General features: G+C 36.0%; 3 protein-coding genes, 1 long non-coding RNA gene and 1 pseudogene across 9 annotated transcripts; 3 read left to right on the top strand and 2 right to left on the bottom strand.

Annotated features, from left to right (window-relative positions):
* The first annotated feature begins 20,064 nt into the window (after positions 1-20,064).
* LOC110942133 (probable E3 ubiquitin-protein ligase ARI8) lies at positions 20,065-29,244 on the top strand. Its single transcript, XM_022183858.2, has 15 exons — positions 20,065-20,545; positions 21,316-21,440; positions 21,508-21,613; positions 21,709-21,799; positions 21,882-22,054; positions 22,179-22,283; positions 23,975-24,063; positions 24,151-24,258; positions 25,225-25,315; positions 25,429-25,518; positions 26,241-26,288; positions 26,542-26,613; positions 26,979-27,078; positions 27,178-27,304; positions 28,708-29,244. The coding sequence occupies exons 1-15, from the start codon at positions 20,384-20,386 to the stop codon at positions 28,970-28,972; spliced, it is 1,752 nt and encodes a 583-aa protein (XP_022039550.1). The 5' UTR covers positions 20,065-20,383; the 3' UTR covers positions 28,973-29,244.
* Positions 29,245-31,345: 2,101 nt separating this feature from the next.
* LOC110942132 (histidine protein methyltransferase 1 homolog) lies at positions 31,346-38,063 on the top strand. 3 transcript variants are annotated; one of them, XM_022183856.2, is made up of 9 exons: positions 31,346-31,666; positions 31,745-31,799; positions 34,181-34,359; positions 34,452-34,514; positions 35,273-35,330; positions 35,471-35,571; positions 35,812-35,856; positions 36,291-36,758; positions 37,606-38,063. In XM_022183856.2, exons 3-9 carry the CDS (start codon positions 34,225-34,227, stop codon positions 37,774-37,776), a joined length of 1,041 nt encoding a protein of 346 aa, XP_022039548.1. In that variant the 5' UTR covers positions 31,346-31,666; positions 31,745-31,799; positions 34,181-34,224; the 3' UTR covers positions 37,777-38,063. The 3 variants fall into 3 exon arrangements, with proteins under 3 accessions (XP_022039548.1, XP_022039549.1, XP_022039547.1); XM_022183857.2 differs by having other exon boundaries at positions 31,460-31,666; positions 31,752-31,799; XM_022183855.2 differs by lacking the exon at positions 31,745-31,799 and having other exon boundaries at positions 31,460-31,666.
* Positions 38,064-38,470: 407 nt separating this feature from the next.
* Positions 38,471-39,364, top strand: LOC118484101. Its single transcript, XR_004872672.1, has 2 exons — positions 38,471-38,706; positions 38,798-39,364. It is a non-coding gene; the product is annotated as an uncharacterized LOC118484101 (long non-coding RNA).
* Positions 39,365-39,743: 379 nt separating this feature from the next.
* LOC110942130 (uncharacterized WD repeat-containing protein C2A9.03) lies at positions 39,744-43,794 on the bottom strand. 4 transcript variants are annotated; one of them, XM_022183854.2, is made up of 10 exons: positions 43,776-43,794; positions 42,860-43,000; positions 42,612-42,779; positions 42,442-42,528; positions 42,197-42,331; positions 41,611-41,721; positions 41,434-41,528; positions 41,247-41,352; positions 40,382-40,468; positions 39,748-40,315 (listed from the first exon to the last, which is right to left on the bottom strand). In XM_022183854.2, exons 2-10 carry the CDS (start codon positions 42,971-42,973, stop codon positions 39,935-39,937), a joined length of 1,284 nt encoding a protein of 427 aa, XP_022039546.1. In that variant the 5' UTR covers positions 42,974-43,000; positions 43,776-43,794; the 3' UTR covers positions 39,748-39,934. The 4 variants fall into 4 exon arrangements, with proteins under 4 accessions (XP_022039543.1, XP_022039546.1, XP_022039544.1 ...); XM_022183852.2 differs by lacking the exon at positions 43,776-43,794 and adding an exon at positions 43,515-43,626; XM_022183853.2 differs by lacking the exon at positions 43,776-43,794 and adding an exon at positions 43,488-43,506.
* Positions 43,795-67,228: 23,434 nt separating this feature from the next.
* LOC110942129 overlaps positions 67,229-72,089 on the bottom strand; it is an 11,904-nt pseudogene continuing 7,043 nt past the window's right edge.

The following is a 72,089-nucleotide window of genomic DNA, read 5'->3' as shown; positions in this document are numbered from 1 at the left end:
AACACCTATTGATTAAGTGTTTGAGCTATGAAAAGTCAAGAATGATCAAAGATGAAGGTGAAGCTAATGGATTAATGAATACAACAAGTGTTGTATTGAATCCAAACAATGAAATAAATCAATAGAGCACCTTGGATATCAGATTTGAGCACAAGAACAATGATAGAATGTAAACAACACCAATATTCATTCAAGAGCCAAAAGCTTGAGTTGGTTACAATACAAGGGCTATATATAGTGATCCTGACTAGCCAGCAAATTTATAAATTTGCTGGAATCTTATCTACACTAGGTCAGGAATCCTAATTCTATATTATTACAAAATACGCCCTTATACTATCAAAATAGCTACAAACCTCTATTAAAACTAATCCAGCACAAGTATCAACAATCTCAAAAGTTCCAACACACGGGGTGTATTTAGGAACGTTTAGGGGTTATTTATGAGGGTTGTTATACTATTTAATAAAATATATAATGCACTTGCGTTAAGTATAGTAACCCAATTCAACTTTATCAATATGTCACGAGACAAACTCCCAACGTACTTAGTCGGGCAGAGCCTTGACATGCGTTGATGGGTCCTAGATCAATCGGACAGGGTATCAACTCAGTGATCAGGGGTTACAACACTTAAACCGGGGCAGAGCTTTATCATTATTATAGTGTAAAAAATAAGAATATATATATATATGTAGAGAGCGAGAGCGAGAAAGACTGAGTAATTGAGATTGTTGCCATTTGCATTCTATTTGTATATGAAGTTCAAACTTGGAAAGCAAGTTGTTGAAAGATTCCTTTCTATCTTTTAGAAATTCCCACGAAATGCATACGTAAAAAATAACTAATTTCTCAATTGTGTTTATATTTATTTTATTATTTTATATATTATAATTAATTCAGCTGCTTCACTTATTTGGCGCTTATAACTTCTAAAATATGATGTTTAGTGAAACAATGAATATGCTATTAGAACGAGAATAGTTTTATCTACATTTTGGCCTAAGTTTCATTAAAAACGGAGTAAGGTTAATTATAACGTATTTTTATTATTATAATTATTAAACGGTTCCTACGTTAGCCAAAATACCTCATATTTCTATCGGTCAACTTACCCATGATCTATCCGTTTAATAACATAAGTTTTTATATACTTTATTTTAAATGTTATAAATAAAAATTTTAGGAATGTTACAAAGTGGGAAACAAGTATATGTATTATAATCTTTCCGGGAAGATACATAAGTGTTAAATTGTTCGATCCGAGCTATAAAAATCACAATTTCCAAACAACTTGTTATAATTACATGATTAATGGGAACATATATTATCACTAGATAATGTAATTATCATAAAATGCCATCAAAAGTGTTATGTGCATCCTAAGGGCATCTAAACATTATTCATCAGGTAACATTACATAAGTGATCATTAATCAATCTATAAGCATAACTAAGTGTCCGATTAACACCAAATCATCATCTAAACACTTTTTAGCAAATTAGTTAATCATAGTTATCATCCTAACACTAGATTAACAACCTAAACCACTAATTATAACCTAAACATCTAATAACCATTAAACACTAAAATATCTAGATTTCATATATCCATCACATGTGTAAAAATCCAATAAACAAATCAAAGCAAATCCAAGAACCCCCCATGATTATGACCATACAAGGGCCCCACACCCTCTCTCACATTTGCTTAGGATGATAACGGTTGAGGTATGGTTGTGTTGACTAAAGGGCTATGTAGGAATGGCATGTTATAATATTTTGACCTACATAAGATTTCAAAAACACAAGACACCTTACACTTCTCATTTGTAAGAAATCAAAACATACACAACACTCCCACATCTCTCTACTCACGGCCTCTCTCTATCTCTCATCATTTTCAAGTTTCAATCATTTAATTCAAGAGTTCACAAGTGCCTTACAAGGTCTTCAAAGGTGACACAAGGCTTGGAGATCATCAAGGAGGTTGTTTTAACAAGGCTTGGAGCTTTTATCGTCATCATATTTGTGTCATCCTTAGCTTGACATATTTACCTCCGGAAATTTTATAGTATATTGGACATGACACAAATATATAACCTTGACAAACCGGATTCCCGACAAAACATGATGACGATACATACAATCGGACAAATTACAAGTATGTGTGTGTGTGTATTGAGTGTACTGTACAATTGGTCTTAACGTACAAGCGTATGCGATGAGAATTCTGCACATTATAAACCTCCAAAACCATAAATCCGCATGTTATAAAACATCATGTGTTAGTCATAAAATCCGCATGTTATAACCTAAAATCTGCATGTTATATTTTCATCGCATATGCATCGTACGTGGCCAATTGTAAGTTAACTAACCCCTATACATACATACATACATACATATATATATATATTGGATAAAGAATATATATTAACAAGGCTTGGTAAAAATATAAATATTTTCGGACAAGTAATAAAAATATATAATTTCGACGTTGTATAAGAAATATTATTTTACAACCGATCATAAAAATATATATATTTTTTAAGGAATCACAAGGATATATTTCCAAAGAATATATTTTTGGATAAACTGACGAAATGCTAAGTGTGGAATTATTTCAAGAAACACAAGTATATACATATACATATACATATACGTACATATACGTGTCTACGTATATCTTAACACTTAGTAAAAATACAAGGTTATAAGAAGTATACGTGTATATATGTGTATGTACAAATACGAAACAAGTACGTAATTGAAAAGTATATAAGTGAGTGTATATATACATGGGTACACTTATACGTACAAATACACAACAACTACATGAATTGGGAAGTATACAAACAAGTATAAATATACATGTATACATATACAAGGACGATGTTAAAAGTATTATTTTTACCAAAGTATTGAACTTGGGAAAATATATTCATAAATAAGGATAAATATATTTCGATTAACTATTAATTTAGTGGAACAAGAGTATACGACACAAGAATATATTTTTGGAGACAAAAATATATTATTTACATTAACAAAACAATCGTGTGGGACATGAGGTTATATGAGGGGCTAGGCCCCGGACATTACACGAACAAGGACACACACACACACACACACACATATATATATATATATGTGTGTGTGTAGATAAATTACATATATGATCATTCAGATAATCAACCACCAACGCGTCTAAACAAACAAGGGTTTTCGAATAAATGAAATAAGGATAAGTTTTAGCAAGGTCATTGGTGAAATACTTGTACATGAACAAACAAGTAGACCTAAGTGCCTTAACGAAATTAGGACACTTGTAGGTCAAATACAAAACAGGATACATTGGATTACTAGCATTTTAGCACGGAACACAAACAGTGAGTTTCACGACCCCTCTTTTAAATATTTTGTTTTCAAAATTAGGAGGAGATACATGTTATACAATGGTATGCTAGTTATGGAGTGAAATCAACTAGATCTTATGCGAATAAGTGTGTGCATCAGTAGCCATTAATCACATTACAGACCGAGGAACATTTGGGTAGATCTATTGAGTGTGGGCAAGCTCCATTCCTGGTCCATGAGACCCTGCGGGAGTGCTTTTGTGTCTAGCTAGTCGCATGTCACTAGGATTAGTGATTCGAAACGACGGAACATTGTCATGGGTTAGTTGCTAGCTTATGTCGTCACGTATAATAATGTTCTTACAAAACATTAATTGATCAACGAATTTCATTAACACTATGCATATTGTTTTTTATACAAAGTTATCAAATGTTTGAAATATTCATTGTGTCAAGCAAGGATACAAGAAACGATGCCTTTTGGGAGGGTTTACCTCATATATTTCGCCTTCGTGCGAAACATATGGGTCAAAGCCTTAATATTACAAAAACTATAATTTGTTTTTAAGACTTTTGTGAACTTGAAAACTTATGGTTTATTTTGTGAACAAAATACTTGGTATTGTAATGGTGTTTCAATTTATTATATATTTGGCATCGTTGTTTATTTTAAATCATGCAGATGTTTATAGTATCGAATGCTACGAAAACCTCTAATAATCACACCTCGCGCTTCTGCTACAAGCGGGCGTGATAACAATCCTGTCAATATGTAAGCATTCTAACGACATATACAAACCATAACCATAACTAGTTTGGTGCCAATATATAAACCATTATGCCAATATACAAACCATATCATTCAGCCATATTATATCACCAATATACATACCAAAACCATAACACAAGTATAATCATTCATAATTATATATAACCATAACCTCCATACATAACCTACATAAGCATAACCATTCAGTTATATATACAAAACCATACCAAAACTCGAGATTATTTCTACGCACGTAATTAACACACACATAATTAACATCTACACACATACTTGGCACACCCTCTACTCTACCATGCCTCCCCCATTGGAACCTTTGGAAGCGGAAATCAATGGTCTAGTCTGTCACACCCTGACTTTTGCGGAAGCGTGCTTATGTGTGACTTGCTTAATATCATTGCATTCAACCATAACAAACAACTATATGATAAAACCAAGATGTTTCATCCATAAATAAGTTTCAAAATAATACAACCAACATTGTTTTAAACACAGACTTCAAGTTTGACATACATAACAACCAAAGTTTGAAGTTCCATAATGGACTTGACGATACAACGATAAAACAAGGCTTTGAAATGTATGTCTCATCTAGGATGAGACATCCACTCCAAACCCTTCAAAAGGTGGGATGACAACATTTATTTGGAAGACATAACTTGTAAAACTTCATCGCCCGCCAGATCCATTTCAGTTCCCTGAAATACATGTAGTTTGAAAACATCAACAAAAGTTGAGCGAGTTCATGTGTTTTGTAAGTGAGCTTGAATATACTTCGTAAACATTGTAAGTATGTATGTATTTGTAAACCGGTACGAAAGCAAACAAGGAAACAGATCAATTAATGGTTTGCAAGGCCATTAATATGTGTGACGTGATGCATGAAGGCTCAATCCTAGCGGATTTTGTACCGGGCTTCCGGCTGGAAGACATAGTCACCTCATGGGCCAAATCCTGGTCCTCATGGGTGGGGCTCGCAACAACCAAATAGATCTATCACTCATTTCCCTCGGTCCTACTACGAGGATTAATGGTCTTAAGTGTTGTACCCACCACTCACATGATCTAGCAGTTCATTCCTTAGCTAACCATACCATATGTAAACGTTTGTAAACAATTTGTAACATGTACTTCACCCCCGAAGTTATAAAACTGAAAATAGTTAAAAGAAAAGGGGGACATGAACTCACAGTCTTGCGTTCTTCGATCAAATAACCCAAAGCTTCTTCTAGAGTGCACGACTACCTACAAACGTACTACGGTTTATTAGACGGGTGGGTCGTGCCTTGACCTTAGTCTTAATTAGTGTCTTTGAGTTACGTTTCTTTGTGTCACCAATATTATTCCAAGTATATAATTATTTGTTAAAATAATAAATATTTTAACTTAAATTATATTTATTAAATTTTGGAATATTAGTTTAAAGTGATATATTTTTAACTTGACACATTTATGCATTTGTACATGTATAACTTCCCCGAGGATGGGTGTCTTCATACTCGTATTCTTAAACTTGTATATTTTTGCCAAGTATCGGTGACGTATTCCGGTATTTTTATACGTACGAGAATACGTATTCTTATTGTGTCTATTAAGTATGATTATACTTAATTTTTGTATTTATTTTTCCGAAATAATATTCCTAAAAATTCACCAATATATATTCTTAAAATATATTTTTAATAAGCTTACATAGAAAAATTATCTATAATTTTTCCCTTGGCAAAAATAATTGTATTTTCATATAAACCTCAAAAAATAATATATTTTCAAGATTATCTTAGAAAATATTTATAAATCCATTTTTCACCCAAAAATAATATATTCTACGTTTATTTAAGAAAATATATATTTTCTCCAAAAATAATATATTTTCTAGTAATTCAAGAAAACATATATATTTTTCTTTCCCAAAAATAATATGATTTCTTCTTGTCAAAAATATGATATAATTTTGTAATAATTGTATAAATCATATTTTTGTTCTCTTGGTGTCCAAAATTCCGTTTACCAAAAATATACTCATGAATTTAATTTCCGGAATATTTATGTGAGTTATATTCCTTGTTCGGTTTCTCCAATTTTGGGTATAATTTATGTATTTATTTCTTGGAATTTTGGTAATATTTTGTATAGTAATTTTTGGTATTTTGGTGAGTTATATTATTTCAAGTCCTAAAATAATATAACTAATACACATAATATATAAGTAATCACACACATGGTGACATCTAAATATATATTCCCCTAAATACATATTTAGTCACTTTTATTATCAAAAACCAACCTCCAATATTTATAATTTTTGTAACAAAAAATTATGGCAAACTTTATATGAATATTCATGGTTAAAATATATTTGTAATTATTTGTTTAAAAATATTTTTCTAAGTGTTAGATTTCTAGAAAATTTTTGCCATAGTTTTCCCTTAAAATGGAGGTTTCCATGCTTTCAAAACATATCATTTTCTTTTATAAATCATCACAAATCATCAACAAAGCAAACAATACTTACCAAGTGCCAAAATCAAGCCATAATCACTACTTCATGAACTTGAAAATTTAAAAAAATTTGTAGTAACTTGGTAGTGTGTTTAGTAAGCTTAGTTACCCTTCAAAGTGTGGTTGTTTATTTAAAAACATCATTCTTGAAGAATTTAGATGTTTACAACTTGTAAAATAATTTTCTAAAAATGTTTCTTCTTGAATTTTTCTTGGTAATAACATGTTTCTACACTTGATTAACCACTAAAAATGTGGTTAGTTTCTTTAAGTACCAAGTTTATGTAAATCTTGCATTTTAACTTAGTTTCTTGAGAAACTAGTTTTTGAAATCACGTATTTACAAGTCTTATACTACACTTTGATCATCATCATTCAAGAAATCCTTTCATACTTCAAGTTCATGCTTTCATATAAGGATGATCATCTTGATCTTTCATAAGATCATTCTCTTATCTTGCTAGATTATGTCTTTAATCACCATCTAGCAAGTTCATATGATGTTTAACATCATTAACACAAACAATCAACAATCAAGAAGCATAATAACACTTAAACAACATGATTCATCATGATTATTAGTCTTATGTTAAAGATCATGTTCTTGATCTTTAGTGTTCTTCATGATTAGTTACTTGTATCATCTTTTAACCAACTAAACAAGATGTAAAATGGGATTAAGATGGTCTTGCTACTAGCTCAAGGCTAGGGATGAACACAAGAAGATGAAGATGATATTCTTGGTGGTTAATAGCACTTGAAAGAGGTCCTTCAATCTCCAAAGGCTCCAAGCTCCTTAAACAAGCTCCTAGCACCTTGTGATTACCTGAAAATGGATGAGAATGAGATGAAGATGGTGGTGATGTTGTTGCTTGTTCTCGGCCGAAGACAAGAGGGAGAGAGGAGGAAGATGGAGTGTGGTGTGTTGTGAAACAAATGAGATATGGTGGACTCTTGGTTAGTCTTATAATACTCCAACAACATGAAGTCCAATGGTTACAATGTTTAGTAAAGTAGGGAACACTATCTATTAAACAATTAACAAAAATCATGGGTGGGCCACACCCATTGTAACCATAAGATGTGGGGGGGGGGGTGTTTAGTTAGGTTTCAATGTTAAGTTAAGGAACTAGTTAGATTCTAGGTGATTTAGTTAGGTGTTTAGTTGTTATGATGTTATATAGTGTGTTATGATGTTCGGGGACCATAACTAGCTCGGAAATGATGAAACAATGCTTCTAGTGAAAATTTGGTGTTTCGGGTAGTGTCCGGTTGTTCGGTTGGTTACCGGTCCGTTAAGGTGCTAAACTATGCAGTTTAGTGTGCTTTATGTTACCTTTTTGTGATAGTTTTGATTCCCGACACTTAGGAAAAGTATTCTGGACCATTTAACCATATTTCTGCATGATAATAAATTTGGTGTTTCGGGTAGTGTCCGGTTGTTCGGTTGGTTACCGGTTCGTTAAGGTGTTAAACTATGCAGTTTAGTGTGCTTTATGTTACCTTTTGTGACAGTTTTGATTCCCGACACTTAGGAAAGTATTCTAGACCATTTAACCATATTTCTGCATGATAATAAGTTGTTTAAATGCTGATTTTCTCTGCAGTTTATGTGAGTTTTAGGCACTTTTCGGCACTTAAACTATCTCTAGGAAGACAGTTTTATGATCCTTATTTTCCTACACACTATACTAGTGTAACTCCTGGTTTCTGGCACATTCTATGTCTCAATACCATGTCTGTCTATGTACTGAACTCCGTCAGCATTTTTCTGATTTGTCTGATAACTGTGTTATCTCTGTTTCGTGCATCATTTGAATCAATAAGTGTTCCGTGTAATAATGATATGACATTTTGCAATATATGATGCACATGTATGTATGATAACAAAAATCAGAAAACAATCATGTCATAAATGTTAATTCAGCACAGTCATTAAGCACTAATCATTGTCTAATTATTGTACGGATACATGCAAGTTTTGACAATTGTCACATAGTCGTTGAGGAAACGGAGAACCACCCTGATGTTTATAACGAGATGGTGGGTGTAATTAGCATTCATCCAAATCCCAACTACAAATTTCGATTGAACAGTTTACTATCATTCCAAGTAAACACTAACCAAATCAATTCACATGTATGTAAGATCAAGTAAAATCGAACAATTTACTATTCAAGGTCGGTGATTGCATCACCATTTCTACCCGAAAAATCATGGTTAGTTCACAAGGGTTCTATTGGTGGTGTGTCACGACCCCCGACCCCATCTAGCCGGAATCGGTGCCGTGAGCAGTCCAGTGGTACCGGTGATTATTTTAAAAACATTGCAGCGGAAATTTCATCAGGACCGTGAGTTAGGAAAAATATCAGAGTTTAGAAACACCGGATTTTATTTAAAAAGATGGAATAAATTCCATGTTTTACAAAGGTAGCTTTTAATAAAAACAATATTTCTTAATTTGAAAATAAGCCACTTCTTGAAGTCCTTCAGTGTCGGATCCAATCCTTGCTCCAATCTATTGTAATTACCTGAAACGCGTTTTAAAAAGATTTTGTCAGCGGGAAATACTGAGTGAATTATTCATTTTACTGAAAACGACACATTTGTTATAATTCACAGTGTTAAGATCTTTTACAATGTTTCTGATATCAACCAACTACCCACAGTACTTTACCACTCGACCCATTGGCCCACATGTCCAATGGTGTCTGTGATTATGGTCATATCACCCAATGGCTGCCCCAATGGTGAAGATTATCAAGTAATGTGCATAATACCCCACATACCGGCTGTAACTTGGTGATTACATAAACTTAATCACTGTAAGTTATAATTCTGAAAATAATTTGGAGTATTGTAAAAAGTTAACAACTCACAAACTGTGAGAAAAGAATTTACAAAAGAGGAATAACTCACAAATCAGCATGCAGGATTGAATTAACAAACTTCTTGATTCTACTTTTCCCGATAATTAAGCATGTACTTTATTATTCTGGATCTTCTGATGATTTAATAGTTTGTTTGATTGTAAGGGTGTAGTTGGGAGTGTTTTTGGTGGTTTAACAGAATAGAATACGTATTGGTGTAAAACCCAAATCAAACCTTAACGGTAGTCATGAGATTCGAACCTTAACGAATTTCACAAAAACCGGGTTAATGATCAATACAGCAGTTACGATAATTTCCCGAGATCAAATTCTCACAATGAATGACCAAGTGCAATACTTCAACTCATTATCAAAATGACAAACGACAAAGTATAGTACTTCAACTCATTATCGAATTATAGACAACGACAAAGTACAATGCTTCAACTCATTTATCGGATTACCGACAAACGACAAAGCATAACCCAATGTGGGCGGCACTTAGGCATTCCTTGGATATATTGATTACTCGGAAAATGAATCGTAATAGCGATTGAGTGATTATTGGTTAGAACACCAACGTATAGAGAGAAGAAGAAGAGAAATGAGCAAAGAAAAATGAATCCTAAGCTTCTTATTTATAGCAAGCAAGCAGGCAGCTCAATTCCTTTTCTGTTCGATGTGGGATTCAAGTGACGTAGACGTGCTTGCTAGCTAGCTTAGTTATATTATTTCAGCTGCTTAACTCGTTTTTCTTGTATAACTTTTAAAATATAACGTTTTATAAAACGACGAATATGTCTTTAGAACGAGCATATTTTTATCTACGTTTTAACCTAAGTTTCATTAAAAACGGAGTAAGGAAAAAAAATAATATATTTTATTATTAATATTAAACGTTCTTATACGACCTTATATATATCTATTTTTAATAGACCTTACTTAGCTTAATTAATCTTGTTAGCTTAATTAATATTGATTAACTGATTAATTAATCATACTAAACTTAATTAGGGTTTCCTTATTGCATAATTATCATACTAAATATTAATTTTTAGTGAGGGTTGTTACATCCTCCCCACCTTAATAAAAATCTCGTCCTCGAGATTTGAACTATGATATTTTCTTGGGGTTATGTTTCTTCTTTTAATTAAGAGGAATAATGTAGCGTGGAATGGAATCAAAAGATATTTTGAGGGGTATGAACATTTTAAAAATAAAAATGATTTATAGAAACAATTGGATTTAATATTCAAAATGAACTTACTTTAATCAATTGAGGGAGATTCCGATTTGATAAATATCTATTTGTGAATGGGAGTATGGAAAATGATTTGTTAATGATTATCCGAAAATCAGTATTGTTTACTTAAATGGTACTGGACAACAGGATTTAGTGTATTGTAATCTGAGTACATAATTGTACCAAGAATATTACAAATCAAACGAATGACTTATGAATAGGCTACAACTCTATTCAGATGCTACAAAGTGTTTGTAATGATTGAAAGAATTCAATGATGATCGAACAAATTCACCGTTGTTCGAAATTGAGAGTTTCAAGGAAGCGAATTTGGATATTTCAAAAGATGAAATGTTTAAACGAATGAGATGAAATGGTATAGTTTTTCAAGGTGATTGGGTTCAAGCCAAAAGATATATGATCTATAGATTCTTAAAATGAATGTGAAGAACTTTTTGGAATTAGTAAAATTCTTTGTCAGAAGAAAACTTACCTTGATTGGTACCTAAGGAAGACTTAGAATTGACGGTTTCAAAAGCATGAAAAATGATTTGTCAAACAGTAAATTATGATATGAGAAATTCTATGTGTTGAGATGAGTTAATTGCAAAGATACACCAAAGGACAATAGAGTTAGTGTATTAGAGTTCCAAATTGTTTTAAATGGTGAAATAATGTGATAGTACAATATTAGTGACTATATGCTATGTCCTAGAGATGAAAATATAATAAAAAAAAAATAAGTTGTTTTGACATGACTAACCATTATATTATATTTGTAAAGCCAATGTAATATATATTATTTGTTTCGCATTTTTACTATGTGTAAATGGTTACCATTTTCAAATAAATATTATTTTAGTATTTATTATACTATGTAAAATAACTTATATTTATTATGTAATATAGATTACAACATACTATAGTGAAGTTATTACATTTACAAAATATTTTAGTATTATGATTTTGTAAAAGAATCACTATTATTTATAACATTTAAATGAAAGTTGTGAATAAAAGGGGTAAAAGTATTTGTAAAATATTTTATATAACACTGGGTCAATTCTATGTGATTACTTATTTTTATTTTGAAACCATATAGCGTTGTAAAATGTAGTTACAAATGTTGTGGTGACTATTCTTTATGTATTACAATGTTCTTCTAACTCAATGTAGTCGCTGACTACTATATTATTCTTATATGGTTATTTTCTTGCTAGAGTGTTATAGTACATAATTACTACAAAATATGTGATACATAATTATTTATGTAATTTTATTAGTCCTTCTAAAAATATGTCTTCTCTTTTTAGTATAAAGTAAAATTAAAATTTACTAAATAGGTATGATGATTTATATATATTAACTAGTTATTATCATGGTTGGATATTGGTTAGTGCTGCCTTGTTTAAGCATAGGTGGCCAGTCCATACCTAACTAAGGCTAGGCTATCCAATACATGCTCCTGATAATAATCTCTAGTATCTAAAAATAATATTAACACTATTATTATTAACATATTATTGCTAATAATAAAACTAATATTAATTACCAATAATAAATGCATAAACTTAAATGAGAATATACTTTAAACAAAATTTTATACGTAAAAATATAATTTCTTTACCTTAATGATTTTAACAAAAATTTTAATTACAGAAATACTATATTGTAAGTTTCTATATATAATCAATTAAGTTTATACAATGTTTTTCGATTAATGAAAGGTAAGAAATATCACGAAAGGCTCGATTGGTTGTAAGGACTACGGAATTAGGACATGAAATGGTGGATCATTATCTTAGCACATAATTGTGTTAAGATTGCTTTTATGAAATAAATCAATAAAGCGGATTCAATATAAATAAATAATTAAATCTTAGATTAGCGCAATCTTCAATTTTGTGAAAATGTCATCACAAAGTGATCGTGATCAAAGAGATGATTTGATGAATTCGAAGACTAAACAAGCATATTATGGTTTAAGAGAATTGAAGTGCTTGTTAGGACTATTTTGAATATGATGGTTTCAATCCATCATATGGGACTTTGAATTGAGTACGTATTGCGAGCAAGTTAACTGGGTTTGGATAAAACGAGTTTTAATAAGAAAGTTCAAACATGATCACAAAGAAACCATGTATCCCTTTCAAAAGAAAATCGAGTTTTTCAATAAATTCATTGATTCGATATTAAAGAGTCATTGCTTTGTAAAAACGCGGTTTACAATGCAAAGATCAAGTATAACGGAACGATATTTGAACTTTTGATAAAACAACAAATTGAAAGGATGCCTTCCTAGGGTCTTATAACTCAAATGAACCACATGCGCAACAAATAGTGCATGTGTATCGTGTGGATTTACCAAGAAACGAAATGGATCAATATTTGCTATTATGAAAGAATTCTTTATGGTATGATGACCATTAAAAGAACACGAAAGTCAACTTATTATAGGCAGAAGTTAGAATTGCAACGAAAGAAATATAAGAACTTCTTATCTGAAATTTTGTGTGATAACTATTTGTTAAATAACATTATCAGAGAATGTCGAATGAAGTGAAATGAAATCAGGGATTTGCAAAAATATATGACTTCTTTTGTAGTGCTAATAATTATGACTCAGGTTAGCCTATGCACCGATGTTTGTGAAATATTGTTCCAACGTACCTCAGCGACATTTTGATCGTTTGTAAGATCATGTGGCAAAGTGCCGATTTTTGATTTAGGAGTTCTTTTACTGATGGAATTAGTGTAGGTATCATCATGCCTAATTTATATTTTTCAAAGATCTTGCCTTTGGAAGTCGTGTGTGATAAACTTCGACATCTGTGGATGTATAATTTAAGTTTCATGTGTTTTCTTGTGCATTAGCACAACTTGACATGTTTCTTACTTGCGTTCATAATTTATGGCGTTAATAATTTATGGTAACGTTTTGGTAATTCTTATATTTTTTATGGTGTCCCAACTTAATGGGTTTCCAGTATTATTTTGTTGCACGAGTTACGAGGTAGATGATCAAACGAAATAATGATTGATATCGATGTAGGTAAGAGATTCTTGATAAAGGAATCTAAATTTATTATTGACACATATACTTGTGCTTTATTCTTAATTATCAATTGTTATGGCTTTTGGATTTTCTTATAGATATATATATATATATCTATATAATCATATATTTCACATGCTGTAATATACATACCTTTCATAGGGTTAAATATATATAATAGATTCATATTTCCAAAAACCAGTCAGATATTTGGTCATGATACTATTTAGGGAAATCTTGTTACTGGTTTGACATACCATTTATCCCGTCTTATCCGGTTCGCGCCGGAGCGGTAATTTCAGTATATCCGGACAAGCTGGAGAGTCTGCTACTCTATACCCAGTTTTGCCGGAGAAAATTTCCTATTTCCCATAAATAGTATCTTTTTCAAAAAGTGCCTCTTTTTATTAGGGCTTTAATCCAGAATCAAGGAAATTTATATTTCCATAATATATTTTTACTCTTGACCAAGTAATACCAATAAACAAGAATAAATAGCAATTAAATGCTATTGCCTGCTAGTCGTTATTCTTATTGAATACCAATTATATTTATTTATACTCATATAAGTAATTTTATCTTGAAGCTTATATTAAGACAAAATTCTTAAGTTCGAGTCTAAATATCATTCAGAGTGCTATCAAATAATATTAAGTTTCTAACTTTCCGTTTAAGCTTAGGTATTATTATAACACCTATTTGCGTAAACAAGTGGCTTAGCTTATACTAAGGCATCTTTTCTTATGTTCAAGTCTAAATACTATCAGATGTGCTACCAGTTAAGTTAATAGCAATTTCCTAACTCTTATATTTAAGCTTAAGTATTGTTATCACAACACTTATAGGCTTAAAGCAGTGGCTTAGCTCTGATACCACCTTCTGTCACGACCCCCGACCCCATCTAGCCGGAATCGGTGCCGTGAGCAGTCCAGTGGTACCGGTGATTATTTTAAAAAAATTGCAGCGGAAATTTCATCAGGACCGTGAGTTAGGAAAAATATCAGAGTTTAGAAACACCGGATTTTATTTAAAAAGATGGAATAAATTCCATGTTTTACAAAGGTAGCTTTTAATAAAAACAATATTTCTTAATTTGAAAATAAGCCACTTCTTGAAGTCCTTCAGTGTCGGATCCAATCCTTGCTCCAATCTATTGTAATTACCTGAAACGCGTTTTAAAAAGATTTTGTCAGCGGGAAATACTGAGTGAATTATTCATTTTACTGAAAACGACACATTTGTTATAATTCACAGTGTTAAGATCTTTTACAATGTTTCTGATATCAACCAACTACCCACAGTACTTTACCACTCGACCCATTGGCCCACATGTCCAATGGTGTCTGTGATTATGGTCATATCACCCAATGGCTGCCACAATGGTGAAGATTATCAAGTAATGTGCATAATACCCCACATACCGGTTGTAACTTGGTGATTACATAAACTTAATCACTGTAAGTTATAATTCTGAAAATAATTTGGAGTATTGTAAAAAGTTAACAACTCACAAACTGTGAGAAAAGAGTTTATAAAAGAAGAATAACTCACAAACCGTGAGAAAAGAATTTACAAAAGAGGAATAACTCACAAATCAGCATGCAGGTTTGAATTAACAAACTTCTTGATTCTACTTTTCCCGATAATTAAGCATGTACTTTATTATTCTGGAGCTTCTGATGATTTAATAGTTTGTTTGATTGTAAGGGTGTAGTTGGGAGTGTTTTTGGTGGTTTAACAGAATAGACTACGTATTGGTGTAAAACCCAAATCAAACCTTAACGGTAGTCATGAGATTCGAACCTTAACGAATTTCACAAAAACCGGGTTAATGATCAATACAGCAGTTACGATAATTTCCCGAGATCAAATTCTCACAATGAATGACCAAGTGCAATACTTCAACTCATTTATCAAAATGACAAATGACAAAGTATAGTACTTCAACTCATTATCGAATTATCGACAACGACAAAGTACAATGCTTCAACTCATTTATCGGATTACCGACAAACGACAAAGCATAACCCAATGTGGGCGGCACTTAGGCATTCCTTGGATATATTGATTACTCGGAAAATGAATCGTAATAGCGATTGAGTGATTATTGGTTAGAACACCAACGTATAGAGAGAAGAAGAAGAGAAATGAGCAAAGAAAAATGAATCCTAAGCTTCTTATTTATAGCAAGCAAGCAGGCAGCTCAATTCCTTTTCTGTTCGATGTGGGATTCAAGTGACGTAGACGTGCTTGCTAGCTAGCTTAGTTATATTATTTCAGCTGCTTAACTCGTTTTTCTTGTATAACTTTTAAAATATAACGTTTTATAAAACGACAAATATGTCTTTAGAACGAGCATATTTTTATCTACGTTTTAACCTAAGTTTCATTAAAAACGGAGTAAGGAAAAAAAATAATATATTTTATAATTAATATTAAACGTTCTTATACGACCTTATATATATATATATCTATTTTTAATAGACCTTACTTAGCTTAATTAATCTTGTTAGCTTAATTAATATTGATTAACTGATTAATTAATCATACTAAACTTAACTAGGGTTTCCTTATTGCATAATTATCATACTAAATATTAATTTTTAGTGAGGGTTGTTACATGGTGCGAGGGTGCAGGTTCTTCGATTGGTGGTGTGAATGTGGTGGTGCGGGTTGCAAGGGTTTGATCAGTGGGTGCGGGGTTGCAGGTTTTTCGATGAGTGGCCGTCTGTGGAGGTGAAGTATTTGGTGGGCGATGGGTTGCAGAGGACCGGAGGTGGAAGTGAAGTATTTAATCAATACAGTCTTATTCACTTCGGTGATAAGATTACGCTAGTGGACACTTTGGTTTGATTTATAGTTGATGCATGCTAGTATGTTCATTTAACCTATTGTACAATCAGCATGTGGATTTCAGACATATTTTTATACTTATTCTATGTAGATAAAACTTGTATGCTCACCAATCTTTTTACGTTGACGAATACTTTATATACATGTTACAGGAAATATATGACGATGCTCGAGAAATCAACTTAGGGTGGAAATTAACGCACCCGAATTTTGTTTATATATTTCTTTTTGTGTTTAGTCATGTTGATCCCAAGTTGTTGTAATTTCTTTTTGAGACAATGTATCTTTGGAAGTTATGAAATGAAATGAAATTTGAAATCTTAATTTATTGTCACAAATATAATGTTATGACGTTTTGAGCAATCTTGTTCATCCCGCCTCGATGTTTCCGCCATCGGCTGAGGTGTGATAATCTCTACAATCTTAGATATAAGTTCGCACATTGTGATCTCTACTCGTCTAGATAAATATAAAAAGCAACTTTTGGTAGACGACCTAACAGTGAATGTGAAGTGAGAATTGAAGAACAATTAAGCACTCAATGGAAATCTCATTATCAACTGTCACCAAATACAACACAAATAAAACTAAAGAATGAAGATAAACCGACCTGATACTTGCAAACACACCATTATCGAACGACTAAACACATTCATACATCTCGATAGTTTGATTTCTTCTTCTGACAGCCATACGACAATACGAAAACCTCAGAACAATAACCAAATTTTAGAAAACACACATCCTATTTCCTTTTCTCGCATACCACATAAAACGCGGTGCACTACAATCAACACAGTTCTCAACATATCATCGGTTACCGGTTACATACCGACCTCCCTATATAAACATTTAGAGTAAATGTCAATTTACGTCCCTGTGGTTTACACCAAAACGCATGAACAACCCTCATTTGAAAAAAAAAAACGCAACAGTCAAGTCCCTGTGGTTATTGATTGCGTTCAATAACGTCCCTCATTATATTTTCCTGGTTTAAATATTGTGAAAAGACTAAATTACCCTAAAAACTTTCATGACCATTTCGCTCCCTGTTGTAAAATTTCTTAAATTCCCTCCATATTCAAAAGGTTTCTTAATCTACTTACAAATCACCCTAATCTAGTAATAGATCAGCAACCACAACAACAAGAAATCAACCACTTCAAGTAGTGTGAATTGTAATGTGGTTATAACATCAACAACAACAACAACATCAACAACTAAAAGTAAATGTTGAACCTGTTTGAACTTGACAAGGTTGTGAAATGCAGTTATAACATGAACAATAACAACAACTCAAAATGAGCTGATTACAACAAGCTTATGATACCTGTTCAACTTACAATCTGAACTTAAAACACAAGTGAACCTATAATCTGAACTGAATGCAACAAGCTGAATGCAACTGAATACAACAAGCTGAATGCAACAAGGTTATGATGCCTATTCAACTTATAAGATGTTCAAACATACTGACTATCTAATCAGATCTAATGCACAACTAAATTAAAATGTCCAACTGAAACTGAAACTGATGCACAACCTATAATCTGTTCAAACAACAACTCAAAATAAACCTAATGCACAATTTATAATCCGTTCAAACAACAACTGAAACTGAAGCTAATGCACAACTTATAATCTGTTCAAACAACAACAACTGAAACTGAACCTAATGCTAATCTGTTCAAACACCAACAACTGAAACATAATCTAATGCACAACTAAGACAAATGTCCATTCTAACACAATGAACTGAATATCTAATCAGACCACAATTAGCATACATAGTCTAAGTTAATAAGGATACATAACAGTTTAAGTTAATAGGCATACAAAAGAAGGGTAAACCCTGATCATAAACACCAAAAACCCATAAATGATCAGGAATCAGTCCAAAATTAACCCTTTTGAAGTTTTATAGTTATCCTAATAGTTAAATATATAATATGTACAACCATCCAACCACCATCGGATTCATGGTCGGCGGCTAAAACAGAGCTCTATCCTAAACCCTCTTCCACTCCTCAAAAGGACCCGGTATTGGATCCTAATCAGGCGTCGAGTCACATGCACACGAATTTCGACTGTAATTCGAAGAAAAGCAACCCACATTTCAGATTATACGGTGGGCACACATATCGAAATAATAGATTAAATTCAAAATTAAGAAAACTGTCGTACCGATCACATGGAATGTAAACAAAATTACGGCGTATTGCCTCATCGTTGTCTTGGAGCGCCGGATTTACGGTTGTCTTTTGATGGAATTATCGTCGGTGAGTTAAGAAGGGTGGGGGGGGGGGTGAATTTGTGCTTCTAAAGGAAGCTAGGGGATTAAAAGGGTTGAGAAGGGTTACCTTTTGGTGAATTTACCATATTTCCCTTTACGATATTAATTAAATAAAGGGAAAATAATTGGGAAAATATAACGAGGGACGTTATTGAACGCAATTAACAACCACGGAGACTTGATTGTTGCATTTTTCAAATGAGGGTTGTATTTGCGTTTTGGTGTAAACCACGTAGACGTAAATTGACATTAGGAATGGGATCAAATACAAACACTTAAGTTTGTAAGAACCATAAGAACCAATACATAATTGACAAGTGTCCATCAATAAAAAATTAGCTTAGGGGTAATTTAGACTTTTTGACCATATTTATTTATAACTAATTAAAAATAATTACAAAAAATATAATCAGCACAACACTATATAATTAGCACAACATCATTAATCGTTCTTCATTATCAGCACATCGTTCTCGAATCGTTCTCCATTATCAACATAAACGACATTAGCACAACATCTTCAATCGTTCTCCATTATCAGCACACCAGATGTGCTGATTATATCTACTTTTGGTGTTTGTTTGTATTATTTTGTAATTAACACATAATCAGCACCTTATTAGCACAAATATAAAACACCTTTTGTTAACTTTTTTTAAAAAACACTTTTATAAATACAAAAAGGTATAGCAATATGGTACTCATATTAAAGATAAAAAAATACTCGATTTTATGGTATATATTTTTAAAAAAAATAATGAAGTATATAAAAGTTATTTTAGTTTAAAAAACCTTGGTGGAATTTGTATTTAATAGAAAATGGTCAAATGACTAGCAATTTTACAAAATTACCCCTAATTTGTTAGTAGTAATTTTTAATTATAAGAGTTTTATTTATAATCAATATCAACCCTTGATTTAAATTAACAATGGTTCAGATCTGTTCTTACGGTTCTTATAATTAGCACTGTTTGTACAGGATCTCAACCCATTGACATTATACCCTTATACAATTAGCAAACTTGGGTTATGTCCAATTTGGGTTACAGAAAAAATAACATAACTTGTATGTATAAATTGACATGGTGTATTCCACACCACAAAGCCTACCCTAATTCACAAGGAAGAACTTCTACAACAAAATCTCAAATCCATCAATCAATCTCGATCCGATCAAACATTGAATCCATACAATCAACATTCAACACAAAATCTATATTCATTTCAACCTGTTACATGCTTTTTGCTTGTGTAATTCAAAACCCTAAAATCGCACAATTTACAATCATTTCCCCCAATTTAACCACCACCGATCGCCGATTCTTCTCGAATATTATCCAATTTGTATGATCGATTAATTTATAATCGTACCGGCTAAAACCCTAGGTTTGCACACCGATACTTTTTAGGGTTTTGTTTGCGATGGATTCGGAAGATGATATGCATGATGCGAACGATGTGGATTATTATGAGGAGGATTATTATAGCGGTGATGCGATGTATAGTGATGAGGATGGTGATGATGGTTATGAGTATTTGCAGAATGATGATGAGGATGATGAGGTGTTGGTTAGTCGGCAACAGGTGAATTTTGTTAGTTGTGGAAATTGTTGTTGATTTTGTTTGATGTGTTTTTTGCTATTGAATTGGTGAATTTCATGTTGTTGTGAGTGTATGATGTGTCAAGATGTTATCTTTTTTGATTGTTAGTGAATTTGTGTTGTTTAAGAATTGGAATAGATGATCGGTTGATTGATGTTATTGATGGGTTGAGGATTGAACATTTATTCTTGATTACATTGTTTGTTGGCCGCCGCTAAACAAACGGTATTGGCATGCTATCCGGGCACCACTCACGTGTCATACGGGCTCGTATGAGAGGGCGAAAACTTGGTCATGTTGGTCGTATGACAGGCGAAAATTGGTCATATGGGTCGTATGATAGGCGGAAATTGGTCATATTGGTCGTATGATAGGCGAAAAATGGGCATATGGGTCATATGAGGGCGAAATCATGTGGTCCGTATGATGTAGTTGACTGACGCAAAATGACTGATGTGACTACTTACAAAGCCATACGGCCTGTATGACCACGTTTTTCATCCTATTTTACGGCCCATATGATGTGACAAGCTTTGATGTGCAGACATGATTGAATGATGTGGCAAGTGGGTTGGTGTACACTAATGGGGTTGGTGTCTCTTTAGCAACACACTGTTTGTTTAATGCTCCAGCAAATTAATTTGCTGTTTTTTGGGGACTTTAAGAATTAGAATGGATAATTGGTAGATTGATACTGATGGTTTGATGCTTGAACTTTCATTGTTGATGACATTATCTGTTTTACGTTTCAGAAAAATTATACCATCTTGAAAGAAGATGATATCCGCCAACGTCAAGAAGATGATATCACTAGAATCTGTTCAGTTCTATCAGTTTCAAGAGATTACGCGTGCATGCTTTTGCGCCCGTATAATTGGTAATGCGAGTAAGTTCTTATATTTGTGTGAATAGTTCACCAACTGAACAAATTTGGCACCTTGCAGGAATGTTAGCAATGTTCACGAAGCATGGTTTGCTAATGAAGATAAAGTTCGAAAAGCTGTTGGTTTGTTGGACAAGACAGATACTAAGCTACCAAAAGGGGGAGAGGTATGTTCGGTTAAATAGATTAAATTTTATCGTTTAAAGTTTCATATATTGTCTCATGTTATGTGATTTTGCTCTTATCTTCATATATATTAAAGCTGCCTTGTGGGATCTGCTTTGAATCATATTCACTTGATAAGATCAGCACCGCTGCTTGTGGCCACCCTTTTTGTAATACATGCTGGACAGGTTTGATTAATATTACAAGTTTTCATCTTATTATATGGTTACAACTGGAATAATAATTTCTTACGTATTATGGTTCGTATAGCCTACATTAGCACATCTATCAATGATGGTCCTGGATGTTTGACATTAAGATGTCCCATTCCGTCGTGTGGTGCTGCTGTCGGTGTGGACATGGTCAACAAGTTGACTTCAGATGAAGATAAGACGAAATATCGGCGTTACCTTCTTAGATCTTATATTGAGGACAATAGAAAGGTATACATTTGACGTGTTCTTTTTCAGTAAATACACAAAGTGATTAAGATACCAATCGAAGTTACACAACAAAAAGCATTAGACTTTAGAAATTCTTATATATATATTTTTTGTTTATCGACAGACGAAGTGGTGCCCCGCTCCTGGTTGTGACTGTGCCATTGAGTTTGATCTTGGAAGTGGAAGCTATGATGTAACGTGCCATTGCTCATACAGCTTTTGTTGGAATGTGAGTGTTACTTTTTTTACCAAGTTTATGAATAAACTAGAACTTTGACCTGTGCCGCGCGCTGCAGCGGCAAAATCCCCTTTGTAACTTTGTTACATGCGTGATGATGATGACACTACGCGGTTTTGATTTCTTACATACGTTACGTTTGTAACATTAACATTATTAGATATAGATAAAAAAGAGTATAGTGTCTTGGACGTTGCATTGAAAAGTTGTAAAAGTAATTTATACCATAGTTATCAAATGCGCTAGGCGCACTCCAGGCGCATAGGGCTCGCTTCTCGCCTAGGCGAGAAGCGCAAAAAAAGCGAGGGCCTGAGAAAAAAAAAGCGCAATCAAATAAAAACATTAAAAAAACAAAGTTTTGAACCGAAAAAAGCCAAATCCTCAAATTCCAAAAGTTTTCAAATATCATAAACCTTAAAATAAAACCAACATTATTATGAATCACCAAAATATCCCAAAACCAAAACTGTTAAGACTTCAAAACAATAAAGTTCAGACTTCAAAAAGTAAATAAAATTCAAAACCAAATGTTCTTCAACTTTAAAAATCAGCGGAGTCGGAGTCGTCATCCACAGCAATTGCCTTGTCTTTTCCAGCAGCATACACATACGTGTAGTATTTTTTGCCAGCAAAGAACTGTGAATGCTGTGGATACGTCTTATTTGTTATATACAGAACATGAATGAATGTTGTATAAAGATAATATATATCTCTTAACTTTTTGAAATTTAAAATATCTTTAAAAACATATACAGATTTGATGAGATATGATTCTAAAAGATTTAAAATTATCTGTAAATATAATCTGGGTTGTTTAAAAGATAGGGTTTTAAAAAAAAATAACGTTGCTTTTTTATCTAGGAGACAAAAGCGGTGTATGGTCGCCCAGGTCGCCTAGGCAGACCAGGCGATCGCTTTTAACAACAGAGATTTATACAGCAGTGTAAAGTCGTAAAAGTAATTTAGACATTAACGTGGCTATGCATAGATGAAAATAAGTTCAATAATGTGTCGCACGTTACAATGTAAAGTCGTAATCATCATCATCATCATACTCAGTAAATCCCATCAATAGCAAAGCAAAGGTAAGGTCTGAGGAGGGTAAGATGTAGACAGTCTTACCTCTACCCCGTAGTAATAGAGAGGCTGCTTCCAATGTAAAGTCGTAAAAACAATTTAATTAAAATGAGGTGTCAAGTTATTTAGTAGAAAAGGTTGGGGGTTCAAAGTTGTCAAATTACCAAAAGTTAGAAAAGAATATAATGCCTCGGACGTTGCGGTGTAAAGTTGTACAAGTAATTTAGACGTTAACGTGGTTATGCATGGATAAAAAAGCATACAAATGTGTCGCCCGTTACGGTATAAAGTCGCAAAAGTAAGTTAAATAAAATGAGGTGTCAAGTTATTAAGTAGGAAAGGTTGGCGGGTCAGAGTTGTCAATTACCAAAAGTTAGAAGTGAATGTGTAACTTACTTAAAGATGAGGGTTAATAGTGTTTCATATCAAAAGTTTGAGATTGAGAAGTGAAAAGGTCAAGGCCAAGGGACTAAAAATGACATTTTGTGAAAGATTAAGGGCTACCTTGTTTGTGGGAAACCCCATCGACCATCCTCTTTACGATGCATATAAATTAGTCTATATTAATGCTTCACAGATGACAACTTTTTTGGTTATTATTGTAGTGTACAGAAGAAGCTCATCGCCCTGTGGACTGTGAAACCGTGTCGAAGTGGATAATGAAAAACAGTGCAGAATCTGAAAACATGAACTGGTAAATGTTATATTTGTTGAATACTTGAATGTCACATATCTTTTGAATGTTGTGATATTATATTGATGTTTATGTGATGAATTTCAGGATTCTAGCTAATTCTAAGCCTTGTCCGAAGTGTAAACGTCCAATTGAGAAGAATCAAGGTTGTATGCACATGACTTGCAATCCCCCTTGCAAATATGAATTTTGCTGGTAAGAGTTAGTTTCTTATGTTAGCTAACGGGTTGAAATGGGTCAAATGGGTCAAAATTTTTCGGTTGACTCGACCCAAAACCCTTTTTGTCAAAAGGTGTAAATTTGTATAGACACTTTGTGTCAAATATGATTTAGAAGGTTATACTAATTCAATACGCACGTTATATTCGTGACATTAACTTCATTAGACACAGATAAAAAAGAGTATGTCTCGGACGTTGCGATTTACAGAGTTGTTAAAAGCCATCGCCTCTTGCGCCTAGGCCCATCTTTCAGGCGAGGCAAGGCAGTTGCGCTTTAAGTCGAGGAAATTGCGCTTTAATTCTCTAGGTGACGGTTCAGGCGGACATTCCGGCGAGATTCCTAGATTTCAGAGAGCTTCCGGCCAAATTCTTTAAATTCCGAAAACGATCCTAGCCAAATTTCTACTTTTTATTCTAGGAAACCTACTTTTCTACACTAATACACTACTTCGGTACTAATTAGATGATATAAAGTGTTACATAATAGACTTTGTTTATTTTATTTGAAGAATAGTATTCTTTTCTAATAAATAACATATTTTTTCTTTATTTTTTTCATTATGCTCTTTATTTTTCTTAGGCTCTCGCTTTTTTTGCGCTTTGCGCCTAGGCCCCAGGCGAGGCCTATGCGCCTAGTGTCTTTAATAACTATGGCGGTTTAAAATCATAAAAGAAATTTGGACAGTGGTGTAGAGTTGTAAAAATAATTTAGACATAAATGTGGTTAGGCATACATAAAAAAGTGTAATAATGTGTTGCATGTTGCGGTGTAAAGTTGTAAAAGTAATTTAAACAAAAGGAGGTGTCAAGTTATTAAGTAGATAAGGTTGGAGGGTCAAAGTTGTTAATTATTAAAAGCTAGAAGTGAATGTGTAACTTACTTAAAGATGAGGGTTAATCGATAATTGATATATATTCTTTAAAAAAATTGTACTTGTAGGTTGTGCCTTGGGCAATGGTCGGATCATGGAGAGAGAACCGGTGGCTTTTATGCTTGCAATCGTTACGAGTCTGCAAAGCAAGAGGGAGCTGTAATGAAATTGATCATATCTAGATGCAAATTAAAGGATTTTCATTTTTTTTATTGAAGTCTCAACAGTTGATCTTAATTCTTAACATATTGTATTTCCATTTTCACTTGCAGTATGATGAATCCGAACGTCGAAGAGAGATGGCAAAGAATTCTCTAGAGCGATACACTCACTATTATGAACGCTGGGCTACAAACCAATCGGTAAGCTCATTGTACAAATTGGTCAATCAGTATTCTTCTTATTGTTTGACCACATGGGGATAGTTGTAATCTGTGTCATGGTTGACCTGTATAAATGATGTTTTGACCTATCTTCATCGCATGCTATTCATTTTCATGTTTATCAACGCCATATACATATACATATACACATACACACACACGAATGTGTTCAGGCGTAAAAATTTGCTGTTAAAAATGCATACACACATATATTTATATACATATATATAGAGAGAGAGGAAGTTTGAAATACAAAAGGCTCTTAACGTGCGATGGTACGCGACCACCAAATAACGTGCGTAATTAGGGTTAACCCAACCCATGCGTAATTATGCAAATAAAGTGCGTAATTAGGGTTTAACCCAACCCATGCGTAATTACGTGCGTAATTATGTATTATAACGTCTGTAATTATGCAATAACGTGCGTACTTATGCAAAGTTAATTACTATTGTGCCACCACATTCAATTGAAGGCCTAGATTAGATCAGATGTGCGGTTGAGATGCTTGCGTACGCATCGCACGATGAGGTGGTCTTGTACGTTAACCAGCCTCTATATATGTGTGTGTGTTCTGTGCTTACAGTTGTATATATTTTGCTATTTAAAATGAATGCTTTTTTTTTATTTTTTATTTTTAAAAATCTAAGGTGGATTTATGTGTATGATATATGACATTTTTTTAACTTTCACAATGACAGTCGAGGCAAAAAGCGCTTGCGGACTTGAATCAGATGCAAACAGTTCATGTAAGTTGATATTTACCGATTGTTCTTAGTTTGCACTTTAAATATCAGCACTCTGCACCTATGTATCTTGGAATAGAGAATACAAGTGTAAAGTACTAGAGTAGAATACAAATGTATGGTTAATTATACGGACAGATGCATTGCAGGGTTTTGTTCATAGAAAGTATTAAAAACTGGTGTTCATTGTGGTTGGTGGATTTCTTGCCTATATGTGTTTTAAAATTGTCTCGTTTTCCGCATATTGTTCTTTCAGCTTGCAAAACTTAGTGAGAAGCAGTGCCAACCTGAGACACAATTGAAATTCATTATAGAAGCTTGGTTGCAGGTATGCTTACATATTAAATCTTAAGTTTTTTTAATGTTTTTTACAATATTTTTTGTTCACTTACATAATCTTAAATTTCCAAACCTGTTTTCTTTCTTTTTTAAATCTGTACTCATGATTTTTATCTTAATTTAAGTAGTAATTTGGAGGATGTTATAAAGGTTAACGTGTCAAAACGGGGTTGGGTTGAAGTATCTTTTTCGCGATTGAAACTGCAAGGCCCAGCCGAATTTGCAAATACAATATAGTTATAATCATGATACTATATGTTCGAATAAAGTGATTTTAAGAAGTTGTATGCATTAAAGATCGACTTCTAACGTTTCTGTGCTTTCCGTATCTATGTTTGTGTTTTTCTATTGCAGATAGTTGAATGCAGGCGAGTATTAAAGTGGACCTACGCGTACGGGTATTACCTACCTGAGCAAGAACATGCAAAGAGACAGTTTTTCGAGTACTTACAAGGTACGCAGAGATTCCCATATTGTACACTTGTATAGAAAGAAAAAAGTTCAATAATGTTTTCATTAGGTAACAGTTTTCGGGTTAAATTGTTTATCGCAGGTGAAGCAGAGGCTGGTTTAGAAAGGCTTCATCAATGTGCAGAGAAGGAATTAAATACGTACCTCAACGAAGATGGCTCTAAAGACGAGTTTAATAATTTCAGAACAAAGCTAGCTGGTTTAACTAGGTAATTGTTGCCCTAACCTTTTGTCATGATTAAATAATCTTGGATCGACCCATGCACACTTTTTAAATTTGTTGTTTTTGGTTTTGTTTTATATGTCAAATAATTATTTTTTTGAGTAAAATACCATTTTCGTCCCTAAGGTTTGGCCACTCTAGCGACTTTCGTTCAAATGTTTGTTTTTCCTCATCTAGATCCAAAAGGTTTGAAATCTTGCCATTTTCATCTAACTCATTAACTCCATCCATTTTATTTCGTTAAATTAGGGGCATTTCTGTCTTTTTAGACTTTTTTTATTAAAATTAAAAAACACTATAAGAAATAAAGATTTACCTGTGTTGACTTTCTCTCCACCCAAACCCTTTAATCATCACAAAGAATGTCTAAAAAGATGAAAATACCCTAACTTAACGTGAAAAAATGGATGGAGTTCACGAGTTGGATGAAATTGGCAAGATTTCAAATCTTTTGGATCCAGATGCGGAAAAACAAACCTTTGGACGAAAATGGCATTTTACTCTTATTGATTGCTAAAAGGGGTACTGGTTAAATGGGTTGAATGCAACCCAACCCGATCTGATCTTTACAAAAATGACCCTGTTTTAGAAAATGGGCAAAGTAGTTGATGCAACAGTGTTATTGTTAGCCCTGTAAACGAACCGAACGTTCATGAACTGTTCGTGAACTTGTTTGGCGGGAAGTTCGTTTATTTAATAAACGAACAACACGAACAAAAAGTTTTGTTCGTTTAATTAAATAAACGAACATGAACACACCTTGTGTTCGTTCATTAATGTTCGTGAACGTTCGTTTATATTCGTTCATTTATGTTCGTGAACGTTCCTTTATGTTCGTTTAAATTTTAGTAAATACATAAATAGTTATATTTATATGAAAATTACGTTTTCTAACTACTTATATAAATGTAACTAATTAGTAATTGAGTTTTCTAGTATAAAAACCCTAATTTAGATGTGTTTTTGGATAAACTGTAATATATTAGACTTGTTTGTTTGTGTTCACTAATATTAAGTTGTGTTTGTTTATATTTGTTCAATTACGTTCATTTGTGTTCGTTTATGTTTGTTCAAAATCATGTTAATTATGTTTGTTTATGTTCGTTTGTGCTCGTTTATGTTCGTTTAGGCTTTAAATGAACGAATATAAACGAACACGAACATGCCCAATTTCTTAATGAACAAACACGAACAAAAAATTGTGTTCGATTATATGTTCGTGTTCGGTTAAAGTTAAATGAACGAACATGAACATGTCTATGTTCGTGTTCGTTCGGTTCGTTTACAGGCCTAGTTATTGTGTACAAATGGACATTAAGTATCTTACATTTTACTGCTATTAACCAAATTACTATAGCTGAAACATGTTTTGTTTTACAATTATAACAGTGTCACAAAAAACTACTTTGAAAACTTAGTCAGAGCACTAGAAAACGGTCTAGCAGACGTGGATGCACACGGAGCATCTAGCAAAACAAGTAGTTCAAAGAACGCTGCAGGAACAAGCAAGACAAAAGGAACAAAGGGAAAAGGGTCAAGCAGGGGTGGGGCCACAAGCCGAACCGACGATTCAACTGGGTGGTCATGTGAACAATGCACGTATATGAATCCTAAGAACGTCACTTCTTGCCAGATGTGCCACAACAATCGGTGATAACTGATAACGGCTCAATAATCATCTGCGGTTGGTTGAAGTTGACTACATCTTGAAGCAGATATCAAGGGTCTGGTTTGTTTGAAGGTGCTGGGTGTATATAGATGTTGTGGTTAGATGCATGGTGCATGGTGGTTTGTTTTGGTGACTGTTTCGTGGTTAAAGATGTAGATTGACCATTGTTCTTTTGAATTGAAGTGATTGTGGATTATTTATGCAACTTAAAGTGGGGTTTGTTGTTAGTTTATAGAAAAACTTGTTTATAATGCTCATATGCTATTGCAGGTTTGAGCCCTTCTTAGCCAAACCATAGGTCTACATTAATAGAACCCAGTGTCATATCAACTTCAGTGGGTCTAAAATCTTGCATAGGTTTGAGCCCGTTACATAGGAAACTGTTTCTCCGTTGATGTGATTATATAAAACGCTTATTATGTTAACAAAATCATCAATGGCGTCTGTATAGTATGTCAATGGTGTTTGTTTAGTGTCGACCATATATATGATTATGCAAGACCAATAGGTTTGCAAATTACCGTCGAATATAGAAAGTTGGCTCTCGAGCCGCTCACGATGATGCAAAGTGTATCATCGAATGCCACATTATGCTCTTTGTCACGATCACAATGCCTTTGTTTAAGGGTGCGTTATAGAGTTCTCCATCTATTCCACTGATTGTGGGAGTACCAAGTACTAACCAAAGAGACTGGTGCAAGCAATTTTCCGATCGGCATGTTGGTGCATATGAAAGACTATGAATGATCTCATATTTATCTATGGGTGAAGAATCCATCGAAAATGCAAGCCCTAGAGTAGTAGAGTGGTCCGACTTGCGTAAATAAACATTCCTAAACATGTTTAAGATACTATTTGTGGTGTTTGTATGTGGTCTTTTGGTGTTGTTTGCTGGTGCTGCTAGTTTCTTGCTAGTTGCTGCCTTGTTTTTTATATCATATCCCGTCGTTAAAAAAAAGACAAAGACGTGTAAGAATTTTTTTCTTCGTCTTCCTTTCATTCAAACCAAACAAAATATATTGTCATTTCCAACATATTCTCATCAATCGCCCATCTGCTTCAATATTCTTCTAATAAGGGAGGAGGGAGTTGTCCCAGTTTCCTCGAGTGCTACATCAACGCCATATCAGTTTTTCCCCTCTTTTCCATAGTTTTTCTCAGAATGCATGGTGTCATCTCAGTTTTCTCTTGAATTCACTAAAACAAAATTATTTTTATATAAGTTATCTTAAAACATTATATCTTATACTTGGACACATTACACAAATGCTACTCTCATTCCTACAATGTATAATTAGACACCATTATATACATCATGTCAATGTATATAAAAAAAATTACGAATGTTCATGTTCCATCTTCTTGAAAATATATTATTCTTTAGAAAAGTTCCTAAATGATTATGAAAGGCATGGATTAAAAACTAACATATTCATAACATCTTGAAACTATTTATACTTATATTTAAAATTCTAAACTAAATTGTATATTTAACCCATTTAACAATTTAGAATTTTAAATATAAGTATAAATAGGTTAAATGGAGTATAAGAAATAATACACGAAATTTAAGAAGGGTTTAACATATGGATATAATATAACTTTATACAACAAATTATTTATTTAACCTGAAACTTTAAATCAGATACAAACACATAAAAAAGGAAAAAAATTGTCTAGCTAGCAGAAATTCAACACAAAAGTTTAGTTTTCTACATGAGCAATCATAACTAACCGAGCTAGTATGAATTTCAAAAATCATTCTGAAAAAATTAAAAGGATTTTTTTTTAAATATTATTACAGCTAATGTACAAATTTATGATTTTAAAAGCATTTTGAATATAATAATAATATAAGTACTGAACATCTCCTTTGTAATTGTAAGGATATATAATAAACCTTGTATCAAATAGAGATGAGATTGGTTATGGCACCACACCAAACCGATATTGTACTGTAAATTACCAAAATTGAAATCGAGCTAACCTCTAAACCGAATACCGCACCAATGATGACTGGTCGATCAGAGTACCTTTGAAAATACCGAATACCAAAAAATATCAATACCATTATCGTTAAAACAAATACTGTTATCATTACTCTTGTGGTGTTTAGGCGGAACCAATATGACATGATACCAATATTCGGTAAAAAAGCCTCATCCCGAGTATTAACCGTCCCTTTATACTTTTATCCATTAATTATTATTTATATTTTTTAAAAACTAATTATTATTCAAACTCAATAATTATTTTTACCAACCACAAGAATCCCGTGTGACGCACGTGACCAAGACAACGGAATTTCCCGTTTACCAGCAGCAAGAACCACGAGGTCATCAACCAACCAACCGCAAAACTTATGGTCCATATTACCCTCACGTTTCCTCTTAATCTACGCCGAAACCAACCCTCACCGCGTTGACTCCTTCTCAAATTTGAAACAGTCAAAAGGACTTAATCGTCACTAAAATATATTATTCACACAGCTGCCACTCGTAAACGCAAGTCTGTATACGGAAGCTTCAGTTCTTCGATTTCTTTTGACCTTTGAATATAAACCCTAAAATGTCAATGTTCAATTACAACTATTATTTATTGTTTATTTTCATTCATTCGTTGAATTCGTCGTGATTTCGCGTTGAAGGATCGTGATACTGTTTGCTGATTGTTGTTTCGGTAAGTTTCTGCTCGTTAATCGCGTCAATTTTGATGATTATGCTTGTTTTTTTTGAGATTTTGTGTTCATTTGTTAAGTTCGTAGTGATTTTTCATCGAAGGATCGTGATTCAGTTCGCTGATTGTTGTTTCGGTATGTTTCTGTTCGTTAATCGCGTCAATTTTGATTATTATGCGTGTTTGTTTTAGATTTTGTGTTCATTTGTTGAATTAGTAGTGATTTTGCATCTAAGGATCGTGATTCAGCTCGCTGATTGTTGTTTCGGCATGTTTCTGGTCGTTAATCGCATCAATTTTGATGATTATGCGTGTTTGTTTTGAGGTTTTGTTTAGTTAGGGTTTGATGATTGATTGATCGGTTTATGTATGTTGAATTTATCTGTTAGTGAAACTGACCGAATGAAAATGTTGTTTTTGTATGTTTTGTTTGTTAGCGGCATCTATTTTGATAACTATGCGTGTTTTTTTTGAGATTTTGTTTAGTTAGGGTTTGATGATTGATTAATCGGTTTACGGATGTTGAGTTTATGTATTAGTGAAATCGACTGAGTGAGAAGTTGATTTAGGAAGAGCTTAAACCCATTTTGATAATTCTGTTTGTTTCGTTCGAGATTTTGTTTAGTTATGGTTTGATGATTGATTGACCGTGTGATTTTGTATCGAAGGATTGTGATTCAGTTGGCTGATTGTTGGTATGTTTCTGTTTGTTATTCGCATCATTTTGATGATTATGCGTGTTTTCTTTGAGATTTTGTTTAGTTAGGGTTTGATGATTGATTGATCGGTTTATGTATGTTGAGTTTATCTGTTAGGTGGTGTTTGTTTTTTTAGATGCAAAAGGTCTACAGTCTGCGGACCACATCTGCAGATGTCTGCACGAGAAGAGGTGGACCAAACCTCTGCAATATGTGGGAAGAAGACTGTTTGTTTTTAAGCCTTAAAATAAAACACTGCAGATTTAAAAAAATAAAAACCCCAAAATGGGTCAATACAAACTGTGCATATAAACCAATCCCAAAATGGGTCAATACAAACTGTGCATATAAACCAATAAATTAATAATTGAAAATTACTACTGGACCAGAGAAAGGATGAGTGTTGGTGAAACTGAAGAAATCATGAGCAGAACAACCGAACAGAACCCTAGCAGCACGGTCAACAGGACCACCACGAACACGTTGGTGTCGGTGGCTACAGACATGAGGACTCGAAAGAGGCGTTTAGATGTAGAACCAGAACCGGAACCGGGGCAGTGGTTGCAGCGAGTTAAGGAGTCCGGGAGATTCGTTCACAGAGAGAGCAGTCTGTGTAGTGTAAGTCGGTGTGGTCAATGGAGACGACTGTGCATATTGTGGTGGTCGGTAATTTTTCCGGTTCCATGGTGTTTGAAACTTGGAAGCGTTAGTAATGGGGCTGTTTGGCTAAGCTTTTCAAAATGACTTATTTGCTTATTTGCCTTCTGAAAAGCAAATAAGCAAATAAGTCATTTTGAAAAGCTCCATTTTAAAGCTTTTCAAAACAGCTTATTGACTTATTTGCTTTTCAGAAAAGCAAATAAGCAAATAAGTCATTTTGAAAAGCTTAGCCAAACAGCTTAATGTTTTGGAGACTAGGGTTTTGAGAAGTCTTGTTTTGAATGAGTAGAAGAAGAAGGAGATGAGAAGAGGGGAGTCCATATCTTCTTGGAGAAGAGGTCTAGAAGACCTTTTTTAATGAAATCACTTCCAAAAACCAAACACTCTGCGGACTTATACGTCTGCGCGTCGTCTGCGTGGGGCAGACATAAGAGGTCCAGAAGTACTTTTCACAAAAAACAAACACCCCCTTAGTGAAATTGACTTAGTGAGAAGTTGATTTAGGAAGAGCTTAAACCCTAATTTTGATAATTCTGTTTGTTTCGTTCGAGATTTTGTTTAGTTATGGTTTGATGACTGATTATCGGTTTATGTATGTTGAATTTATCTTTTAGTGAAGTTGACTGACTGAAAAGTTGATTTCGGAAGAGCTTAAACCCTGATTTTTTCTGTTTGTTTCGTTCGAGATTTTGTTTAGCTGTGGCTTGATGATTGATTGAACGGTTTATGCATGTTGAATTTATCTTTTAGTGAAACTGACCGACTGAAAAGTTGATTTCAGAAGAGCTTAAATCCCAATTTTGATGAGTCTGTTTGTTTCGTTCGAGATTTTGTTTAGTTATGGGTTGATGATTGATTGATTGATTGGTTTATGTATGTTGAATTTATCTGCTAGTGAAATTGAGTGGTTGAAAAGTTGAATTTGGAAGAGCTTAAAGTCTACTTATGATAATTCTGTTTGTTTCATTCAAGATTTTGTTGAATTTATCTATTAGAGAAATTGACTGATCGAAAAGTTGATTTTGGAAGAGCTTAAACCCCAATTTATTGTCTACCAAGTACCAGGACTAGGGTTTATGTATGATGAATTTATTCGTTGAATTTACTTTTGTTAATGCTTCTATATAACCTGATCATGGTCAAGTGCTGGTGCTTACAGGTGTTTCTTCAAAAAGGATTCAAATATCATAGTATTTGTGTAGAATGCGTGCACCATCATTGTTTACACAATGCTTGCCTGGCTTGGTGCCCCATGATCGGGTAGGTAATAGTATGTCCCTTGCATCGGATAAGGAGACGCATCTGCCTTCACCAGCTGTTGAAATTATACCCTCTAAGGTACTTTCTTTACTTTCAGGTTTAAAGTATGTGCTTAACATAACTTCCTGTTATTCTAAATATTCAAGTACATATCATTCCCCTCTGTGCAGATGGGACATCCCTACAGATATGCTGGGGAGAACATGGATTGGCAAGGAGTTAACCTCCTCAAGGTACATTATTTCTCCTCGTATGTTGTCTATTAGTTTCTCATTAGTTAGGTTCTTGATACTGGTGGACCAGATGATTGAATGATTACATTGGGATGAAAGAAGAAATCCCATGGGTTATTGTTACATATGTTTTTGTGTGTGTGGTATTGTGTAAAGATATCATGACTACCTTTTTACTTTAGAAATTGGCTTCCAGTACTTGGACAAGGTGTTTTCTGTCTGTGCTATTTCTTTATAAGTCTTTTCTATAAGTCATACATAATGTTACATGAATGTGATTAAATGTATGTTGAGATAGTAATCAAGTCGAGTTTGTTTTGACCCTTTGTATATCGAATGCATATGGATCAGATTTGTGGTTGGTTACTGATCTGCTTAATACATTATTTTTTTGACCTTTTTGTATATCGAATGCATACAGATCAAATTTGTGGTTGGTTACTGATCTGCTTAATACATTAATTTTAGAGTAAAATGCCATTTTCGTCCCTGAGGTTTAGTCAGTTTTGCGACTTTCGTCCCTGAGGTTTAGTCAGTTTTGCGACTTTCGTCCAAAGGTGTGTTTTTTCGCATCTGGATCCAAAAGGTTTGAAATGTTGCAAAACTGGAGAAAAATGGATCCAGATGCGAAAAAACAAACCTTTGGACGAAAGTCGCAAAACTGGCCAAACCTCAGGGACGAAAATGGCATTTTACTCTTAATTTTAAGCATACGCGTGTATGGTAGTGATTAATGATTCCCCTGAATTTCTATGCAGGGAAGGGTTAGTGTCTCAGATATAATAGATTCAGAGTTGATTCCATCAAAACCTGAAGGTAAGCACTAAGCAATCTTGCACCATCTTTTAATCTTTCAACCGCACCTAATTCTGCAGCAACGTGGAGATTTATTGTTTACTTTGGTCATGTTTTCTACTATATTTGAGTTTCTAGAATCTAACTTGATATTTTTGCAGCATCTTTGAAATCCTGGGACAGCTCGTTGGATCTTGTTAATGTTCTCAAGCATGAGATTAAGGACGGACAGTTAAGCTTTCGAGGCAAAAGGGTGCTTGAGGTATATTCTGGTTTTTTTGCTAAAAACAATATCAGAGGCTTAGCTTTCATCTCTCTCTATTTTTTTTTGTAACCCTTAACATGTACATTGGGCATTTTGAATAACATGGATTTAGACGGTTTTGATTCTGTAACATTACATTATTTACTTTTTACCCTATAAACCATGGTGTATTTTATAAACTATTCCTTTTGGTACACTATTATGAATTGATCATTCTTCCCTTTTCTGTTTTTCCAGCTTAGTTGCGGCTATGGAGTCCCAGGGATCTTTGCTTGTCTGAAGGTACATCAGTTGTGCTCTTATTCTTGTCAATTTTTCCGGGTGCCAAGTTTGACCCATTGGGTAGATTTGGGTTGTGTTATATCTGTAACGGGTCGAATCTAAAAAGTTAGCTATAGGGGGAAATGTCAAATGGGCCAAATGCGTTGAAGATTGGTTGAATATTTAGTGCATAGAACCTCCTGACTGGCTTATTTGAAGATTCAGATTAATACTGCAATTACTTTTGTAATCATGGTTAACCCATTAAAAAATGGACAAAAATGTGTTGGCAAGTCAACTCAACCCGGCACTGTGGTTCAACCCGAACCCGTTACCACACCTGTCATTCTACCAAATCTTAATTCTTCACTTTCTCGTATCTTCGTTGGGTGTCTGTGTGATTAGCACTTGAAATCTTAACATTAAAGTTTAATCAACTTTGTAACACATTGCAGGGAGCTTCAACGGTACACTTTCAAGATTTGAGTGCAGAAACTATACGATGCACAACAATCCCAAATGTTATGGCCAATCTTGAGCAGGCTCGGGAAAGACAGAGCATGCAGCCCGAAACTCCCGTTACTCCATCAAGGCAAATTCTTTCTCCTATGGTTCACTTTTACGCTGGAGAATGGGAAGAACTTTCTGGAGTCTTGTCTACTGTGAAGAAGAATGTTCTAGAAGTTTCACCAACAATGAACCTTAGCTTCTCAGAGGATGATTTTATGGATACGTATAGTAGTCATGATGGTAGCATCAATGGTCGGGAAAGTTCCGCCAGGCAATCAAGGAGGATTTCTGCAAGCAGAGTGTGGGAGAGTGCTAATGATGCAGATATTGGTGGAGGATATGATGTCATATTGATGACTGTTATTCCACATTCAACAACTTCTTTGAGAAAACTGTATGCACTAATTAAAAAGGTTAGTTTTGTTACTTTCTATCACTTTAAGAATCATATTGTTTCGTTACTTATCTCATTTATAAATAAAATGATCTACGAAGTTTTATGCATTAAAAGCATACAGTCTGGGCGATCTTTGACCTGTTTCCTCTTAAGTTATTTTTTTTTTCATTTTAACTATTTAACCCATTAAAGATTAAACATAACCAAGTGAACACATTCATAAGTAAATGGTAGAAATTGCCACCTTTAGTTAATCATTCAGTTAGTAGATGCCCCTTTGTCTTCTAGAGTTGCTACTTGCTAGTCGAGTAGTGGTTTATACTAGAACTCCTAGATCCCAGTAAGATGGAAAGAGTTATTATTGTAAAATAGGTTTACGAGTCCTTAATGCTATAGATCATAATATATTTACATTAAGACACCATAAAGTACACGGATGGTCCTGTGGTTTATAAAATTTTTGGATTTGGTCTCTACCTTCCCAAAAGTATATGGATGGTCCCTGTGGTTTGCACTTTGTAACGCATTTAGTCCATAGCCAACAAACCTAAAGGTTTTAGCAGGTCCAAGTTAGGGACTTAAGGCGTTACAAAGTGCAAACCACAAGGACCATCTATGTACTTTTCGAAAAAACAGGGAACTAAATGCGTTACAAAGTGCAAACCACAAGGACCATTCGTGTACTTTTGGAAAGCTAGGGACCAAATCCAAAATTTTGATAAGCCAGAGGGACCGTCTATGTACTTTACTTTTTACAATATGATTCCCTTAAGTTCGTACCTATTACAATATGACTATTATAATACTCAAATATATCCTAATTTTGATTGCAAAAAATTCTTCGTGGGTCGTCTTTCATGCAGTGCTTGAAGCCTCCTTATGGAGTATTATTTGTTGCCACAAAAAGACATTATGTTGGCTTCAACAACACAGCTCGGCAGTTGAGGAGTCTTGTAGATGAAGACGGTATTTTTGGAGCTCATTTAATTAAAGTAGTGACAGACACAGAAATATGGAAGTTCTTTCTCAAGTGAACATATTATCAAACATCCACAGGATACAATCAGTAAGATTACCGTCAGATTATTAATCTTTCATTTTTTAACCATAATCTCCTTCATTAAGTTTACATATCTAGTGTACTTAGCTTATATGTTTAGCTTATAATTCATTTAAATAAGCAATACTAGGCTTCAAATTATGTTGCCTTGTGTAGTTGTGTTCCCCTTTCAATACCTCTTCATTTTTTTATTATGTACACTGTAATACTTAGAAATTCTGTTAGTTCTTTTATTAATAGAATAGCTGTATTTTCTTCTTATTTAAAATGTCTAGTATTCAAATTTAACATGTATAAACATTGATCATTTCACATATAAGGTGCTTTCATGTTTCATCATGTTTGATATATTTTTAGTAACCTATAAGCATGCATGATTACAAGCAGACCTGGTATATGACTCGGTTCTTACGGAAATGGGTTGCTTTAGGTAATTTTGTTTACTTATGGGTTCATTTGGGTCTACTCAAATATACATTGGGTCAAAATAGACCACTCTTACAAAACTTGTTAACTTAGAACGGGCTTCAAATGGCAGCAACTCCCACTGCCTCACCGCCACCAAGGCACCAGCACCGCCATCGCGACCGTCATCCACCACTAGCCGCCATAAAAACAAATATAGCGGGTGAACCCATTTTGATATTTTTTTTTTTCTTCCAAAAACAATCCGTTTTGACCTGAACCAAAATTGGTACTTTTTATAACAATTTGTTTGACCCAACCCGCCTGTTTTGCAAGGTTTAGTTGCAAGAAATCTTTGTATGTTCAACGGTATGATTTTGGGAAGGGCTGATTCCATAAAGCGGTAACCAAGTTTTGTTAGGTAAATAAAAGAATGATCAAAGTACCAAATTTGATCTAAGGTAATCATTTCTGCAAAAAGAAAAAAAATCAAATTAAGGTAATCTCAACTGTTACAGTGTCAAAATAACAATGACTCAGCGGTCAACATGTTAGTAAATTTTAACATGTTGATATTTCTGCCATAGAAGGCCTATGGAAATCAAGACGGTTTATGCGGATTAAGGGGTCTTGATGATGTGTAATATAAGAATCACTTCTGACATACAAGGCCACGGGAGATCAGGACAGCTGATTGAGCAAAATGTCCAAATTACCCTCCAAAGATCTTTGCTGTAGGATGTGTTATTGGTTAGTGCATTATGTGAAAGATCCAACATTTTGATCCCAAAACGAGGTTTCGTAAAGATTAAAATGATCTAGAATGGCAGATTGAGAAAGTGAATTAGGAACAGGCAGTTAAGGTTGTTCCATAAGGGTACCCGATCTTCAAGAAAAGGTATCGATAATAAGTTTTGGTTAAATCAAGGAACTTTATCTTCCCTGAGTTGGTTATGCAAAAGATTGAGGTTTTCAAGATCATTAAGAAATGGACATATGAGCCGTGGCCATCACTGTTTAGTGATACTTTCTGTTTGCTAGATTCTTGTTATGAGCAGCATCCAAGAACATGGGGAGTTGTCATATGATAGTAATGGATGCTTTGAATGCTGCTAAAACATCATCATCAATTTAAAAAAGAAAAATTTTGATCTTAATAATCAGGTTTAAAATAGATACAATGAAAATGGGGACCAACTTGGGCACTTGCATATGGCTTGGTAATCTCAGTAGTTATATGCGTGTCGCAATAATACATCAGTTTTATTTGTGTTACATTACAATCATATTCGATTCATGTCCATAAGCATGTCCATCTGGTCAACGTTAGACCAGACTGATTCCGATAACCATGCTGATTCTAGACCTAACTGAAACAAGAATCAGTTTTTTAGAAATTACAGAACAGAGAACCAAATTAGACATAGCCTGTTCCGGTCCTTGTTTGGTTTCGTCGGGAACCCATAACTGATATTTTCCAGTTATTGAGGAACAAGAGACATCAAAAAAGACAACTAACCAAACCTTGAAACAAAGTTGGTATCAATGGCAGCATAACCCAACCATAATTTGACATTTAAAACCAACAACATATTTGTCCCAACACAGTCAACAAGCCTTTCTCAACTTACACACATTTTCACTATACAAACAACTTGACTTATTTTATGACAACTATTAGAAAATAGAAACTACAACACAAACAAATCAAGAAACAGGGTCCTGTGTCATTTGTTGAACTGTAGCAAGCTGTGATAAGTCCGGTCCCACACTCCAATGTAAAGCGCTTCATCATCAGGACTAAGAGAAACACCAGCTATTTCCCCAAAGAAATCAATTTCTTGCCTTTCTTCATAGTTTAAGTTGGTATTATAAACATGAACAAAATCTGCAGGTTCTGCAACCACCAAAAACTGTCCGTCTGATGAAAAGCGAACTGATCGAACCGCGCCCATGTTGCCTTTAAGAAACGAAACCGGGTTTGAAAGATTTCTTAAATCCCATACTCTACAAGTCTTGTCTTGATTGCCTGTAGCAAGGATTCTGCCATCTGGGTGCCATGCAGATGCAAATGAGTAGTCCCGGTGGCCTTCTATTGTGGCAGCCGTCTGTCATTATTTAAAAAAGTAAATAAACAAAATAAAAATAATATATTTATATCCTCAAGTTCTTGCCTTTCCACTTGAAGAGTCTACAAGCAATCCATCAAGATGATCACCAACTACAGCTATGAGTTTGCGATCTGGGCTCAGGGATGTATGCTGCAACCAAAAGAAGTACACAAATGGGTCGATTTTGGTTATGTATGATCTCAAATGTGCCAAATGAATTAGCTAAAAGATTTAGTTATAAAGGAAAAGGGTCAGATGGATGGAAAGTCGTACGAAACATGTTCAAATGTATCCTCATTCTAGATTCTTGATGTATTTAAAATCTTTAGCAACAACACTTAACGCAGTCATAAATTATAAAACTTTGAGTAAATACTTAAAATCTTTATCAACAACACTTAACACAGTCATTAATTATAGAACTTTGAGTAAAATGCCATTTTCGTCCCTGGTTTGGCCAGGTTTGCGACTATCGTCCAAAGGTTTGTTCTTCCGTGTTTGGATCCAAAGGGTTTTAAATCTTGCCATTTACATCCGACTCGTTAACTCCATCCATTTTTCTCCGTTATATGAGGGGCATTTCCGTCTTTTTAGACATTTTTATTAAAATACTAAACACTGTAAGGATCCGCCTCTGTTGACTTTCTCCACACCCAAACCCTTTAATCATCACAAAAAAATGTCTAAAAAGACGAAAATACCCCCGACTTAACGTTAAAAAATGGATGGAGTTAACGAGACAGATGAAAATGGCAAGATTTCATAACTTTTGGATCCAGATGCGGAAAAACAAACCTTTAGACGAAATTCGTATGACGAAAATGGCATTTTACTCTAAATTTTTTAGGAAATAGAATAAGAGAGTGTTTGCAGGTAGGCCAAACCCGACACAAACCGGGCCCCACCCCATCTATTTTAAGAATCTCACGTTTACTGGCCATGGAAAATGGAAATGATTCACGAGCTGAAATCCATCCATATCATATTCTCGCACACCATGATCATTATTTGACGCCATAAAATGCATTCCACCACTGCAAAGCAACAAAGAGTAATAAAAAAGTCAACACACTGACAAGAATATAGTATATATTTACATCACAATTCATAATTACCTCAAGGTATTGTATATCTCGATAGCATTTGTTACGACATTGATGCCTTCATTAGTTGCTCTTGTACAAAAGCTAATTCCCTCTGTATCCAATCTCTGCATCATTCAACAACACATGCAGATTATATAACAGATACATGACATATCAACAAAATACAATTTGAAATGATCGCATTACCTTACAAACAAGCTCTCCTTGAAAGCCACCTACAACCAAAAAATCATCTTTGACTGCTAATGTACTAATCTGAGTTTTTGTAAACCCTTCTGACAAACTTCCAGCATGTTTCTGTGGGCCCAAAATAAGTATCAGCACAGCAGAATCTTGTATGGTTTGGCCAGTTTTGCGACTTTCGTCCTAAGGTTTGTTTTTTCGCATCTGGATCCAAAAGGTTTAAAATGTTGCCATTTTCATCCGGATCTTTTAACTCCATCCATTTTTCTCCGTTAATTCAGGGGTATTTTCGTCTTTTCCGTTAACTTAAAGGGCAATTCGGTCTTTTGAATATTTATACATTATTCTAAATGCTTGTGTACATAAAGTGAAAAGGACCGAATTGCCCTTTAAGTTAACGAAAAAGACGGATATACCCCTGATTTAACGGAGAAAAATGGATGAAAATGGCAAAGATTTCAAACCTTTTGGATCCAGATGCGAAAAAACAAACCTTTGGACGAAAGTGGCAAAACTGACCAAACCTCGGGGACAAAAATGGCATTTTGCTCAAATAAATATCTGGAACGTTACGATCAAGCTAAGGTACCTCGGTAGGTGCTACGTGCCCAGAAAAATTAACGATTTCCGTTGAGTTTTGTGATAACGATGACCAGTGCATGATCGAGTAGTCAGACAAGAAATACACATCATGCTTTGAGGTAGCCCATACCAGATTCCTCAGCTGTACACAATACTCAGTGTTCGAAACCAGCAAACACATTTTTTAGGGCTGATTAATAAAAAATATAAAAATAGCATAATCGAACGTGCATATATTGTAACGGTGGAAACCTGAAAATGAAGGATTGTAGGCTTCAATGCTCTTGAATTACAAAAGAACTCATAGTAGTTACCATCCTTGGACGTTTGTTTGTATTCCTATACACGTAAAAAGTTGCGGTAATATCATAAGTGTAATAAGTAATCATTTTTATATATGGATACAAGCAACAAGATGGTACCTTATCGATAGCATCTCCCGATGAGGGAATATTTTGATAGTTTTTGTATTGTTCGAGCCTTGTACGTCTATAACTTTCCCTTGTTATACTCAATCTTTTCCACGGAATGCCCTGAATATCTTTCCCGGCTCTTGCTTGAGTGGCGGATGTATCCGTCACCTTCATAAGCTATCAAAGTTTAAAAACTTTAAATATCTAATATCCCATTGGTAACTTAACAGCAGAAAAGAAAATGAAATTAGACAAACCTTAAAAAGATCATCAAGATTTTCATCTCCACTCCTTCCTTCTTGTTGTTGTTCTTGTTCTTCATCTACATGGTATAAAAAATCTGGTATGTCCTTTTCTTCTTCTTCTGCCATGTATTCTATTTGATCAACTTTGTTATGCTGCATCCGATCAAGCATGAGTTAAGATAATTTAGTTAGGCACAGAGTGGCGACCGCGAAAGTGAACCAACACATAAACGAATATCACGCAGAAACAAAAGATAAAGAACACAAGAATTTTAACGGGGTTGGTTTGAGACCTACGTTCCGGCTGCAACTAAGGTTTTTCTATATCACCCAGCAGACTTCTTCCTCAAACAATCTATGCAATTAATAGACAGCCAAAAGAAAGTGCAATAACCCCCCCCCCCCCCCCCACACACACACACACACACACGAAAAAAACTCTAAAACAAAAAAAAAGAATATCAAGTTAAATTGCAACAAAATCATCTATTTACAAGAAGCAACCAACAAGGAAAAGCACATACAAGTTAAAGAAAAGTTAGCATCTTAGATGAGGCATAAAAACAAACAGTTGGTGTGCATTTAAACTTAACACCTACAATTTCTTCAGATAAACGTACAATAGCAATTAATCACTTACGATCAACAAAGGGTGATGAAACAGTACCTAAAACAAAGGAGAAGAGCCGAAATAATAGGAGAAGAGGTGATTTTTACGAAGGAAGGAACCTGCCTCTTTTCTTCTTTTCTTACAATAATATAATAATAATAATAATAATAATAATAATAATAATAATAATAATAATAATAATAATAATAATAATAATAATAATAATAATAATAATAATAAACTATTCATTTGTAGTCCGTCTGTATCACAGAGACTTTTGTCAGTTGTTTGTAGGGATATGCGTTATTGAGGATAAACCTGAGAAGTAAACGCGTATGGATCTGGTCAATGAGGGTTTGTGTGTGTCGCAACCACCATTTTCATTATACACAAAAGTGTCGTTGAACATCAAGTGTGTGTTTAACTATCCCACCCTTCACAAAGTTGTTACGATTTAACTAAAATGTTAATGAACATAAAAAAGATGGAAAAAAAAAAAAAAAACATTTGTTGCCATCATATTCATGGGCTTGGCGGAGGTGCCCAAAAAAAAAAAAATAGGGTATTCTCAGAATATTAATATGCTAACTATTATTATCAGTGTAAACTTATTCTTTTAATAGGGTTGATAATAGATATCTGTATAAGACACGATTAGATTTGTTTACTCAAAAACTACACAACATGATTTCTTTTACCTTTTAAAAATAAATATAATTATGAGGTTAGAATCCATCATTTCTTCTTCTTAATACATAAAACGTAAAACTGTGGTATAAACATGAGATATAAAGTAGTTAAATGAGTTGTATTCATGTTTAATACTTGTGTTACACACGTCATGATACGTTTCTAATATCCACGTAGCCCATGCCCACGTTCTCATGCAACCATGTTTCCATTTTGCACGTAGCATTATTGTTTACATCTTTATTGTTTCCTTTTTGCATAATTCTAGTAAGTAGTGGGGTAGTGAGTAGTTGTTACCATTGCATATTTAAGTTGATGTAATTTCATTTGAATAGTTTTAAGCAGAAAATTGATCCAAAAGTATTGTCTTTTATCTTTAATATTTTATGGGAGTCTAACCCACTCTATGGGTATCTATCGGGAGATTGACCATCTCGAATCGGTCTCTAACACGTCGTTAGAGACCTGTTAAACCCGATAACACACGATTTGTCAGCCCTACCTTTTAGATGTGCTTGGTTCCAAACGCGCATAAAGGGGTATCTTTTATAACAATCAAAGAAGGCCTCAAAATTTCGTTTCGCCTTGGGCCTCCAAAAAGGTTGGACCAGCCCTGGCTACCAATGCCATCGGTTGCACAATTGGGCATATCGCACAAAAGTTATAACCACCAGCTACATCAGCTACAAATGTTGTGATGGTTTCAACCCATATATAAAGTAATTATCTGGTCTAAAATATTATTATTGGAAGATATGAATCGAATTCAAAATTGGAACAGGAGATTATCAAAATGGAAAGCAAAATTGTTATCCTTTGCTGGAAGGGCAATATTAGTGAAATCGGTACTCGGTACGTTACCTAATTATTATCTTTCTTTGTATAAATGTCCGATTACGGTAGTAAAAGTTTTAGAAGGATTAAGGAGGAAATTTTTATGGGGGGGGGGGGGAAATAACACGAACAGAAAGATGAGATGGATTAAATGGGAAAAAAATTGTAGCATCTAAAAAGTTTGGGGGTCTGGGCATAGGAAGTATTAGAGACTTAAACCTAGCGTTATTGGTCAAATGGTGGTGGCGGTTGAAATCGGAACCGCAACAATTATGGGCAAAAGTAATTGGTTCAATACATAAAAACAAGAGAAGAATCACAACAGTGCCATTGAAAACCGATTACATAGGGGTATGGAAAAATATTGTGGAAGTTAGAAAAGATATGATGAAAAGGGGAGTGGCAATCGAAAAAAATCTAATAAGCAAAGTAGGTGTCGGTGATAAAACGTTGTTCTGGATCGATGTATGGATTGGCGAAGTCTCATTGAGAGAAAGGTTTCCTTTACTTTATGATATCGTGAAAAACAAAAGAGCTAAAATAGAAGAATGCTACAAACGACTTAATGGGGGTATTATATGGGATTGGGCTTGGTTGAGAATCCCTATAACAGATGATGAAAGACAACAAGCTGATGAATTACTGGGCGTATTAAATCAGTTTCGGGTGGCGGAAGACGGCGATAGGTTGGTGTGGCGAGGCGACAAAGAGCAAGGTTTTTCGGTTAAAAGCGTCCGAAACACGCTGGAAAAAAACATAAACCTAAACGAAGTAGCGGACAATTATTTTTGGAACAATTGGGCAGCACAGAAATGCAGCATGTTTGTATGGAGAGCTCTGAAAGGTAGGATACCGACGACAACGCAATTAAGAGAAAAAGGAGTACCGATACCATCGGATTTATGCGGAGTATGTGGCTGTGATCAAGAAACACCGGACCACGTTCTTGTGAATTGTAGAGAGGCTAAAGGAGTATGGGAACAAATCGGCTTATGGGTCAAGGCACTAACAATTATTCAGCAGGAGACTTTAGGAGAGTTATTCAATGCAATCGAGGAACAAAGCTGGTCGAAGAAAAGAAAAAAGGCTGTACATGCTATTTTCTTGTTGACAACTTGGACCATCTGGAAAAAACGGAACGAAAAAGTATTCCAAGAAAGGAATGGTGAAGTGTTTAAAATGATAGAAGAAATAAAAGAAGAATCGTATCAATGGATGAAGCATAAATCGAAGGTGCAATTGACTTCTTGGGAGAGTTGGTTGTTTTTCTCTTGGTGTAGTTAAGTTGAGGTCTTATGTTACTGTAAGTTTTTTGTTCATTCTGTTGCTAAATCCTGCTGTACTCTAATAAGCTACATAGCACCTTGCTATGGGCTTGTTTTGGTTTGTTTAATAAAGTTCCGTGTTGCCATTCAAAAAAAAAATTATTTCTTATTCTTTACTGATTCTTTCTGTCTTAGCCAATTATTGATTTCACGCAACCATCTGATTGCTTATTATCTGTAGAGTTTTTCGGTTTCAACGAAGGTATGTATCGATGACATCTATGACCTTAGGTGGTTTCCCCATTGGAATTTTCAATCATGAGAAATCAAGTCCAAAACTCATTCAAAAATCGACTTACTCAAGTTTTTTTTTTTGAAAGGCATTTTTTTTCGAAAGGCAACTTACTCAAGTAATCAAGTGTAATTCTATTATTATAACTTTTTAGTAATTTTAAGTTTCTAATAACTTCAATAAGTTCAAAATTTTATTATATCTTTTTTTTTGTTTTATACATCATATTTTGTTTTCGACGTGGGTACTAGGTAAAAGAATATTTTATCGGTTTTGGGTAACTTTATGTATCATTTAATACTATAATCGTATATGTGTGAAAAGTTTTATGATTAATCTCGAATCCAAGTACCCATGTCAGTTTCAGGTTTTGTTCTATATATCCCTACTTATCACCAGACACAACTACCACGAATAACTATAATTCGGTGCCCTTCTGGAGTTGTATGAAGAATCCCGAGTCTCATTTAACAGGGGGATGGAAAGGAAAATAAATTAAGAGAGAAAAGGAAGGAAAATATGTGAGGGAAAGGAAAATAAATTAAGAGAGAAAAGGAAGGAAAATATGTAATTTTTTTCGTGTTCCCGAGTTTAATGAAAAGTAAAGGAAAAGAGAAGAAATCAAACATTTTATGTGTTCCTGAGTTGAGAGGAAAAGAAAAGAAAGAAACAATTTTACCATTATACTCTTTAAACATAAAACATTTTAATTAGATATGAGGGCAATTTAGTAATTAATAATATTTTCCCTTCTAATCTCTCCAATTTAGGAGGATTAATATATTGACTAATTTTCTTCCCTTTTCCCTCATTTCATATCCTTAAAAAAACTCGAGAATATGGTTTTTTTTTTATATTTTCTATCTCTTTTCCCTTCCCTGATAAATGAGAAGAGTGGAACAGAGTGGAACACTGCTCTTCTGGGACAACAGATCATTGATAATTTGATATCATCAATTGTTAAATGTGAATGATCTGTCGCATGGCAGAAAATCAAGTGTTGTGTTTAAACCGAATCAGCCAGCCAGAAAAGGTAACTTGGCCCCATTCTAGAACTCATGCATAAACCCTGGACCACTAAATCAATCGAGATTAATCCCATAAAGAGTTTCCATCTTTCGATTTGGACTAGAGTTAGGGTAAACGGCCCAAGCCTTCAATACTATAAACACATCATCTACTCATCTAGTCCCTAGAGGACTGCCACCCCGAACCACTCAAATATTGATATCTCGTGCAACCGTGTCCATCGTCGGAGTGAAGAGCTCTCGTTGGAGTAGCCGGAGACCACCAACCTTGTTTCGGTACACTCCATCTCGTAGTTTATTTACAGTCGTTTATAAGTAATAACATACACGCAGTGCATGCATAGATTTATATTGATTGAAAACGATGATCCACACAAACTGCCATTTTAAGATGATAAACGGAACACATATGAATTTAAACCAAATGGATCAATGGGGAAATGGTGAGTGTAATAATGAAGAAATCTGGGTTCAACCCAAGGCTCTGTTGTTGGGGCTAAATTTTGTAAATTATAAACCCTCCTAACCAAAAAAGAGGACTTTGTGCTCTCATCGTTTCATCAAATAGACTGTTGGTTCAAGCGGTCAAGGTATTTTTTTGTTGTCAATGTTAATACCTTCCAAACACACTGTGTTGTGGATTCTGTATAAGAAGCAAAAGAAGCAATACATAATCACATTGGCACTTGTAATTGAGTGGTGATGGTGATGTATATTTTTATATATTGTTAAGTTAAATAAACTAAATCAGTTATTTCAATAAAATAGTAATCTGTGGTTTTTTTTTATTTATTTAAAGATGTCTATTATTCTAGTAAAACTAAATAATTTATTACAACTCTTTTTATATCAGAATAATAAAAACGCCGAGTTATAATTAAAAATGTAATAATTGTAATCAATAAATAATAGGAATTGTATTAACTTTTATACATAAATAATTAAATCGTTCACCTGTGGTATTCCATATCTGGGATACTCACTCTCGTGCATTCGGTTTCCCTATCTTTTCCTCGTGTGTTATCTTCAAGGAATCCTTATACACAACCACTGTGAGTAGATCTTACTTTTCCCCTTTTTGTAGTACATGCACTTAGTCTTTTTGGAAAAATACGTCAGTTTTTACTGGTAAATACAATTTAACTGACTCATTTTGAAAATGTTTTAAAAATTGATTTGAATGCACGTGGCACAAAACTTTTGTAACTTGGGATAATTAATCAATTTTAAACTTGTAAAAGAATTACATGTTTGTTATGCGTTTAGTCGCCCGGTTCATGCCGGGTTTAAGATTAATAGACACACCACATAGTATAACCCCGCGGCGGAAACCTAGCGGGTATACCTTAATAATATGGACACATTGTCGGGTGTACGCCTACACCCGCGTGTCAAGGTCGTGGCCATTTCATGAATGATGCCAAGGATATCCGGGACATGGTCATTAAACTCCCAAAGGCGTAAAACAAACAAAACAAATTTTTAAACGGGTCACATTGATAATACCCAACTACTAATGAGTTAGGGTCAATTGCCCGACCAAGCGGTATTTTATATACCGTACCCCAAGCCCGTATAAGGGAAAATAAGTTAAAAGTATTTACCTGAGCAAATTTATACAATTTATCCCAGCCGTATACCACCAAGCAAGTACAGATAGCTTTTACTGGGCTCCTAAATCTGGAACGAAGGTTTTTAATAACCTATTAGAATCCTAACGGGTCTCTAATTAAACCTACGCTTAGACCGGTTAGTTTTCAAAAGAGGATACGGTCCAATACGCATAATTATGCGAAGACCGGATTAAAATGTGGTTTAGACCCGACAAGCTTGTATACTTGTGTAATAAGGGTAAACTAAACACATTCTGGATTTTGAGATAAAAATGATAAGGTTTGACCCGTTTCGGCCAATTTATGTAAACTAGTTACATAAGCCGATCCGAACGCGAAAAGTGCGTAACGGGTAACCAAAAGAATCATGAACAGGTTTCCTAAGTTAATATGCCTTAAATATGTTGTGATATCAGTAGAATATCTTCCGTTATGCCCAAAACGAGTTTAAGACCAATTTATGCCCCGTAGGGGTATTTTGGTCATTTTAAAGGTTATAAAAGAGATTAAATATTATTCTGAGTTACAGGTCTGATGTAATCAATAAAAGTACTTAATTTAATAAGTTATAACAATAGGGTATCATATATATGTGAAATTTATTAATTATAACCATACTATGCACCGTAGGGGCATTTTGGTAATTTCACATAGGCTAAAAGGGTCAAAACTGAAAACCTGAGTTTAAAACTTTCCCTTACTGTTAAAATATAAAAATTTACTGAATATATCAGTAGGTATCAAACCTTATGAGTTTAAAATAGTTTTAATACATACTATGCGTTAAAAACGCTTAAAAAGGCGATTTGGAGCCATTTCCGGGTTTTCAAAGGAAAGCTGATATTTTTATTATTCCAGAAGGCTCAAAATATTTTACTTATCATATTAGATCAGTAGAAAAAGGTTTGACATCAAAAGGATTTGTAGAACTCATTTTATAGCCCAAAAGGGCAAAACCGACAACTACCGAATCAAGCTTAGAACCCTATGTTATGCTCAGCCTAAAATTAAATAAAAATCTTCAAAGATCCCAAAATATTATTTTATATCAGTAGGTAAAAATTTTGGTATTAAAAATTGGGTTTAGATAGGCTATACGCTAATTACGCCGTTTAATTAATAAAAAGCTTTTTAATTACGCTATTGAGCATAACTCCTAATCTAGACCTCCAACTGATGTCAAATTTTAGGGACATGTTTATATATCAGTAATAAAGGTTTCTATTCTTTCACATTTTCAAAAATATCATTTCATGGTCAAAAGGGCATAACGGTAAACATTTAGGCATTTAACGGAAACATGCATGAACTAGGATTTCTATGGAACCAAGTTGTATAACCTTGGAGAGTTATACTAACTTATAATACGGTCCTAAGGGAATCCTAAGGCATATCTAAATTAATCTAAATCGGGTCAGAACTGAAAGTCAAAGCAAAAGTCAACTTTTGTGATTTTCGGTTTCGGACCGAGCCTATACTTAGAATTGTCGGGTTGAATCATGCTTAGGCATGTTCAACTAATATTTACCAAGTTGTGAGAAAACTGATTTTATGATTTTTATATAATAGCCATGTAATTTATTTAAAACTAACCCGTTTGACTTTTATTTGACCCGACAATTAAACTAAGTAAACGTGGTAATTAGGAGGTGCTCTTTTGAGGGTTTAACACTTACCTAATTACGGTCACGTAGCCAGGTTCGTTGCGAACAATGGCTCAACCGCTTAAAAGTCAAAGCGTTTATCGAAACACTTGACTTTCCGGTTATAACCGCTAAATAATTAAACTAAGTACGAAAGGACACTTACAAAGGGTCCAAGCAAGGAGGTTTGATCCTATATTCTCAGGTATGAAGAGCAAAGTCTCCAACTTAGAGAATTCAAGGATCAAGTGTGGGTTATGAGGGAAGTGGGGTGAGGTATTTATAGGTTTTTGAGAACCGTTAGGATCGTTTCTCGTAAACCGTGATCAAATCTCAGCCCTGCAAGTATGCCCATTGTTTTAGAAAACCATGGGTGTCCCTAATTCAACCCATAGAATCAAGAATTGTGAGAAGGAAGCAAAACCACAGCTGGTTTTCACATTTCTGATTGCTGACATTAGTATACGGACCGTATGGTCCTGTATACGGTCCGTAAGGGACTTGCACAGCACATGCAATCTTTCAAACTTGTCACATTTGGCCCCTGCACTTGATAATTGCCATTCCCGACACATCTAAGGCCCGTTAAACCATTTTTAGGCTCTACAATGATGCCTAAGCATAGGGAACATGAAACATGCTCAAAAATATGCCAGATGTCGGTTCGTTTGGTCGTACGGTCCCGTTGTTCGGCTAATTACGACGAAACACGGACGGACGCTAAAAACAATCCAAATTACGCGACGAATGGAATTTTATCAAGCCAAACACTAAAATAAAATATTTTAGTGCTTACATAAATTTTTGGGTGTCCGGGGATATTCAGATTGTAAGATATGCGCGAAAGTGCAAACTTGTGCACTTTTTGACACTTTTAGTCCCTGCATGACTTAAAAGTTTATTTTTGCGCACCAAACACTTCCAAGCCTATATCTAAGCTATATAAATAAAAAAATAGGTTATGTTTAACTCATGGCCATATTCCGGAAGGTCCGATATCCTACGAATTGACATACTTTTGCAGTTTGACGCAATTAGTCCCTTAATTGCGCAAAGTAGCGCGAAATGTCATTTAATAATATCCAAGCCTTCCATGGCCCATATTGGTTATTCCCAAGCATATACTTAAATATTACTACGCTCTCGTTCGCTTAGATGGTCACTGAAAGGCGTGTATTCAAAGGTTGACGCTTTAGGCCCCTCTATTGCGCAAACTTGCGCATCTCATCATTTAATAGCATTGGAGCCTCATCTAATCCATATTAGGCATCCTTAAAAGTATTATAACACGTTACGATGCTTTGGGTTCTCTAAAAGGTCATTCAGAGGTATAATTAAACATATTGACACTTTTAGTCCCTCTAACTTGCAAAGTTGCGCGTAACTTTACTTATAGGCATAAAAACCTTAGATGGCCAATAATTGGCATTCCCGAGAGTATCATAAAATACCATGAAGCTCCCGGTTGGTTAAAAGGTCACTCAGAGGTAAGAACTAACATATTGACGCCTTTAACCCTTTATTGCGCAAACTTTCAATTAATTACGCAAACGGCTACACTTAATCATCAAGTGGCACATTTGTGAATATAAACATCGTAAGAGGTTATTTAAAAACTTATTTTAGGTATGCTAACACGTTCAGTCCTTTTATTATCAAAGTTTTCGATTTTTCGAAAAATTAGCCCCTAAATTCCAAGGTTTGACTTTATTAGGGTTTATTACACGTGTCAATACATCATTGGACGTGATTTTACGAGGTGTTACAAAAATCATGATCCCACTTCTGACGAGCCGTCGCCGACGGCCATAAGGTCCGTCGCCGATGGTATGCGCAAGTTCCGAAAGTTGCCGACGACTAATCTCACTGTCTACGGACTTTTCAGGCGACGGTGAATTATACGGGGCGTCGCCGACGGCTCCTTTGGGCATTGGCGACGATGCTTAGATTTCTCAATTTTCGTTTTTCGCATTCCTTGCTCCCGGTTGACCCGTTTCGCTTCCTGGTGGCTCGTTTTTCATCCCGGTGACTCGTAAAGCTCCCAAAAAGCTCCTTAAACTCCTCTAGACCTGCAAAATACATATCTAATCAAAAGTAGGCTATTCGGAATTAAAACTTGTGTAAAAACATTAAATTAAACAATTACGATCACCGGTTTTCACCCACGTATCACATCCCCACACTTGTCTTTTGCTTGCCCTCAAGCAAATCTGTTTTTCACTTTCATGTGGGTTGAACAACGAATACACTCCCCATTCCCGAGACGAAGGTTAAGGTCTATTGTCATACTAAAGTTCAAACTCTTTACAATTTTCAACATATTTAACGGTAAAGTAATTCACCTATAAAATGGTTATCCAAGATTAACCCGCCCGCTAAACCAACAATTCATGCACATCCCTCACAATGTTCTCTCCACTCGGCTTGTAAATTCGCTAACGTTTATAATGTATTAGCACTTAAACAATTAATCGCTCAAAACCGATTAGAACACATACCCGCATAGGCTTGCAACTCAATCATTCTCCACCACTGAACACAAATACTAAGCACAAGTCAAAAGGTCTTTGTAAGGGTTGTAACGGGGCTAGGCTAAGGGTAGGAAGTAGGGTATTTAAAGTGGCTAAGGTGATGAAAATTCGATTTTTATTACAAACCACTAAACTAAACAAAACGAAATATAACATCAACTACGAGGCAATGCTTTTTGCCTTTTATTTCTCAAACTAAGAACATATATAATTTTTTTCTTTTCTCAACAATTTTCTCATCTTTTTCATAACATTTTCTAATTTTTCTCTCTTTTTTTATAATCAATCATAAACAACTATACAAACTCGACTCCTATAATCGAATTTCCATCCCATAGGTTTAAAAAGAAAAAGGTTTAAGGTTATGGGCTATAGGGTGGTCAAACGAAAGGATTAGGCTCAAAATTGGCTACTATGGGATAAATTTTTGGGTAAGGATATAAAAATGGTGTAAAATGGAAAAGGTTTACCTAATGCCTTAATCATTCTCGTGTTTGTATTCGGTCTATGGTCTCAAACGTATCAAAGGTTGCAAGTTCTACAATACATGACTAATGGCCCACTCAAACAAAGAAACATAAGCATGTGCTATCTAATGTAAAAGTGGCTCAAAACCTCACATATGTAAAGGGTATGATATGTGACATGCACAAAATACTAGTTTCTTAAGCAGATTATTCCCAAATAACCACTCGCTAAATACCCGTCATGCTATTAGTTTGAACTTGACCATGACAAAAGACCACATGGGTTGTGACATCCCTCGTTGACTTAGTTACCTGTGCTTTTAAGATCGCTTTTTAAACAAGAAACTTTTGAAAAAATTTTAAAATTTTCCCCCATCCCCACACTTGAGGTAAACATTATCCTCAATGTGTAGTATTTAAATGAACGGGTCAAAATCGAAAACTTTTACTATTCCCCCATCCCCACACTTGAGGTAAACATTGTCCTCAATGTGTAAGAACTAGAGTTTTAAAACGCACAAGGGATGTAACATGGCTAACTTCCCAAAAATTCCACCCTGAAAAATAATATACAATTACAATCCACTTATTACTAATCTAAGAATCAAGGTAAAAGGAAACGCATGCACCTGATTTTTGTCGCTAGATGCTCCTGCCTTCTTCTTCTTCTCTTCACAAAAAACGGTTGTCTCGCGAACATGGTGTACCTACAAATCTATACCCTTGTGTAGAAACATGCTTCTCACAACCATTGAAATTTGTTAGGTTCTTAGTTCTACCATTTTTATGAAAGTTTTACCAAATCATGCGTTAATATACCTTGATTTTTGTGGAAATTAATTTACAACAATAACAATCCTAACTCACTTTCGTAGGAATCACGGTTGCATTTAGCTTATGCAACAAGCCCTTTTAAACCCCCCAATAGCTTGGGAGGACGAGAGGTCTCGTCAGGGTTATATAGGGAACATACCCACAACGTTCATTTAACTAGGCAAAAAGAAATAATAACGAAATAGAAATAAAGAAACCAAAATATACAACAACAACACAAAACATACCTTGCCCTCACCGCTGATATCTATCGTTGGGGTTAATTGGCGGGTTTGGCTGGTATGGATAACCAGTGAGGGCCTCAAACATCTCCCTGTAGTTATCAAGGGGCCCTTCCTCTCCTTGGGGTGGTGGCTGGTAGGGTATCGGAATGAAGCTGGACCCAACTGCCTCGGGCTAGTGAGGGGATGGATCTGATGGGCCTCGTGGAACGGGGAGGTTGGGGTAATCGGTCCACGTTGAGTGTTCGGCATAAGGAAGGCCGGCTTCATAGTCTCTTTGATGTCGCTCCTGATCGTGGAGGACCTTGGCAATATTAATAGCCATTTGATTAGAAACACATAAAGCGCTCCATCGGTGTCATTCCAATTCATTGCGCTCGTTTTGACGCCTCTCCTCGTCTGCCTCCCATGCCCGTCTTCGGGCCCTATCTTCCTCCTGCAATTGTAACAAGCGTTCCATTTGTGACCTTTGAAGCGCTTGCTGCAATTGCTGCTCTTCCATCTGTTTTTCCATCCTCTCATGATGGACTGCTTGTAGAGCCCACTGTTCTTGCATCTGGCCCCTAAGCATCTCTTCCCATGCCTTCCTTCTCTCCTCATATTCCCTTCCTTCGCCTATACATGCCGACACATTATCATAAACCGCCTGTTGCCCGTGGTTAAAATTCCTGTACGTCGGCCCCTGTCTTTGATTCACAAAGTTTGCTACATCGGCAGAAATTTCCTGATGTTTCCGCCTGTATCCCTGCCTTGGTCTCCGTGGACCGGGAGGCTCCGTCTCATCCTCCGTATCAACCATCTCCTCATCTTCATCACCCTCTTCAGCTTCACTCGGATCAGTGTACCTGTAACTGTTTCCTTGATCATCCTCCACTGTGTGAAGATGACCAAAGACTTTAACCGTTATCTTCCAATGCCGCTTCATTGAAGCGAGGTTAAACTGATCGATGGGTTTAGAAACCCATAGCGATTCCTGGGGCAATGCATTTTGCTGCAAAATCATCGCGCTGATTAACCTCACATAGGGGATCATCTTCCGTTTGAATGACTCCCTTGTATCCCACGTGTTTATCATCATGATTTGACGCCATGATAGCCTTGGTGTCCCATACAACAACGAATGTAAGACCCGGCAGTCGGGTGCCTTCACTGTCCCGCGGTCTCCGAACCGCACCATAACATTCTCCAACGAAATGCCTTGTAATATTTTACCCTCCAAGGACAAATCATTTCTAGATTCCCCCGCACCCCCAGAACCTGGCAAGACCGATGCTAGCATTTGATCCGGATCCACAGTGTTCGTTTTGTTATCCAAAAAATGATCATAATCGTAATAATCATATGCTTCAACCCCCAATGAATCAAATCTCGCGATAGCATTCATGTGCTCAAATGACATAATCATTTGATTCTTGCCAATGTTGCCAATTAACTGCCACGTAGGAGCCGGCCCATCTGAATTTTCAAACCGTAAAGTTGACAACCATTCACAAACCGCAGCCAAATAAACTCATGTGGTGATATCCTCACACCAATCTAGTACTCGTTCCCACCCGATCTTCTCAAACCTTTGAGTTATGCCAATTGTGCGGAATTCCTCAACATTCACCGCATGTTCACATACTACTCTATCGGGTACAGCCTTTGAAACACCCGTGACCATTTTCATCTTCCACGTCTTTGCCTCTAATCTTTTGTTTCTGTACCGGGAAAGAGCCTTCTGCTTTTCGTCTTTCCATACTGAGGCCGACCGACTATTCTTGGCCTCATCTCAATCCCAATCCTGTTGATAGAGTTGCCCATCATCTTCTTCCACATTGCTTAACTGCTCCCAGCGTCTTTGATAATGCCCCGAGCCTGAACCGGCTCCAGAAGATGAACCTTGTCCGGAAGTTTTTGATCTTTTTCTTCCTCCAAACATAGCTACAATCAAAAGACAAAAGAACAATTAGCACACCCCAAATCTTCAAACAATCTCAAACTTTGAGCATAATCTATAATGTTAAATTTCAATCAATAACTAGATGTAAAATCGCCTTTTTAAACTTCCAAAGTCGCATATTTCATCATCTACATATCAATTTTAATATGTTTATTCACAAAATTTCTCAAGTTTCATGGTTTCAACAATATTCAACATCACAACTATACTCAATCATGCAACTAATTAGTGTAATCACATCACTAAGACTAGAGCATGTTCATCCCACCTAAATCAAGTAATCGTTATTAAATTTATGCTAAAACATCATACATTATGATAAACAACCTACTCTTAAACAATAAGCTTAAAATTTCAGAAGAAATCAACAATCCATATGAAAATCCTGCATAAATTAAATGAAATTCCATACCTTTAGTGTAGATGAACAAGAAAAACTAAGAAAAAGTGTAAAGCAAGAAACTTGATGAACACCCTTCAAAAACCTGAATTTTTGACTTCAAAAATCTTGCAAACCAGCAAGAATTAATGAAAACCGCTAGGGGGGGTTTGTTCCTCTCGAAAAAATACACGAAATAGGCTCAAGAATCAGTGGATTTGGTGGAGATTTGAAGAAGATATGAGAAGTTGAAGGATTAGGGTTCTAGAGTGGAGTTGTAGAAGATGAAGATGGAAAGAGAGAGAAGGAAACATAGGGACTAAATTGATGATGTTCTCTAGATGTTTTGGGGGATTGTGGAGGTTTTCGGGTCACATGTATGGTTAATATGAGGTTCGGGTCTTGTTTTTATGGTTGTATAGATAATTTGGTTCGAATTAGCACCTAAAACCTGATTCAGCGTCGGCCGAGTTTAAGGGCACCGTCGGCGACGGTTAAGGGTACCGTCGGCGATGGCGTGTGAAAATGGGTGAGCCAGGCGACGGACTAACTCGTTGTTTACGGTAAAAAATGGGCGACAGACATGTTTGAGGGACCGTAGGCGACGGTCAAACCCACCGTCGGCGACGGTGCACAGAAATTCCATTTTTTATTTTTTCAATTTTTATGTTTTTTTTTTGAAAAATAGGAAGAAATTTACGAACTTTTTGTAAAGGGACTATATACATTTAAAATTCCTAAAAATTATTAAAAATCTTTTTATAATTTTTTATAAGTTAAATTTTGAAAACGCGACAACCGTTAACGGCCCTACCACCCCTCGAAAAGTCGTGTATTGTCACTAATACACACAAATAAGTCTAAAAACATACCTTTTGTCTTCAAGACCCATTCATGATATCCGAACTTCACACAATCAAGAGGGTTAGTACAACACGAGAACGATTAACATAAAAACACTCACACAATTAAATAAATTGTACATAACTTTACAAAACTCATTACCGGTCCTTTCAGTTGACCTCATAAGTTGGTACACTTACCACGAAGTTCACCAACTCCACATTTTCATCCTTTTTATCATTGTTACCGTCAAGGAACGGTTTAAGGCGATGCCCATTAACCGTTTGCTTCGACCCATCCTTCGGGTCCTTGATTGTAACATCTCCAAGCTTCCCGACCCGTGTAATCACGTACGGGCCTATCCATTTACTCTTTAACTTTCCGGGAAAATATTTAAGCCTTGAATTGTAGAGCCACACCTTTTGACCCACTTCAAACTCTTTTGGCTTCAATTTCGTGTCATGTGCCCTCTTCATATCATCCTTATATTTCGAGGCGTACTCATACGCTTCTTCCCGAAGCTCCTCCAATTCGCAAAGCTTTAATTTTCGCTCCTTTCCTGCATCGTTATATTTCATGTTAACCTCTTTGATAGCCCACCAAGCACGATGCACAAGTTCAACCGGTAAATGTCAATTTCGCCCATAAACTAAGCGATAAGGTGTAGTTCCGATAGGTGTTCTATGAGCCGTTCTATAAGCCCATAAAGCATCATTCAACTTCGTCGACCAATCCTTTCGGTCGGGTCGAACGGTCTTTTGCAAAATTTCTTTTATTTGCCTATTGGAAACCTCCACTTGACCACTTGTTTGTGGGTGGTAAGGGGTAGCGATTCGATGGTCAACACCATACCGTTTCAAGAGTTTGCCAAAGTTAAAATTCTTAAAGTGAGATCCCCCATCACTAATGATCACTCGGGGAATCCCAAATCTAGAAATTATGTTTGTTTGTACAAAATTGTAAACAACGGTATGGTCATTCGTCTTGGTGGCAATCGCTTCGACCCACTTGGATACATAATCAACCGCCACCAAGATGTATAAGTTGCCATGCGAATTAGGGAATGGGCCCATGAAATCGATCCCCCACACATAAAAAATATCTACAATGAGGATCGGTTGCATGGGCATTTCATCCCTTTTAGAAATACCCCCTAACTTTTCACACTCCACACAGTTTTTAGTGAAATTAAAAGCATCCTTGAAAATAGTCGGCCAATAAAGACCGCTATTGAGCACTTGGTGCCCGGTTTTGTGACCAATGAAATGGCCCCCACAAGCAAATGAATGCAAGTGCATCAAGACGCTAGGAATCTCCTTGTCGGGTATGCATCTTCGAACGACTTGATCCGGACATATCTTGAATAAGTCCGGTTCTTCTATCGTGTAGTACTTGATTTGAGAAAGGAAGTGCAACCTCTTCCTTTTATCCCAATGAGCCGGCAAGTCACCTGTCACCAAATAATTAACAATATTAGCATACCATGGTAATATTGAAACTTTTAGAATTTGCGCATCTGGGAAGTTCTCGTTAATCTCTTCACGGGAAGAATCCTCCTCCACAACCAATCGGGACAAGTGGTCCGCAACCACATTTTCACTCCCTTTCTTGTCCCTAATTTCCAAATCAAATTCTTGTAGCAAGAGAACCCATCAGATTAATCTCGGCTTTGCAACCTTCTTGTCCATGAGATACCTAACTGCAGAATGGTCAGAATATACATTGACCTTAGTACCCCATATATAAGCACGAAATTTATCCAACGCATATACCACCGCAAGTAGCTCTTTCTCGGTAGTTGTATAATTTAATTGTGCATCCGAGAGAGTCTTACTTGCGTAGTAGATGGCAACCGGTTTCTTGTCTACCCGTTGACCCAATACGGCCCCCACCGCATAATCAATTGCATCACACATGATTTCGAATGGTAAAGACCAATTCGGTGATTGCAAGATTGGGGCCTCAACCAACTTTTGCTTCAAAATGTTAAAAGCGTTTTGGCAATTTTTATCAAAATCAAATGTTTTATATTTTAACAATAAATTACATAGGGGTTTTATTATATCACTAAAGCTTTTTATAAACCGCCTATAAAACCCCGCATGTCCCAAGAACGACCTAATACCCTTAACACTTGTGGGATAAGGCAAAGTGGATATGACTTGCACTTTTGCTCTATCCACCTCGATCCCGCGACTCGAGAGGACATGCCCCAACACAATCCCTTCTTGAACCATAAAATGTCTCTTTTCCCAACTCAAAACTAAATTTTTCTCAACACATCTTTTTAAAACTTTTTCGAGTTGGTCAAGGCATGTAGCAAATGATGACCCAAATATTGAGAAATCATCCATGAAGATTTCCAAAGACTCCCCCACCATATCTGAAAAGATACTCATCATACACTTTGGAAGGTGGTGGGGGCATTACAAAGTCCAAAGGGCATTCGCCTAAATGCGAAGGTACCGTATAGACAAGTAAAAGTAGTCTTTGCTTGGTCTTCCGGATGTATAGCATTTGATTGTATCCTGAATAGCCATCCAGAAAACAATAAAATTTTTTTCCGGCCAATTTCTCAACAATTTGGTCAGTAAATGGCAAAGGGAAATGATCCTTGGAAGTTGCAACATTTAATTTCCTATAGTCAATACAAATATGCCACCCGGTTACTTGCCGAGTGGCGACCTCTTCACCTGCGTAATTTGTGACGACTTGAATGCCCGCTTTCTTAGGAACTGTTTGTGTCGGGCTTACCCATTGGTTATCCGAGATAGGGTATATGATACACGCATCTAGCCCGCGGTCAGGGGTACCGTGCATTACCCTTTTTCATCTAGCCACTTCAGTACCTCCTTCTTAACCACTTCTCGCATGTTCGGATTTAGTCTCCGTTGTGTGTCGCGAGAAGGACTCATGCCATCTTCCGTGATGATCTTGTGCATCACCACCGAGGGACTAATTCCCTTCAAATCCGCAATCGTCCACCCGATAGCGGCTCTATGAGTGACCAACACTTTCATCAACTTCTCTTCTTGCTCCCCGGTCAAGTTAGATGCAATGATAACCGGGAGCGTGCTACCCTCACCCACATAAGCATACTTAAGATGCTTGGGTAGCGCCTTCAACTCTACCACCGGAGGTTCTTCCAATGACGGCTTCAACTTTGTGTTAATGCTTTCTGGAAGGCTTTCCACTTGGTGTGTCCAAGTGGGCCTTCCTTCCCTAGCCGCTAATACTTCCAACTCTTTCACCTCCTCATCCATGCTCCGATTCGTTTCTCCTTGTAACCTATTAAACATGAAACATTCCTCTATTGTGTTTTCCTCTTCGACACTAATGTCGCTTAGAGGTATACACTCGTCAACAATGTCCGCCATATAGCATTCATAGCCGACTAGAGGATCCGTCAATATTGAAAAAGCATTTAACCGCAACCGACGGTTACTAAAAGTCATGTCGATCGTTCCCGATTTGCAATTAATTTGGGCATTCGATGTTGCCGAAAATGGTCGACCGAGGATCACCGTTGGTTACTTGGTTCGGTCCAAAGAAACATAATCTAATACAAGAAAGTCCACCGGATAGTAAAAGTCCTCGACCTTGACTATTACATCCATGACTATCCCATAGGGTAGTTTAGGGGTCAAGTCGGCTAACACCACGGTGGTGTTCGACACTTGAAGTGGACCAAAATCATATTGGTCATATAAACTACCCGGTAAGATACTCACACCTGCCCCAAGATCCAAAAGTGCCCTGGTCATTTTAAATTCGCCGACTTGTATTGAAATAATGGGCGCCCCCGGATCTTGAAGTTTTGGTGGAAGTGCACCCGAAAGAATCGAACTCACATTTTCAGTTAAATCAAGTTTCTTAGGAAACTTGTGAGTCCGCTTTTGAGTGCATAAATCTTTCAAGTATTTAGCATATGAGGGTACTTGCTTAATTGCGTCTAAGAGTGGTAAATTGATTTTAACTTGTTTAAAAATTTCCCACATCTCTTCTTGTTGTGGGCCTCGTTTATTTACCACTTTCTTAGATGGTCCCAATAAAGCTTCGGGATAAGGGGCGGTGTTAACCTTCACACCCTTTTCCTTAGCCTTTGGGACAAGGACGGTCACAACGGGTGTATTTTTATTAGTTTTTAAATCGTTTTTATTTTGACCCGTTTGACCGGTGTTACCTTCATCATCACTCGCATCTTCCACCACCCCTTCAACAAACTTGGGTGGTGGTGGCTCAACACCATTATCTATCACTCGACCACTACGTAAGGTAATTTTATTAATTGGTACCTCGTTCATGTTCTTCGAGTTTGACCCTCGATGCTTAGGGTTCACATTGGTGTCGCTTGGAAGTCTTCCTCCACTTCCACGAATTTGAGCCATCTCTTGAGCAAGTTGCCCCACTTGCTTCTCCAGCGCCTTATGAGATTTATCTCTTACTTCAAACACTTTCTTCATTTCGGTTTTGATCTCTTATGAGATTTATCTCTTACTTCAAACTCTTTCTTCATATCACTTGCTTCTCCAGCGCCTTATGAGATTTATCTCTTATTTCGCCTTATGAGATTTATCTCTTACTTCAAGTGTAAGAGCACTCATAGCATTCATTAGGGCATCAAATTTAGAATTTATCGAGTCATCACCTTGAGAGTTTGAAACACCACCCCCATTTCCACTTTGGTTGTAACCACGTTGATAATTACCTTCACGGGTTTGATACCCTTGGTTACCCCATTGATTGTAATTCCTTTGGTAACCCCCTTGGTTACCACCTTGACGATTGTTGTAAGAGGAACCACCTTGACCAACTTGATTTCCCGATTAAAAATTCGGGTTCATTTGATTCGAGGCATTACCATACCGGAAGTTAGGGTAATTTCTCAAACCTGGATGGTAAGTGTTGGAATTCATATCGTATTGCTTCCGATCCCCATACACTTGATTTACCTCCTCGGTGTAATCACCGGTCCCGTTGGACATTGATCGGTCCTATGGCCGATATCCCCACAATCTTCACACACTACGAATTGTACCGCATTCACCTCCTTCTTTTTCATACAAGCTATCTCTCGTTCTAAAGTAGAAATTCAATCCTTAGAATCAAGATTGGGAAGTGACCGGGAAACGGGATGTTTCTTAGCTCTATCGGCCGATTCCTTTTCCTTTGACCGCTTGCTCATCCGCTCGAGAAATTCCCAATCATCGTCTTCATGATTGATCAATAGAGTTCCGTTGCTCGTTGACTCGAGGTGATTCCATGTCTCATCATCCAAACCCCATACAAAACACTTAACCAATTCCCACTTCTCTATTTGGTGATGTGGGCATTTCCGAATCAATTCTTTGTATCGAGTGAACGCTTCATGCAACGGTTCACTCGATAGTTGCCGAAACGACCTTATTTCATCCCGTGCATCATCGGTCTTCGCCATTGAGTAGTACTCGTCAAGAAATACTTGTTGCATCTCGCCCCAAGTCCGAATACTATTCGCTGGGAGTGTAAGAAACCATTGCTTCGCTTTATCCTTTAGTGAAAGCTGGCATAATCGAAGCCTGACCTCCTCCAATGCAAAATTGTGCCCCCCGATAGTGCTACATATAGACGAAAACTCTGCCAAATGCGTGTACGGTTCATCATTAGACCTCCCATTGAAATGGGTAAGTATGTTGATGTAGTGAGGCTTGCAATCGAACATTCTCCTTTCACAAACTATTAGAGAGTCATTATCAGTAACCACCAGTCTAAACGGTCATTTACTCCCCCTGGAGGTTGTTGACGACGATGCGGACCGTTAACTTCTTGATCCACCGGCCTTCGATTATCCCTTCTATCACCTCCCCTATCACCTCTTCGGTTTCCACCTTGATTACCTCTTTGATTTCCTCCTCCTACGAAACGAGGAATCCGGTTAGGGTTAGCATTGTTGTTGTTATTGTTGTTGTAAAACCCATCATTCTGGTTCCTTTGGTTGTTGTTTCGTGGTTGGCGGTTATTTTCGTAACCATCATTTCTCCTATTCCCATACCCGTAGTTCCTCACAAAATGGGCGTTTTGGTAGCCACACTCATCATCTTCAAAACCTCTATCATTGTAGACGTTACCTCTATTCACATACCCCCAATCTTCGTCATCATTAGCCCGATCATCGTAATATCCCCCATCATCCGAATTTTCCGTATGAACACTCACATGTTCCGGTGATTGGTAACCGGGAACACTAAACGGCTCATCGTCGGGAATGGCGTTTCTCAAATCATCTAAATTAAAGAACGGGTCTTCATTCGCGGGATTGCCACGATCTCGATTGCCTCGACGGTCGGAATTGACATTCCGGTCATCAAGGTGAATGGGTAAGGAATTTTGTCGGTGAAGGTTTTGTTGTTGGGGTGTTCTTTGAGTGTTGTTGGGGTTTTGGTTTTGGTTTCGGAAAGGTGGTGTGGGTGGTCCAGAGTTGTTATTGCCACCTGGTTGCTCTTGAGGTAAAGGTTGGACATTTTGAGCGGGATTGAAGTTGCTTCGGTATTGGAATTGGTTCGGGTTTTGGTTTGAATTTTGGTTCGCCATTGAATCGGTCTCAGTGGATGGTGTAATTTGTGGTGTTTGGGTGGTTTGGTTAGAGACAAGTGTTGCTTCCAACCGGCTTGCTAAATTCCTTCTTGCAACTCTTTCGATTTCCGGTTCGTAGATTAACGGTGAAGTCCTCCCGGAGTTTCGCGTACGCATGCACCACCTGTAACCTGCACAAGTAACACACCCACGTAACAAGGAAAAAGACAAAGTATAAGAAAAGAACTATGCAATTTAAACAGTTAATCACATAAATTCAAACGATATCCAAACACAAAGCGCACGCACTCCCCGGTAACGGCGCCAAAATTTGATCGGAGTGTCGCGCTCCGGTCAAAGATAATATTTATAACCTTAATTACCCTTAACAATTAGCTAGTGGTAGCAAGGGGTCGAACCACGAAGAGTATGTGGTTTGTGAATGGATTTGGGTGAATTCTCAAAAGGTGTCACAATTATGAAGCTTGCTATCTTGTTTTTATGTATTTTTGTTTGATTGAAAAGATGTGAATTAAAATTACTAAAGTAATTGGGTTGATAACATGATTAACAATTGCAAGAATGTAATTAAAGGTTTAAACAAGATAGAGAAAACAAGGCTCACACCCGGTTCGGTAATTACAATCCTAGGGTTCTTACACGTTTCAAATTTGATTCACTTGAATATGTTATTAACGGATTTCTATCATCAAAGCTTAGGTGCCAATTGCTATCAACGCATATCACGGACCACAATGCACTTCGTTACTTCGGACAAGTAAAACCTTTTGAATGACAGGCATAATTGCACAAATTCATTTCGCAAAGTCATAACTTTATCATCGTTCGACAATTCACAAATTCAATTCAAATGCAAGACAAATGTCAATCAATTCAAATACAATTCAAGTTGTCACAAAATCAAACTAAAACATTGTTCAAACCCTAGACTTACAATAACCTACATCAGGGTGAAACCTCCAAGAAATTAGCCGTGCATGATCGATAGGACTTGATCACCGGATGAAGAGAGCTTGAACATCATCATCTTGAAGCCTTGAAGTGGTGGAAATAGTGATTAGGGTTTGGAATGATTGATGGTGATGAATGGATTGGAAAGGTGAATGATGATTAGGGTTGTAGAAGTGATGATGATGATCGAATGTTTGATCCAATGATTCGGGTGATGAATATTGATGGTAGGTGGATTGGTGATAAAAGACAGATGAGAATAGGCTCCAAGATCACTTTCAAAACTCTAGAAAAGTGTAACTCCCCGAATTGAATACTTCCCAAGTCCTTTTATTCGTTCCAAGACCAAAGAATCAAAAAAATCACGATCCCACTTCTGACGAGCCGTCGCCAACGGCCATAAGGTCCGTCGCCGATGGTATGCGCAAGTTCCGAAAGTTGCCGACGGCTAATCTCACTGTCTACGGACTTTTCAGGCGACGGTTAATTATATGGGGCGTCGCCGACGGCTCCTTTGGGCGTCGGCGACGGTGCTTAGATTTCTCAATTTCTGTTTTTCGCATTCCTTGCTCCCGGTTGACCCGTTTCGCTTCCCGATGGCTCGTTTTTCATCCCGGTGACTCGTAAAGCTCCCAAAAAGCTCCTTAAACTCCTCTAGACCTGGAAAATACATATCTAATCAAAAGTAGGCTATTCGGAATTAAAACTTGTGTAAAAACATTAAATTAAACAATTACGATCACCGGTTTTCACCCACGTATCAGGTTCCGCTGCACCGCTTGAGACCTAACAAGTGGTATCGGAGCTTTGGCTAGTTGTACACACGAACGTACGAAGACGTTTCGCAGTAGGAGGTTCGTATTAAGTTCAGAAGTGATGATTAGGGTTTTTTGGTTGGGTCGGCGCTGACTACAGGCTGACAACCAAAAGAATCCGTTGAATCGTTGTTGGCGTCCGAGTACCATCGTCGTTATCTAATAACAACTCCATTCCTCTTGATTCTCCGGCTAAGCTTGAAAAACATGTTTATATGTTTATGATAAATTTTCTAAAAGAAATGTATTGGTAGTATTTTATCTAATGGACATAGGTATACTCATTATAGTATATTAAATGTTACCATTGAAGAGCTATGTACACGGGTGTATATAGTTGTCATAGTTCTCAACATGATATTGTTTGTGAAATAAATGTGTTCTTGTTCGTTTGTGAAATAAACCAACGTTAGTTTCATTTACAAGCTTAATAAGAGGTTAACTAAGAGCAATAACTTTCTGTTAACAGGACAAAATGATATGCATGCCAAACAACTAAATACTAACTTATTGTGACAATTATTCCCTAGATTCTATTAGCATATAAAGAAGCTATACATGGGATACATGAGAGATGCAACTATTTAAAAACAAAATTTACTCTAGAATTCTTCTCTCTTAATTTAGACCCAAGAGGGAAATACACGCCCCCAATTGACTATTAACTTATACTAAATTGCCTTTATAAGCAATATTTCCTTCTTTGCATATAAAGTTAATTATTATAAAATTTAACAATTAACATATTAAAGACACTCCTTTGGGTTTCTAGACCAAACCGAAACACGGGCGTTTTTTTTATAAAAACTATAGAACAATAGAACGAAAAACAAAACTAAATAAAGCGATTCCGGCATAAGCCAAACATAATTTAACAGCAACAAGCCTTTCTAAACTTCAAAGATTTTCGGTACACACTTTCTTTCATGGAAGTCTTATAAGATACTTGGTCTCTTCCAACAAACAGAAACAAACAAGTCGACTTACTTTATCAGACAAACGAATCAAGATACCCATACCTATGTCGTTTGTTGTACTGTAGCAAGCTCGAATAAATCCAGTTCGACACGCCAATGTAAAGTGTTTCATCATCAGGACTAAGAGAGACACCAGCTATCTCCCCAAATAAATCAATCTCTTGTCGTTTTTCATAGTTTAGCTTGGTGTTGTAGACATGACAAAATCCGCAGCTTCTGCAACCACCAAAAACTGCCCGTCTGATGAAAAACGAACTGATCGAACCGCGACCATGTTGCCTTTAAGAACCGAGACCGAGGTTGCAAGATTTCTTATATCCCATAGCCTACAAGTCTTGTCTTGATTGCCTGTAGCAAAGATTCGGCCATCTGGATGCCATGCGGATGCAAACGAGTAGTCTAGGTGGCCTTCCACTGTGGCAGCCCTCTGCCAAAAAAAATATATGAGTAACCAAGAATGATGACATTATCTAAAGAAGAAAATACGAAAATTAAAATGAAGAGTTAAAATAATATATTGTATTCACACGTTCTTGCCTTTCCACTTGAAGAGTCTACAAGCAATCCATTAAGATGATCCCCAACTACAGCTATGAGTTTGCGATCCGGGCTCAAGGATATATGCTGCAACGATAAGGAAACGGGTCAGTCAGGTTAAAAGACATAGAAAATGTATTCTATATTATCATTGTAACTAAAATCTTTCGTAAAAGTGTTTGCAGGTAGGCCAAACCCGACCTTAACAATTTTGATTCGTACTTAAAAAATAAATCTTTTGGCCAGAACCCATTGTAACCCGTGACCCAATCCGCCCATCTTGGGCTATAAACGAACCGAACGTTCAGCGACTAGTTCGTGAACTGTTCAGCGGTTCGTTCATTTAATAAAGGAGCAAACATGAACAAGAAATTTCGTTCGATAAGTTAAACAAATTGTTTATGTTCGTGAACGTTCGGTAATGTGTTCATTTATGTTCATTCTTCTTAAGGATGTTTATGTTATATATTTATTTTATTGGTTTTAGTTTCTAGAAATTTGAAACCATGGTTATAATTTTGCTGCTGCCAACATCCCTCATTTGAGCATTTCAATTTCAGTTTGTGTTAAAGCTCGACAAATTTCTTAAGTCTAGTGTTTATTATATTTATGATAATTATGTCAACTATGTTGGGATAGTTATGTTAAGTATTTAGGTACTTATTTATTTTTTTGGTGGACTCTTCGTAATTTTTCAGATGAAAAATACAGCTTTTATTTTAAAATGTATATATAACGTTTGTTTGTGTTCATTTATGTGAAAGTTTCTCTGGTATCTTATTTCTGAATGCATGATACAATGGAAACAATCCTATTATATAGGGATAAATACAATGATAACCCTAGTCCTATTTTAGGAATAGATATATATACAATTACAAGATAATATCAACTATACAAAAATATAATTATCTCCTAAATCAGTGTCGGCTAAGACTCCCACGTAGTTTGAGCGGTCGGCGGACAGACGCTTAAAGTGGATCGAAAGGACTGAAATAACTGCTTTGAGAGTCCTTTATTGAAAATATCAGCGTACTGAAGTGAAGATGAACATGAAGCACACGAATGCCCCCAACTTTAACCTTTTCTCTCATAAAATGAATGTCAATCTCAATGTGCTTAGTCTGTTGATATTGAACTGGGTTATCAGATAAATAGACCGCCGAGACATTATGACAATAAATCACAGAAGCTTGCCTGAGAGGGATCTGTAGCTCGAGTAATAAATTTCGAATCCAAGTAGCCTCTGCAACTGTGTTTGCAACCCCACGATATTCTGCTTCAGCACTGGATCGAGAAACTGTTGGCTGCCGTTTGGAAGACCAAGAAATCAAGTTATCTCCAAGAAAAACACAGTAGCCGCTCGTTGAGCGACGTGAATCAGGGCACCCACCCCAATCTGCATCCGAATATGCAACCAATGAATGCGATGCAGATTTAATTATTCGAAGTCCATAGTCGATGGTACCCTGTAAATACCGAAGTATACGGTTAAGAAAAGCGTAATGTGGGTCACGAGGCTCGTGCATAAATAAACACACCCGCTGCACAGCATATGAGATATTCGTTCTAGTAAATGTGAGGTACTGTAAAGCACCTGCAAGGCTTCGATACAAAGTAGGATCCAAAAACAAAGCCCCATCTGTAGCACTTAATTTAGCAGAGAGATCCACAGGAGTTGTACATGGTTTGCACGTTGACATGGAAGCCTGAGCAATGATGTCACGCGTGTACTGAGATTGATCTAAGAAAAGACCGTGAGACTCACGAGTAACCTTAATACCCAAAAAATGGTGTAACTGACCCAAATCTGTCATAGCAAACTCTCGTGAGAGCAAGCGAATAATCTTCGGTAGAAATATGTCTGAGGAAGCTGTAAGCACAATATCATCAACATATAATAACAAATATGCTGTGTGAGGACCCCTGCTATAGATGAAGAGAGAGAGTTATCACAGACATTGCTCTGAAACCCTGTGATAAGATATATGTGGCAAAACGGGTGTACCAAGCACGAGGGGCCTGTTTAAGTCCATATAAGGAATTCTTAAGCCTGCAGACATATGTGGGGTATCGTTTATCAACGAAACCTGGTGGCTGATTCATAAAAACAGTCTCATTCAAATTACCATGAAGAAAAGTGTTTTTAACATCAAGCTGGTGAATATGCCACGAACGGGAAACAGCAACTGATAGCACGGTGCAAATAGTTGCCAGCTTAACAACCGGACTAAAGGTTTCATCACAAACAACACCTACTGTTTGAGATTTCCCGTTAACGACTAAACGTGCTTTGTACCTTTCAAGTTAGCCATCACATTTAAATTTGTGGCGAAAGAACCACATACATCGAATGACCGGTTTATCAACCGGGCAGGGGACCAATTCCCAAGTATCATTTACCTGTAGTACACTAAATTCTGCCTGCATGGCATGTAACCAATGAGGGTCGGTAAAAGCTTTCGAGTAGGAGGTAGGCACGGGAAAGATTGGTGTGGTCAGGAGGGTATGTTTTGATTTAGAACGGGTGGTAATGGGATGGGTGTTAAGCTGTGGTGGGGCTGTAGGAGCAGAAGGAACAGCCGTAAACGGGGCTGTCGCAGCTGCTGTGGGGCCAGCCGAAGATGATGCAGCTGAGGCAGAACCATCCGAAGCTGCTGTAGCTAATGTAGGGCCAGCCGAAGCTGGTGCAGCTGCTGTGGGATCGGTCTGAGGGTGGTTTTTGGGACAACAAGTATAGGTAATGGGGAAGGGTGATGTAGTATGTAGGTTTGGTTGGGCTAGGTGAAGGTTGGGTGGATGTGGTGGTGGGTTGGGCCGAGAAAATGTGAAGTCGGGTGGTGGTTGGTCATCAAGGAAGTTGTAAGTGGTGGGGGGTGTAGGGATTGTGTAAGGGAAGGTGTGCTCATCAAAGGTGACATGACGAGAGATAGAGACCTTGCCGGTTGTAGGGTCGAAGCACCGGTATCCCCTGAAATCAGGAGGATAGCCAAGGAAGATGCAACGAACAGCACAGGTGTGGAGTTTGTGAGGTGTGGTGGCTGAAGAGTTGGGGTAACACGCGCATCCGAACCCTCGTAAGTGTTCATATGTTGGGTGACGAAGGTATAGGGCAAATGTTAGTGTAAAGAAGTTAAGGCATTTAGTAGGTAGGATGTTGTGAAGGTAAGCGGCAGTGTGTAAGGCCTCCACCCAAAAGGAAGGTGGAAGATGTGTGTGTATGAGTAAGGCACGAATGATGTCGTTTAAGCGGCGAATCATTCGTTCGGCACGACCATTCTGGGATGATGTTTGAGGGCAAGAAAAATGGAATAGAAGGCCGTGTTGAGTTGCAAAGTTTTTAAAAGCATGATTGTCAAATTCACCACCCAAATCACACCGGAAGGTTTTGATGTTTCGATTAAATTGGGTGGCAATCATCTTGTGGAATTTAACAAATGTGGGGAAGGTTTCGGATTTGAATTTTAATGCATAAACCCAGATAAAGTGGGAAAAACTATCTATTAAAACCATATAATATTTATATCCGGTTTTACTGGGTATTGGGGAAGTCCACAAATCACAGTGTACAACGTCGAAAGGAGTAAAAGTAAAAGAATTAGATTCATAAAATAACAACCATTTACTATTCGACAGTTGACAAGAATCACAAAACTTAGAACCATGGTTTTTATTACATGAAAAAGTAAAACGACGACTAAGAAGATCCAAGACTTGAGCGCCGGGGTGTCCAAGTCGATCATGCCATGGTAAGGTACTTACGGTGGTAGAGCAAGCTTGAGGCGGAAGTGTTGGTGGAGTGACTAGATAAAGGTTTCCCGTGCTATTGTGGCGGGAAAGGAGGCGTCCCGTTTTGAGGTCCTTCAAAGAAAAACCAAAGGGATCAAATTCTATTGAAACGTTATTGTCACAGGTAAATTTACGAACAGATAAAAGCTTTTTAATGATTTGTGGACTATAAAGTAGGTCGGGTAGGATGTAGGTCCGATTATGAATCGGGAGAAAGCCCGTACCAGAGGCCTCAATTGGTAAAACATGACCATTTCCAACAAGTAATTTAGTATGTACAGGAAAAGAACTAGGGTGTTTGATCATACCTTGAGTATCAGTGACATGTTTCTCAGCACCGGTGTCAAAGTAAGAATTCGAATATGTGTATTGGAGCTGCATTGCATTGAACGCGGCGCTTAGTGCTGA

Source organism: Helianthus annuus, chromosome 11 (genome assembly GCF_002127325.2).
Source record: "Helianthus annuus cultivar XRQ/B chromosome 11, HanXRQr2.0-SUNRISE, whole genome shotgun sequence".
Classification (NCBI taxonomy): Eukaryota; Viridiplantae; Streptophyta; class Magnoliopsida; order Asterales; family Asteraceae; genus Helianthus; species Helianthus annuus.
The sequence above is the reverse complement of the archived record's forward strand: the minus strand, read 5'-3'. Positions and strand labels throughout refer to the sequence as shown.

Bases quoted from the DNA above. Each gene is read 5' to 3' on its own strand.
- LOC110942133 (XM_022183858.2), top strand. From the start codon at position 20,384: ATGGATTCGGAAGATGATATGCATGATGCGAACGATGTGGATTATTAT. The intron at 22,055-22,178 runs GTATACATTTGA...GTTTATCGACAG, and splicing joins ATATTGAGGACAATAGAAAG to ACGAAGTGGTGCCCCGCTCC. The intron at 26,614-26,978 runs GTATGCTTACAT...TTTCTATTGCAG, and splicing joins TTATAGAAGCTTGGTTGCAG to ATAGTTGAATGCAGGCGAGT.
- LOC110942132 (XM_022183856.2), top strand. From the start codon at position 34,225: ATGCGTGCACCATCATTGTTTACACAATGCTTGCCTGGCTTGGTGCCC. The intron at 35,331-35,470 runs GTAAGCACTAAG...ATATTTTTGCAG, and splicing joins GATTCCATCAAAACCTGAAG to CATCTTTGAAATCCTGGGAC. The intron at 35,857-36,290 runs GTACATCAGTTG...AACACATTGCAG, and splicing joins GGATCTTTGCTTGTCTGAAG to GGAGCTTCAACGGTACACTT.
- LOC110942130 (XM_022183851.2), bottom strand. From the start codon at position 43,006: ATGCAGCATAACAAAGTTGATCAAATAGAATACATGGCAGAAGAAGAA. The intron at 42,332-42,441 runs GTTTCCACCGTT...TATTGTGTACAG, and splicing joins CTACAATCCTTCATTTTCAG to CTGAGGAATCTGGTATGGGC. The intron at 40,469-41,246 runs GTGAGATTCTTA...TTTTGGTTGCAG, and splicing joins ATTTTCCATGGCCAGTAAAC to CATACATCCCTGAGCCCAGA.